Consider the following 70,284-nt stretch of genomic DNA (forward strand, 5'->3'; position numbering starts at 1 on the left):
TCAGGGGAGGATGCCCAGTATCAAGCATGGCCCAGCAGAGGAGCTCAGGAAATGTGGACTGGATGAATGAGAGACTGAGTGAACAAATGCGGAAATTAATTCATTGTTTCCTAAAAGGTGGGGCAAATATCACTAGTAATACACAAGATACCTTTTAGATAGTAGTGTACGTTTTAGATAATAATTCTTGTTTATTTTAAGAATTATGTACTTATTTTGAGGTATGTTAGATATAATAGATCTGGCTCATCAAATCCATTATATAAACTTTCTGTTTAAAACAAATGTCTTTAGGTACAAAAAAAAACCCATTAAGTAAGTAACATATGGGTATTCTCAGGACCTAGCATAGAAAGTGTTCAATTAATGCTAATAAATGAATGAGGAGATGACCAGCAGATTATGATGCTCTTTGTAGAGCAGAAGGTAGACAGTCCCAAACTTTGCTGTAAACTGAAATCACCGGGGGAACTTTTTTTAAAAAAAATATCTTTGGGCAGGTATGTGTCTTTGAATCTCCGGTGGCTGAGGAAGAAGCCAGTGTGTCCTGGACAGCTCCCAGAGGAGGGGAAAGACACAAAGCACCCAATTAGGTGACTTATAAGGAGCAGCATGGCTTCGTTACCCTTTGAGATAGTAAAACTCATCACTGGAGGAAGCAAGCTGTGCTTGGGTGACCTGGGACTCCTTTGCTGGGTAAGAGATTGGACTGGATGAACTTGAAGTTCTCATGCAAGGAAAGAGAAGTGAGTTATTCTTTATGTAAACTAGCTTCTATATTGACACACAATACAAAGTTAATGTGTACTTACTATGGTTTTAACATACTAATTAAGTATTCCTCATTTATTCACCCTGCACATCAATGTTTTATTTGACATATGTCTTTATTATCAGTTAATATAAATATTACATTCGTTGCCATACAGAGGATATAGAATTTGCTGTCCTGAGTTGATTTACAAGTTAGTTCATTTACGGGAGTTTTCTCTCCTGAAAAAAAAAAATCCCCTTCTTCTTGAAAACTGTGTCTAGTTAATTATGGACATATATTAATATAATGTAGTTAATGTGGCTACAATCTGTTTATCTGTTTTAACTGGATCCCGGTTTGATCACAGCAACTTTCAGTTACTTTCTTAATTAGAAGTTGGAGGAGTGAGGTGTTTGGTGTTGGCTTTGGAAAGGGATGCTGTTTGCTTCTAAATCCACACGTCATCTAAAAAGCGCAGGTTGAGTTAATATTTGATGTGTGAGGTGTTCCATTATCTTGTTAGATACCACTGATAACAGAAAAGAATTTCCCGTCATGAATTTTCATGGCTATACCTCTGGGAAAATATTGATAAAAATAAATTGTATCCTATTTGGAAAGATTGGCATACCTATTGAGATTGAGTCTAATTTTTTATATCATTTTAATAGTATTAAGGAGCAGCTTTTTTAATTTTGAATAGATTTTTAAAATATAAAACATGAATAGATTTGTCATAGCACAGGGTCAAAAATCAGTTCTGTTGATGGCAAGTTATTCGATATTAATTCCATTTTATGAACAAATGCAATTGAGTTGCAAATCCCTTAACAGAGGGCAGTGTTAGGCCAATGTTTTAATCGGTATTAGGAAATGTCAGACTAGCATCCCCAAGGAAGAAGAAATCTTTGGCACAATGCTGAAAACATATGTGTTAGTTTTAAAGCTGCACCTTGCTCTCTTACATAGCTACAGGGAATATAAACCGGTACATCCTCTCTCAAGGGCAATTGGACAGTATCTACCTAAATGATAAATGCAGCTTCTCTTTAATTCACCAATCCTACTGCTAGGAATTTATCTTTCAATATACTCACACATGAGCATAATAACATGTGTACAAGAAAATTCATTGTTGCATCGCTTGAACAGCATATGATTGGAAACAACCTGAATAGCCATCAGTAGAGGACTGGTTAGTAAAAGAACTGTATAACTCTTCTTTGAAATGCTACATGGCTGCAAAAAAGAATGAGGGCTCATATACAACAAAAAACAACCCAATTTAAAACTGGGCAAAGGACTTGAAAAGACATTTCTCCAAAGAAGACATACAAATGGCTAATAAGCACATGAAAAGATGCTCAAAATCACTAAGCATCAGGGAAATGTAAATCAAAACCACAATAAGATGGTTCCCACCCATTGACGAGACTTCACATGCATTAGGATGACTATTTTTTTTTTTTTTAAAAACAGAAAACAAGTGCTGGTGAGGATGTGGAAAAATTCGAACCCTTGTGCATTGCTGGTGAGAATGTAAAATGGTGCAGCTGCTGTGGAAAACAGTTTGTCAGTTCCTCAAAAAAAAATGTACACAGAATTACTATGTGATCCAGCAATTGCACTCCTGTGTATATTCCCAAAAGAATTGAAAGCAGGAATGCAAACAGATATTGGTACACCAGTGTTCATAGCAGCATTATTCACAATAGTCAAAAGATGGAAGCAACCCAAGTGTCCACGGATGGATGAATGGATAAACAAAATGTGACATATACAGACAATGGAAGAGTATGCAGCCATGAAAAGGAATGGAGTTCTGATACACGTTACAACATGGATGAAACATTACGAAGAAGTTTTGGTGGTGGTTGCACAACATTGCGAATACAATTAATGCCACTGAAGTACACTTAAAGTGGTTAAAATGGCAAATTTTATGTTTTATATATATTATATTTTAACACAATATTTAAAATTAATAATGTAATTTCTTAAAGGCAAGGGTGGGGAGTCTAAATCCCCTCTCTTTGAACATGGGCTGGCCTTGGTTGATGCTGCTGGACTTCCTAAGCTGGGTCATAAGGGGCAACCCAGCTTATACCTGGGACCCTGAGCCAGCATGTAAGAAGTCCATCTACCCTGCAATGTCATACCAGAGAGGCCTCATAGAACGAGAGCAGCAATTTGAGTCTTCCCACCCAGGTGTCAGACACGTGGAAGAGCCTTCAGATAATCGTAGCCCCAGCCGGAGCCGCCCCAGCTGACACCAAGTGAAGCAGAGACAAGCTTTCCCACAAAACCCTTCCCAAATCTCAGATTCATGAGCAAAATAAGTGGTGTCACTGTTCTAAGTCACTAAGTTTTGGGGTAGTTTGTTATGCAGCGATGGGACGTGGAATGGTAAACATATTACTTATGTATTAGAATTTATTTCAATTTAATTTAAAAATAATCAGATACACATAAAACAGATTTGGACTACATAAATATCTCTTGCAAACCAACTGGTAAATTGGATGTTTTCACTCTCATGGTCTGTATCCTGCCTCTGTAAAGTCATTAAAGGTGCAAATATACTTTCACCCAAATACTGAACAAAGCTGGGGTGGGAGAGGCTCAGTGGGCTGGAGAGATGGGAACACAGGTCCATCTGGAGACTCTTTTCCCAGAAGGCCAGGTTACGGGAGAGAGAAAGGTCACTGGAGCTATGTAGCATGAAGGGACAGGTTTCTGACCCAGCAGGGCCAGATTAAAGACAAAATTTCGTCAGCAGGTCCTTGAAATAAAATCCAGAAGGTGGAGTTATGAGTGACATATATCACACAAGATGGGGTTTCAGGAGGCTTGAGAAGGAAGTTATATAGCCAAAGCTAGAGAATTTCAGACCAGGACCATTGAGGGGCTAAAGGTTTATTTTTTAAGCTTAGAAGAACTTAAAAATAAATCCATAACGTATCCTCCAAACATTCCCCCACTCTCTCCTTCCTGTGTGTGGCTCTCTTCACTCCATCAGTTTCTAGAACTCCTGCTTATTGGTTTATCTGTTTGCTGTATCTCCCTGTAGTATTAGTCAGGGTAGGCTAAGTGCTGTAACAAACACCCCAAAACCCAAGGGCTCAACTCAACACCAGTTTGTTTCTGGTTCTTCTAACACTTCAGTGCATCTGTCTGATGGACAGACTTCCACAAAGAGATTCTGGGACCTGGGCTCCTCCCATCTCCAGGCTCCTGTAACACAAAGTCCTCCCCCTCCAGCCAGTGATGAGGATAGAGAGAGATCATCTCATTGCGGGGGAATTTTATGGGCCAGGCCTGCAAGTGGGGCACATCCATCAGCCAGAACTCAGTCACATGGCCACCCTCTCACTGCAAGGGAGGCTGGAAATGTAGTCTCACTGGAGGCCAGGAGTATTGCCCTACCCCCCAGTTTACTCCCCCTGTGTGCCAGTTCTCATGCCCCTTGTTCACAGTGACTGTCACCATGCCTGGCATAAATGTGGCGTCTATGAGTGAATGAATGGTGCTGGGGCTGCACCGTTGGAACTGGGCTGAGTAGGCACGTTCCTTACAAATGCCCTGGGAGATGGAAGGATGTAGTCACTCCCATTTCTCAGATTAGGAAACTGAGGCTCTGAAAGCTAAACAGCAGGCACAAGGCCACACAGCTAGTCGGTGCCAGGGCCAGGTCTCAAATCCAGGAAGCCTCTTCTGCCACGTGTCTGTTCTCTCCACTCCCCTGGCAGCCTCTCCAGTAAGCATATTCACTGACTCCGGGTCTGGTTATCTTCGAGGCCGCTCTGCTTTCTAACAGTCAATGAGCCATATTTGACAAGCTGCTGGTTCCTTGGGGTGGCAGCTGTATCTCACTCATCCCTCTGCCCCCTGGCTACCAGCACAGCCCTTGAACACAGTAGGTGCTCAAACCACGGTTGGGGGATTAATTTGTTCACACTGGCTCAGGCTTCATGCTTTGCTGCTTGCACAGTATGAGGGTCGCTTACAACTTACAAAAGAAATAGAGGGAATATTTATTATCCTGCCTCTCCCTGTGCAGTCAGAGCTGTCTCCCACAGCAGGACCAGTGTCCACCCCGAAACGTGCTCCTGAAGCAAAGACAAGGGCTGTGTCACTTGAGGGCCAAGGCCACAGATGTCTCACGGCCCCCATCAGGGTTAGACCATTAACTCCCACCACATACATACATAGAATGCCCTCGCCCCAGCTAGTCCCAGGAAGGAGAGTAGATAAAGGCAGCAGTGTGAGGTTCTGTCCATGGTGCTGAACGCACCTCAAATCCTTGTTCTCTAACCCAGCAGCCACTTAGATCCTCTTGGGAAACCAGGTAAAAAAATGCAGATTCCCTGGCCCCGTCTTTGGAGACTTGCATTCTGAGGATCTAAGATGGGGCCTTGGAATCTGTTTTTACCAAGCACCTGTGATTCTATTACAGCCAGGTTGGTACTAGCCTGAGGTTGACTCACCCACCTAAATAGTCATCGGTCTTCATGAAGGGCCTGCTATGTGCCCAGCACTGTGCCAGATACTATAAGGCACAGAGCTGCATCGAGCAGGGTCTCTGCTCTGGGGGGAATTTACAAAGTCATTCAGGAGGAGATGTAGGGAGGGAAGGAGGGAGAGAACTTGCTCTGTTTTATGTGGACACAGTGCCAGGTACATACTTCATCTTTGTCCTGCAAGGTGAGATAAGTAGGCACGTGAAACCAGTAATCATAACCATAACTAACATTTATCTTTCCTTAGGGTCTCCCTAGACATATCTCAAGGCAATATGTGATGCATTCTGTTCCTTCTCACCTCCTCATGGCTCAAGACCCAGATCTTCCTGATTCCTGCTGCCCCTTATACTCCCTAGAATTTACTCCTCCCTTCTTCTGCCCCATGGTCACATTTCGTCATCGATTACATGATATACCATGTTTTCAATATTGTCTCAACTGGGATTCGAGTTCCCTATTGAGGGTAGGGCTTACACCTGACCCCCCTGTGTAGCCTCTAACACTGGGACCTCTCCATGCCCCCACCAGAGGAGGTGAACAGTAAATTCTTATTGGATGGATGACTAGGGGGAATGATAAGTGGGCAGAGGAATCTGCCCAGTGACTGTGCCCAAGGAGAGTGCTGCTGGGTTACAAAGCAGTTGGGACAAGTGCTCAGAACCAAAAGAAGTCAGGATGGGCCTCAAGGAAACCAGGAAACAGGCAAAATGCAAATCAGGCAGGGGCCAGCTTCTGGTCAAGGTCTGCCTCTCCTCTCTCTGGGTGTTTGGGGAGAACAGGAAGTAGACTCAGGACAGCAGTGTCTGATGAGAACAGATGTTCTCTGGGCCTGAATGTGGGGCATGGAGGAGGGGACAGAGGAGAGAGAAAGGGGAAAAGCAAAGGGGGAGGGCCATAGCTAGCAAAATGGAATATCCACAGGCCCTCTTATTTATTTAATTTTACTATTTTTTATGGAAAATTCCAAACACACACCAAAACAAAGGGAATAGGAAAAATGAACCCCCATGTGCCCATCGCCCCGCTTCAACAACCATCCCCATTTTAACATCCTTATTTAATTCCTTCCCCCAAGCGTCTCTTTAAAGAAAATTCCAGACAATATATCATTTCAGAATATATTCAGAATGTATCTCTCACATATTAGAACATTTCTGAAAAGGTAACCTCATTATCACACCTAATAAAATTAACAATTTCTTAATACCATCTAATGCAAAGTCCACATTCAAATTTCCTCATTTTTATCAAAAATGTCTTTTTAACACCCGACAGGAATCTGGGTTCATTGTGACAAGGGGCACAAACCTTGTGGCCTTCCTATGAACAAATACCCACCACATAGCCCCCTGAACCTCCACGTGACTGCTGGGCAGGACCAGTGGGACCGGGCTCAGTACTGGAAGGAAAGCTACAGTATTTAGTGGGGGAGTTTGCCACCTGGAGCCTGTCCTGTCCACACGTGGGTGGGCCATGAGTGCTCTTATAGGCATATAGGCTTTGAACCCCTCTCTTCAAAGAAAAAAGAAAAACAGATTCCAACTATATGCCATTCTGGAAAAGGCAAAACAATGGAGACAATAACAAGATCAATGGTTGCCAGGAGTTTGAGGGGCGAGGGGAGATGAATACACAGAATACAGAAGTTTTTATGAGCCGTGAAAATACACTGTATGACATTATAATGATTTTATGTCATCATACTTTTGTCCAAACCCATAGAACGTGCAACACTATTCACTGCATAAAGTGAACCCTAAGATGCACTAGGGACTTTGGTGATTATGACGGGTCAGTGCAGTTCAGCCTTGCTTAAAAAAAAAAAAATGTCTTAAAAAGAATTAACACCGAGGGTAGACGTTTTTGGCAAAACTTTTGTTTCACTTTTATATATGTATACATATTATATATGTGTGTGTTTGTTGGATTGTGATGTAAAATGTACTTTTTAGATTAAAAAAGTTTGCAGGCTACTGTAGTTATGCTGGCAAATAAAAGAACAAATTAATCTAAAAAAAATGTCTTTTTAGGGTCCATTTTTATGAACCAGGATCTAAACAAGGTCCATGCACTGCATTTTGTTGCTATGACTCTTAAATCTGTTTTAATCTCTAACATTCCTTCCTCTTTCCCTTTTTTATGTCATTTTACTTGTTGAAGAAACCAGGTTCTTTGTCCTGTAGAATTGTCCTCATTGTTGATTTTGGTGGATTGAGCCCTCCTGGTGTCATTTTACATGTTCCACTGCCCACCCCCTGCCCAAATCCTGGAAACTGATGTTTAGACCCAGAGGGTTGATCTGTGTAGAGTCAATTATTTTGGCAAGCGGACTTCCTGGGTGAAGCTGTGTCCTTCCTAGTGCACCATATCAGGAGCAAGTAAGGTCAGATATTCCTTTTGTGTGTGATACTAAAAATGATCAATGTTACCAGCCTGATCCTTCCATTATAAAGCTTCCCCATCACCTGGTCCCCAAGGGGTTTTAGCACCTTTCATAAAATCTTAAAACTGACAAAGCTGGAATAGCTCTGAGAAACTCATTCACTCATTTTTCAACTCATCCCACAAATATTTGTTGAGCATCTACTATGCACCAGGCAGTGAGCAGGAGTGCGAGAAAACCACCACAATCCCTGGGATCACAGAGCCAACAGTCAGATGGGGGCGAACAACAAATACCTGAGCAAGCAGGTACACCAACAAGAGACGTTTAGAGCCATGTAAAGAGCTACCCCAGAGCAAGGTGATGGTGGTCAGGCAGCCACTTTGTGGTGGGTGATCAAGGAGAGCCTCCCTAGGAGAGGACATTGGAGCTTGACAAGAGCGATCCAGTCATGCATTCCAGGGAGAGGGAGAGCTGGGGCAGGCAGAGAAGCTGCGCACGCATCAGCAGTAACGAGGAGGCGAGTGTGCTCAGCACCAGTGGGCAAGGGTGAGGGGGCCTGAGGGGAGGCCAGCGAGGAGGCTGCTATGGTAACACAGGAGAGACTGACCATGACCCAGACCAGACGGCGGAGTGGAGGTGATGGCCAGTCCAGCGCCCCTTCCACCCCCTTTCACAGCCGAGAACACTGAGCTTGGGGAGGGCAGGGAGACAGTGGTTATTGAGTAACTACCCGCCACAGGAGTTTTCTACGCAGCATCTCAAGACCGCCCCTGCACACTATGTAGAAGTCATTGTGCCTATTTCACAGGTGAGGCCAGTGAATCGTGAAGTCACCTGCCCAAGGGCATAGAGGCAGAGGGGGAAAGGAGGATAGAGCCCAGGCCTGAGGAGGCCCTCTGAGCCTGCAGGGTCATCCCACGCTGTGATGACCACTGTGGAGTCTCAAACCTTGGCCCTGGCACCTGAAAGCCCTGTGACCTGGACCAAGGGCCTTCTCCCTGTGCCTCAGTTTCCTAACCTGTAAAATGGGAATAATACTTGCCCAAGGGGCACAGCAAAGCTGAGACAAGGTGGTCCAACCTTGCTCCCAGTCCCTGCCTGTGGGGCCCACACGGGTCACCTTAGCACAGCCTACAGGCAGCTTCACACCCTCCCATACGGACCCACAGAGGGTTAAACTCAGCCTCCCTCCTTCCTCCATCCCAATTCTGATCCTTGCTGACTCTGCTCCCCGCCCTACAGCAGCTATTCTGGGACAATGGAGGCAGCAGATGGCCCGAGTCCTATTCCCTCCACCCGACCCTCAGAATCTGGGAGCAACCTGCAAATTTGCTGCTGCTTCTAAAAGCGGTCCAGCCGGCAGCCTTCCGCGTACAGGGTGGAGAGGACAGCGGCAGTACAACACGCTATCCCATCCCCACCGGGCTGTGGGCCCAGGGGCCGCCCCACTCGGCTCGTATCCCACAAACCCAGCATTAGGTCAACCCAGAAAGAAAGGAAGCCCTGCACCTAACAAGCACAGAGAGGCCTCCCTCTAGGTCAGGCTCCTCCTTGGAAAAGAAGGTGCTAAGGCTCCAGTGCTCGGCAGTTCCATCAGCCCAGACAGAGTTGCGGCAGGGACAAGGTCCTTCGAGGGCTGGAGGACGTGCTCCAAAGGAGTCCCCAGTCCCGGCTGCCTGGGTCAGAGCCCCCTTGTCCTCCCTCCCTCATCCCCTCAGCCCTGAGCCCCACTGTGACGCCAACTCCCCAACATCTCTGAGCATGATGCTGGTGGGGGGCAGACAATTTCCCTTCCTAGCCCTCCCCACAGGTACCATCAGGCCTGAAATTTCACCATGGTCACTTTCATTCAGTCATGCAACCTCTTTGGGACATGAAATTCTAAGGGCATTTACCTTTACTCAGCTCCTACCTGGGCTGTCAAAGTGCCCTTTTATCTGATACCAGAGGCTGAATCCCTTAGCTCCATTCAGCCTTCCTTGATCCTCTGGCCACGCCAACCCAGACCCTGAAGACAGATAAAAGGAAGAATTGTCCCCAGCAAACCAGCACCTCATAGCACACAGATATTCACACACACACAGGTGTGACACAGGCACAAACACATCCATACACCCCACGTATGTCCTTAGGCACAGACGAGCGTAGAAGGGTGTACGGCACATGCACACCCTTATATGCCCTGGCATGCAGTGACCCAGCACACACTACTTACCATCACTGTTCACTGAGCCATTCCTTTCTCCGTACTGTGCCCTTTACAAACTCTGCATCATTTCACCTACAACCCGCGAGGTAGGTATTCCTTTTCTCATATAAAAAATGAGCAAACAGGCCAGAGAGACCAAGTGGATTCCTCAAGGTCACACATCCAGCAAGGGTAGGGCAGGGCTGTCTAGCCGAGGGACCCAAATCAACACCACTGCGACAGACAGATCAAAGACCCTGCCCTGGCCAGGAACGACTTTGGCTGCACGTAACAGAAAACTGAACCAAGCGAGGCTTAAACAAATAAGGGTTTAATATTCTTACACAACCAGATGTTGGAAGGGACAGCTGTGGATGATTGTCTTGGCCTTTCCTTCATGGTAGCAAGGTGGCTGCCCTAGACCCAGACATCACACCCACATTCACAGCAGGAAGATGGGGTCTGGGGCTGCAAAACCTTCCCCAGAAGCCTCTCTATTGGCTTTGCTTAATTTGCACTAACAGACAGAGCTCTGGCTCTGGCCAGAGCTGGGTCATATAGTGGCTCCTAACAGAAAGGGAAGCTGGGAAAGTGAGCAAAAGGATCATCATGACTGGCTAGGACCCATTCTGACTCATCATCTGGGGCTGGACATGCTGATGCTCCAAACAAAACCGGGTGGGGAGCAGGGACTGGAGACTGGTCGGCAATAACAGTATCTGCCGCAGACCCTGGATTCTGCCCTTCTTCCACCTGGGTCCCCTCGGTGGTTGGGGATCCAGCCGAGGAAGCCAGGAGTGGGTGGCCCAGCGCTTGACCCCAGGAGAGTGACTGAGAGACCAGAGGTGGGGGCTCTGACCACACCAAGGGACCCATGCAATTCTCTGGAGAGTTAGGACTCCTGAGCCCGAGCAGCTCAAGGACCCCTACCTTTGTTCAGTTCAGCCACCTAAGGCCCGTGGAAGTCCAGCTCCTGAGGCCTCTCTGGCCCTCACATGGTGCACCTGGTCCTGGGCTGTCCAGCCCACCTCCCAGGGGCTTGGGATGCCTTTACCGCCAGCCACCATCCAATCCTGGGCCTGCCCACCACAGAGGCCCTGCCAGGGACTGCTGCCCACACAGGAACTGCCACGGGCCCTCAAGGCCGCCTGGGAGGCTAAGGACGACCAGAGGCTTCAGCTCAACCTTTGCCCAGCGGTTCAGGGTTCATCGGGCCACCAGCTGTGGGCACCAAGGAGTTTCCGGGTAGAGGAGACAATGGAGGGAGCGAAACCTGTGGAGAGACGAGAAATGGACAAGACGGGTCACCCCCACGGGTTCCTGGGGAGCGCGTCACAGATATGCTCTGGAGCAGGGTTTTTCCACCTCAGCACGATGAACACCGGGGGGCCAGATAATTCCGTTGTGGGGCTGTCCTGTGCATTGTAGGATCTTTAGCAGCACCCCTGGCCTCCACCCACTAGATGCCAGCACGCATCCCCTGAGTCCTAACGATCAAAAATGTCCCCACACGCTGCCAATTGTCCCTTAGTGGGGGGCGTGCGGGGGAGTTGCAAAATGGTCCCTGGTTGAGAACCACTGGTTTATAAAGACTTCAAAAGCCAGAGAAACCATGAAGAGGCCTCAGCTGAGGCCACACCATCTGACCGCACATATCTGAGTCCCCAGTTGGCTCCAGCCCCATTAGGTAGCAACCTTCAGATTCTAAATCTTCAGGCTTTGAGAGAATTTAACACCGATTCTTAAACGTCTTGGCAGTATAGCCATAGCTTGCACACCTCCACTGATGGGGAGCTCACTCTATTAGCAGGCAGCTCCTTTCCTCTTAGAATTTGAGCCAAACTCTGTCTCCTTGTAACGTCCAACTTATTCAACACAGCCCTGGTCCCGGCAGCCTTGGGATAGCTGTGAGTCCTCTGCCCCCAGCCGGACAGCTCTGCAGAATTTCAGGGGCAGGAGTGCTGGCTCCCCTAAGGGTTACCCTACAGATAAATCCAAAGTCCAGACAGAGCCTACAGGGCCTTCGGGGGCGTGGGGGAGGGTGTTCCCTGCCACCTCCCCAACTGAATCTGACACCACTCTCCTCTCTTCTCCCACATTCCAGTCACACTGGCTTCTTTTACTTCCTTGAGTAGGTCTTGCTCCCCTGCCACAGTATGTCACAGGCTGTGCTCTGAGCTGCCCTACAGCAATTGGGGCTGGGGGTGGGATGGAGGGGGCTGGGCTGAGCAGCCCTAATCCCCCCAGGGAGTCTTTGGGGACAGAACTGGAAGGTGCCTAAGTGGCATTCTAGCCCCCATTCCAACCCTCTATCCATCGAAAAGTATCATCAAAGAAACAAAGAGCCTGAGAAAGACTTTCTTTTCATTTCCCCATGAGTGCCTGGAGCGCCTCCATTAGAGCATCTCCTGTGCTCAGTGAAGAGAGCTCAGTCTTTCACAGGCTCCCAGAGGATCAGGCCTGGGAGAGCCCTTCAGATCCACATCGCTCAGCCTCCTTGTGTTACAAATGGGGCGACTAAGGTCCAGAGAGGGCAAGGCACCTGCCCAAGGTCACACAGCAAGCCAGTAACAGAGCAGAGACTGAAATCCACTCCCTCCACTCCCAGCTCTGTGCTGTCAGCCACTGGCCTCTCTCACTTCCCTCCCTCCCGGCTCCCCCATCTTTGGATGCCTGGACGCAGGCCCCACTCCTCCCATCCTACAGTTTCAGCCTCCAGACCCACCTGGAGGAGTCCTCCTCAGGGGAGAAGGGGCCGTGGAGCTTAATGACGTTGAGTTTCCCCTCAAAGACGCCATAGCTGAGGGTGACCTGCGCAGAGAGACACAGAGAAGAGAGTGAAGGGTGCGGGGTGTCCCACTGGCAACTCCACAAGGGGGCAGCATTTGGGCAGAAACAGAGAAGGCACATAAGGCATTCTGAGGGACACAAAAAGCCTGCCTCTGCACCTGAAATTCCACCTTCAGTAACAGGTGTTCCGCTGAGGGCCCCACCCCACTCCCCTTTGAGCATGATCCCATTTGTGCCCCCAACGGTCCAGTTTACTAGGGAGGCTGGAACGATTCCCTCATCTACAGATTGGGAAACTGAGGCTCAAGGCAGGAAAGCACCTTTCCAGGAAGTTGCATGCCTGAACGGAGGTTTCCTGAGACCCACTCTAGGGCCTGGGCAATCCGTCTCCACCCAGAGCCTAAGGTCACTCCACGAGAAGTGAGGATGCAGGATGATGACACCCGTCAAGAGGTAGTCAAGCACAGTGGTTAAAGACTGTGGGCTTAGGGGCCACCCAAGCAGGGTTCAAATCCCTCTCTGTCCTCTACTAGCTGTGTGCCACAGTTAGTTCCACTCTCTGGGCCTCAGTTTCTCCATCTGTAGAATGGAAATAATGTTAGGACTCACCCCCACGTGAATGCTGTGAGGAAGTACAGAGTTAAAGAAGTTAAGGCCCCCAGTGTGGTGCCTGGCACAGCGGGGGATCTGAAAACCCCACCTTTAGGGTGCCCTTGTTTTGGCTGTCCAAAATCTGCCCCTCTTTCCTGGCTGTGGTCCTAATGGGACCAATCTGCATCCTCGTTCTAGGCCTGGCCAATCAACTCTAACTCTAGGCGCTGGTAGGAAACAGGTCATGTGACCCAAGTGGGCCATGTGACCAATGAGCGCCAGTCCTGAGATCTGGTGGAAGGAGGAGCTCTCTTCCCATGGGTGGGGTGGAAACCTGGGGCTGCCACCTTGCCAGCATGAGGGCTGAGCCTGCCTGAGCATGAGGCCAGCGTGGGGGAGGGCACATGAGAGAGGGGAGGGACAGAGTCTGAGCACCCAGACCCTGCCAGATCTAGCAAGTCAGGCCAAGCCCTCAGCTTCCCAGGTATGCAGGCCCATAAATGACCTTTTCTGTTTAATTAGTCTGTTGCCTCTCTGTCACTTGCAGCCAAAAGGGCTCTGACTCACACCATGGGGCAGAAGATCCCAGGGGCCTCCCAGCCAGGACCCTTTACGGGGCTGGAAATCCATGAGCTGGAGGGCGTGTCTGCAAGGCAGAGCCAGTTGGACCTCAGCAGAGTCATTACTTGCCAGGTGGTGGGAGGGGTCCCTACCCCTCCCCCAGCCTGACATTACACTTGGATGTCCCTACTGAAGACCTGGTCCTTCCCAGTGACACCTGAGTTAGAAGGAAAAGCAGCAATCAGTAGACGGGTAAGCTTTGGTGAAGGAGAGGGCTGCCGATAGGCAGTTAAAAAGGACTGGCCCCTTCAGAGGGTGCGGGGAGGATGGGAGGTTGAAGAGAGGAGAGAGGGAAGGAGGTAGCATGTGGAGAGCTGGGTGGTCTGAACCTCAAGACGAGCTTCATCTTATGTGTGCAGGTCTCTCCAGCTGGCATTTGGGAACCAGATCAAAGAATTTTAGCATCATAAATGCAGACCCTTGAGGGTTAGAGGTGGAGAGAGCTGAGATACTGCATGCCCTCAAGGGGATCCTTTACCACCCTGGGCCTCAGTTTCCCCATCAATAGGGGAGAGCCCCCACAAACACCTTCCCCAGTGCCACCTGCCCCAAGGCTGGCTCACCTGCTCTGGAAGCTGGGCAGCCCCCAGCAGCTGCAGGGTCTCCAGGTGGGAGTGGAAGAGGGGGCTGGGCTGCAGGTGACCGCCCAGCTTGCACTCGACGATGTAGCCCACAGTGCAGTCGTCAGGCAGCCGGATGAGGGCAGATGTGTCCACGAAGCGGGGGCCACTGAGGGACAGAGTCATGCTGCAGCCACTGACCTAAGGCCTCGACACCTAGAGCCCTCCCTGACTCCCTGAAGACCCTGCCTCCGCCAGGGCCAGCTGGGAAAACAGAGCTCGGCTCTAGCATCTGCCTCTTGCATACTGTGTAGCCTTGTGCAAGTCACAAGCCTCGGGGAGCCTCAGTTTCCTCTTCTGTAAAATGGGCATGATAATGGCCCTGCCCTCACAAGGCTGTTGTGAGGATTAAGTGGAGGAAAGGTGAAATGAAGCCCTTTATAAATGTATCCTTTCCTTCCCTCTCTTTCTTTTCATTCATTCACTCACTCATTCATTCATTCTTGAGTTTGAGCATCTACCTGCTGCCAGCCACCATGACACAGAGGCTGAGGACAAAGAGATGAGAAAGAAATGCTTCCTGCCCTCAACAGCAGCCCCGATTCTGGAGGGAGACAGATAGAGGAGCAGGTCATTTCAGAGGAGGACTGGTGCTAAGTCAGAGGGAAGCATGAGGCCTGGGGACACAGGGAGGACAAGGTGGGTTCCCAGGGGATGTGGCAGGCTTTTGTTTTGCTCTTTACTTAATCATGGCAGTAGCAGTTTTTAAACAGAGTCTTACAGGATGAGCTGGAGTCAGCCAGGTGCCGAGCAGGGGAGGAGCAGTGTTCCAGGCAAGGGTGTCACCTGACTGCATACCCCACGAACGCCGCGGGGGTGCCAGGCGGGGCAGCTTGCCCCACTGCCCAGGATGCCTGACTGAGGGGTCGAGTGGGTGCAGAAACCCAGCCGTTGCTCCCCTCCCCAGGCTGCACCTGCCCAGAGTGGGTACCTTTTTCTAATTCACACAAATGTACCATAGAGGTGGACAGAAGCCTAGATGGGGGCACCCCAGGCACAGGGATGACCCCTGGTTGTGTGTACATGCCTGCTGTCGACAGATACTAGGACAGCACTCCTGCTCCCAGTCAGGGCACAAATTGCCCCCGGAGGACCCCACCCGTCCAGGACAGGGCACAGCAGGCTGGTGTGGTGACAGAGCACGCAGGCCTTAGAGCCAAACCCAGCAGCTGAGTGACCTTGAACCAATTACTTTGCTTAACCTCTCAGTACCTCAGTTTCCTCAGCCAAGTAGAAATAAGGCCAATACCCCTTCCTCCCTGGGGGCTGTGATACTCTTAGCAAAGCACAGACCTGGCTCAGAGTCAACCCTCAATTCAAGGTAGCGACACTGATGTGGCTGTGAATAACAGCCCGCTCGGCAGACCTCAAGAGGCTAGACCTTTGCCACGTCCTCTCTAGAATATCAGTACCCCCACCAGGTACTGAGGGCTTCCACTACTCCCACGATCCCCCGCAGTCTGAGCCCTCTAGGACCATCCCAGCTCAAATTCCACCTCTTCCAGGAAGCCTTCCCTCCTTTCCCCAAGCAGAAGGCCCTACTCCCTCCTCTGAGTGCCCCTCCAGTTGGCCTTCACCTCCCCTGTGACAGTGACCAGTCAGAAGAGGACTGAAAATGGGACCTAATGTTTGCCGGGCTCCTGCCAGGTGCCAGCCCAGACACTTTTTCATTTAACCCTTACAACAACCACTGGCCATTGTACTATCAGGTCCATTTTACAGATGGGGGCACTGAGGCTCCTGGAGATTACACAACTTGCCTGTGTGTGGCAGAGTGCACTAGGCGGTGTACCCCCAAGGGCATGATGACAGGTGGCTTGCTCACCACTAACTGTGTAACTCTGTGATGCAGCGGGAATGAGAGGTAGTTTCTCCTGAGCTCTCTCTCAAGCCCTTCCTGCTGCAAAGGCCCCACCCACACACCAGCCAACACCCCCTCTCTGCATCCCACCCCCCACCTCTTCCACCAGTCTCTAGGTCTCTGCTTACCTGGCCCATGGGGCCATCTTCAAAGCCAGTTTGCGGTTGATGCAGAAGCCGGCACCCCCGGTGGCAAACCAGAACTGTACCAGCCTCTGTGAGGAGAGATGGGGAGGGCCAAAATGTAGGGTGACCTGGGGTGGGGGCAACAGCCAGGCCCCCCCCTTACCCCCAACCAGCATGGCTCAAAACTTTTTATTTCACATCTCACTAGAGTCTTCCTACAGCCTGACATTATTATGCCCATTTTATAGATAAGGAAACCGAGACCCAAAGTCACATAGCTATTTAAGAATGATGGGGACACCAATTAGACCCCAGTCTGGCTGGATTTCAGTTAAAGAGGACACATATCCTATTTGTCTACCCAGTGCACCTTATCCCTATCCTCAGAGAAACATCCCTGTGTGGTTCAGGAGGGACTGCCCAACACAGCACCTGCTCCCATAGGCCACAGATACGGGCAGGTGCCCCAGGAATGACGGATCACAAGACCACACCTTTGACCCAGTGACTGGCTCAGCGACAGGCACATGACCCAGCCAGCCAATCAGAGTCCTCGCCTGAGTTCCATATGCTGTGAGGGAGAGATGCTTTTACAGGGTCACCAGTAAATATAATCCTGATGCCATTTACACCGGGCCATGTACACTGGCCTCGCCACTCCCAACTCCTGGGACCAAGAAAGCTTTTCTGCAAAAGGAGAGAATGAGGTCTCATGGAGGAAAGAGAGAAGGGCAGGCAGGCCTGTGAGCCCCTGAGGCCAGCAAACCCCTTGGCATTTCAATCTCAGCAACCAATACCACCCCTCTGGGGTGTAAACCACTTTCTGCCCTCACCCAACATCACCATGGCCCAAGGCCTCTTCTACCTCCTCTGTGAGGACCTGTGAATTCACCCATGAATTTCTTTAAGGCTTTTGAGAAACACTGAACCTTTTCAGCTGTACCATCTCTTGGTCAAACAAGTGCCCTAAAGTTACCTTCTCCCAAGTACAGAGTTGGTGCTTCATTGATGCATGTTGCATTGGGTTGGGTCACCTCCCACGATGCAGCAGTGAGAAGAGCCATGGGCAGGGAGCTGGAAAGTGGAGGGCCCCCCCCTCCTCCACTGCACAGCTGTGTAACCTTGAGAAAGTTCCTGCCCGTCTCTGTACCTCAGATTTGTCACCTGTGAGTACAACACTGGCTCCAGTTCTGAAATCCGATGGCTCTCCTGGCCCAGAGGTGTCCTCCTCCTAAAGACCTCTACGAGCTTACTTCTGGAAACTCTGCCCTCTTAGAGAGAGGTCAGGCCTCAAACAGGCAGAATGAATGGTTTCTTGAGGACCTGACACACAGGAGGCGCCCAATAAATGCTTGTTTAATGAATTAATGAGGGCAGGGCTTCCACTCCCAGAGAACTGTAGCAACATCAGCAGTGACCATGCAAGCGCCTAACCCTGAGCACGGACTGCGGAGCCCTGTGCTGCAGGTGAGGTGACCAAGGTGCACAGAACTGAGGTCACTTGACTGAGGTCCCAGAGCTGGGACTGACTCCAAGCCCAAGTCCTTGTCCCCTTTGCTGTCCTACCCTGGGGGATGCCAGGGTCTTAACAGGCCAGGACACTTTGGAGCAGAGTCCTGGGATCCCGCTGGTGGGGTGTCTGACAAGGAGGGCATTCATGCACGTTGTAAGGTCGGGGACTGGGTGTGCCCAGGACTGGGTGTGTCCTGAACCAGCACAGGAAGAACACAGCTCAGAGATGAGGCTGAGATGAGTCGGGTGCTGATTGATAACGCTCACTAGCGTCCACCACGTGCCAGATCCCGTTCCAAGCCCTTGGATAGATGACCGCATTTAATTCTTTTTTTGCTCACAATGGCCCTATGAGGTAGTGACTGTTTTCACTGATTTTACAGATAAGGAAACTGAGGCATAGAGAGGTGAGGTGACTTCATTCAAGGTCACAAAGCCAGGAGGTAGCAGGGCTGGTGTGTGAACCCTGGGAGTCAGGTTCCAGAGCGGAGCTCTAAAACCCTTTGGTCAGGGGTGAGGTGGTGTGGGAGTCTGGAGGACCCTGCGGCTCACCTGGCATCAGCTTGCTCACACGCGCTCCCCCAAGGCCCAGGAAGATTTAATTAGGGCTCAGAGGCTGATTAGCTGCAGATAATTAAGGTTCTGTGTTTCCTGCTCTTGGTTTCCCTAGTGAAGCAGATGGTGACCCTGGGAGGGAGAAAACCCCACAACTGGCCCAGCTCCTGCTCCAGGCACCACGTCTAGAGAGGGGGACCCATGGCCTGACTCTTCACAGGGGCCAAGGGAGCCCTAAGGGCAAAATCTGGCAACCTAAACCTGTCCATTCAGGTCTGGAGCCGAAGCTGGTGCTGGGGACCCTGTTGTGCAAGGTGTCAACTCAGTTGCTGGTTAGTGAAATCTGGAAAGAGGAGGGGTATCTAGAGGAGAGGAGGGGAGGGGAGGGTTCAGGGGCTCCCGGCAGCCACAGTTTACTACCCGGCCCAGCAGATTCAGCATTTTAACAATCTGCCGTGGAGTCAGGAAGCCTCAACTCACCCCGCCTTGCTCACTCTGTGACCAGGACGAGCCCCTGCTCCTCCGTGGCCGAGGCCCTACTAAGCGCCAGTCTCTGTGCCTTACCTACATTATCTCAATCTCCCCATTTCATAAAGGAGGAGACTTAGGATCACAGGCGAAGCCCCCAGCCCAGACACACCCGGATGCAGCCAAATCTGAAACCCAGAAAACCCACCGGACCCCTCCACAGCCCCGCCCCCGAATGGCCCCGCCCCGCGTGGCCCCGCCCCCGGGGCCAGCGGCCAATGCACAACGGAGGCAGCGAGGGAACCGACCGTGCGGTTGTTCGGCTGCGGCTCGGAAGCGTGGATAGGCCGGTTCAGGCTGGGCCGGCCGATGTAGACGTCGCGGGTCCACGGGAAGGTTTTTAGCAGCTTCAGCAGCGCCCTCGGGTTCAGGTAGTTGTCGTCATCCACATGACAGAACCACCTGTGGGGATGGAATGCGGGACAGTGAACTTGGAGGGGGTTCCCAGGGGCTGCCAGCCAGCCAGACTCCGCCCTGCGCCCTCATAATCAGTCAACAGAGTTATGGGTTGGGGGAGGCTAACATTGAAGGCACCTGTTCTGTGCCAGGCAGCGTCTGGTGTAAGCTCATGAGGAAGTTGTGCCCACTTCACAGGTGGGAACCAAGACTCAGGAAGGTTAAGACACTTGCCCAAGGTCACACAGCCGGTGAATAGCAGAATTTGAATCCCATCTGTCTGCCCAGAGACAGACCCCAGCAGGCCCTACATGTGATTAAATTTACAGGGCCCGGACAACTTTACTTTTTTGACAAGACACCTCATTTAGGAACTGGCCTGAGGCAAAGGTCACGCCTGCCTCCTAAGACTCACCTCAGTCCGCTGGCCAAGAAGGCATCAAACTCAGCAGCCATCTTGCAGGACAGGGCAGGGTGGCTGTGCTCCGCGGAGCAGTTGGTGACCACGAGGTGGGACCCTGAATAAGGGAGGACAGGTCAGGGGCCCCTGCCCAGCTCTTCCCAACAGCCCTACACAGTGTGAGAATGCAGAGGAAGGCGGGGCCTCAGAAAGCCTGGAGCAGTGCATCCAGTCCCATTTTACATATGGGGAAACTGAGGTCAAGGGGGGCTGACCTGCCCAGGACCCTGGAGCTAATGGACAGTAGGCCGGGCTGGGACCCAGGTGTCCAGGGTCTTGTCCAGCACAGTCCCTCCCCACACCCATACCCGTTTCCAGGGAAGAAGCCTGCTCCCCTCCTGGGCAAAAGGGGAATCCACGTGTGACAAGGGTGGGCAGCCCTGTTTCCTGGGGAACCCCAGGCCAGGGGACAGCCACCCCAGCTTTCCCTGGCAACAGCCAAGGGGCCCCCAACCCACCCAGAGTTACCCAATCTCTCCTGGAGGCCTTCATCCTGGCTGTCGGTGAAGATGAACGTCTAGGAAGGAGAGAGGAATCAGGACTGGGGTCGGCCAAGGAGAGTCCCGGGCCAGCCCACAGCCCACCACAGCCAAGTCCAGGTGGATACACACATGGCAGACCTCTGTCCTCCTTCAGTGATGGACACACACCCCTCTCACAGTCACACGCTCCTTTAGGACAACATGACTTTCTCAGCTACCCAACCCACGCCCCCATACAACACACACAACCCAGCTTTTGTACAACTTTGCGGTATACACCAGCCCATCAGTCTCACACTCAGCCCCCTTACAGACCAGCACCCACAGGGTCCCTACCAGAGTCACACACCCTTAGCAGAATCACACCTCCATCAAGCATACACACACACATACACACACATCACACATCACATCACACACACACATCACACACACACATCACACACACACACACACATCACACACACACACATCACATCACACACACACATCACACACACATCACACACACACATCACATCACACACACATCACACATCACATCACACACACATCACACATCACATCACACACACACACACATCACATCACACACATCACATCACACACACAAACACATCACGCATCACATAACACACACACATCACATCACACACATGCATCTCACACACACACATCACATCACACACACACATCACACATCACACACACATCACATCACACACACACATCACACATCACATCACACACACACACGTCATATCACATCACACATCACACACACACATCACACACACACATCACACATCACATCACACATTACACACACACATCACACATCACATATTACACACACACATCACACATCACATCACACACACACACGTCATATCACATCACACATCACACACACACATCACACACACACATCACACATCACATCACACACACACATCACACATCACATCACACATTACACACCACACGTCACATCACACATCACATCACACACACACATCACACATCACATCACACATCACACACCACACATCACATCACATATCACACAGCACATCACACACACATCACAGTCCCGCTTGGCCCCTCCACATATACAGAACCCTAAACACTTGTTCAGTAGACAGACCCACACACTAGGACACCAAACTACTTAGGGAGACGGTCACGACTTTCACAGCCACACAAACTCCCTGTGCAAGTGTCGGGGCCCTTACACATCTCCCAGATAGGAGAGGTGACCCACCAACAGCATTCATACACCCGGTCCCCCATGACCTCACTAAACCTCCAGACAGGTGTTATGATCTGTCCCCTTCGCAGATGGCAAAACGGAAGGTAAGTGATGGAGCAAGGCTGTGCGGTTGGCGGGAGGTGAGCTGGGATTTGAACCCAGCCTGGACCTCTCCCCGCCCTCAACTCCCGCTACAGCCAGACTTTTCCCTGGGGGTCTAGCAGGCACCTCAGACTGAGGGCGAGAACACCGAGCACCCAAGCACCCCCAGACCTGGGCTCCTCTCACTCTTCCCCATCTTGCTGGAACCCAACACCTTGGGGTCACCGTGCCTCCTCTCTTTCTCTCACACCCACATCCAGTCTGTCAACAAATTCTGTCCACCCAGCTTTCAAACTGCCCAGGGTGCACCCTCTCCCTCCAGCCTCCGCGGCCAGCCCTCGGTCCAGCCCACCCTCGTCACCTCCTGCCCGTTTTGCTGCAGTCACCTTTTCCCTGCTCTCCCTGCTCTGTCCTGCCCCACCCCAAGTCTGTTTTCAACACAGCCCCCGGGGGAGCCTGTAAAATAAATCAGACCTTTCTTGCCCTGCTCCCTGGCAAACTTTTGCCACCAAACAGTCACCCAGATAGTGGAACTCTCTCAAGTTTGGAGCGTGGGCCAAATGGGCCAGGGAATGCCTGTGAATGAATCGGTGGGGGGAGGCGGAAGGGAGGGGTCCCCGCAGCAGGGCCCGGGGGCCGAGCAGGGTGCATGAGGCTGGTGTTTCGGTCCCCAGGAATCCTGAGGCTGGCACAGAGCGGCGGGCAGAGTTTCCTCTGAGCTGAGGGTTGCATTTGATTTGTTCAAGGAGGGACTCTGACAATGGTTAAAACCTCGCAGGAAAACAAAGGGACAGACAGCCTGCTGGGGTCAGGGGAGGGGTGGCCGGGGGCCATCTGCTGCAGAGGAGGGGAGTAGTGGGGCCATTGTTGCTCCCCCCATCCCCCACCCGCCCTCCTCGAGGACTGTGGGGAAGAGGAAGACCCCCCCTGAATCACAAAACGTGCCTCCCCCAAGCCCGCCCCCTTTGCCTGGGACAAAGGCCCCACACGAGCCCCAGCTCGCTGCCACAAAGGCCCACCTGCCACCCGGCTGCCTTAACCAGCTGGGGCGGGTGCCCAGCCCTGGAGTTAACCAGCTCAGGACCGCTCCTGATAGCAGAGCTGAAAGAGGCTCCGAGACTCTCCCGCCCTGTGTGGCTGGGGAAACTGAGGCTGAACGGTGGAAGGCCTTGGCCGAGGTCACAGGAAGAGATAAGCCAAAGGGTAGAAACGAAGGGGGCCCAGATGCAGTGGCACGAGTGGGTCTCTCTGTCTCCTCTCGTCTTCCTCTGAATATCTTTCCTTTTTTCAACTCTGTCTTAAAGGACAAGATTTCTAGACTCTGCCCCTTGTGGTAGGGGCAGGGGTGGGGGGAGTGGGAGTGTCCAACTGAGTGAATTCATCTCCTACCTCTGCTTAACCTTGCTCAGTTTCCTCACCTGTAAGCTGAGAATATCAATACCTACCACTCGGGTTGTTGTGAGGGTTTAGTAGAGTGATGCACCCGATATGCTGTCACTTAGATGCTGAGCATCTGGCAGGCACTCCCTCTGGCTGCCTGCTTAGCATCTGGGACTGAGCTCAGGGCACAGAGGGGGGCTGCTTGCCTCTCCTCTGCCGGCCTGGTCCTGCCAGACCCAGACACCCAGTCTGGAGGCCCAAGTGACTAGGCAGCTCTGGGATCCCGGGTCTCAGCAGAGAAGGAGGGGCCCCGGCGGGAGATGGCAGGCGGGTCCTACTGGGCTCTGCCCCCTCAGGCCTTCAGGGAAAGCACTTCCTCCTCTCTGGCCTCAGTTTCCTCATCCGGAGCAAGCGCACCACCATAGTGATCAAGACGAGACAGGAAAGGGCCTCTGACCACGTGAGGCCATGCTCCCGGGTACACGCAGACACAGCACCATAAACAGGAAGGTCTGCGGGGAGGGCCAGGCTGGGCGGCTTCCGCAAGCGGATCCAGAATCTCCCCAAGATGAGAAGCTGTGCAGAGCCCCAGGGAAGAGCCTGGGGTGCTGGGGGTACAGCAAGGAGAGGGTTAATCCAGGGTGCTAGGAAATCCGGGCGGGGGTGCCCCCTCCCCAGGGGTCCCTGGCCTCTTCCAGGCACCACCTCCCCCCTCCTTGGTCTCCAGGAGCCCCCAACCCCCTCCGAAGGCTCGTCACTTCCACTGAGCCAAAGTGGGGACAGTGTGTGTGTGTGTGTGTGTGTGTGTGTGTGAGAATCTGCCTCTCCCCCTCCCCCAGGGATGACTCCCAGCACCCCCAAATCACTGACTTTGCTTGAGGAGGGCACTGGATGTGAGGAGGGGAAGAGCCAGAAGGGACTCAGCGTGTCAGGGCCACCTCCCCAGAAAGACAGAAGCCGCGCACCCCTGTGACACACACGCCTCTTGTCACGGCACATCTAACACTGACGCCGGCTCCATGCAGGTGAGCATGCACGCGGGTGTACACACACGCACAATCCCAATGCCAGGCAGACCTCTGCCCTGCCCTCCTGCCCACCACTACCTCAGCCACCACCATCGCAGCACACACCCCACCTCCCTCGCCCGGAAAGTGCCCCACAGGAAATGGAGCACAGGAGGTGAGGTGCCACCGCCCTGGGCACACCCTGGGCAGCAGAGGCGTGGGGGCAGGGGCTGTCAGGAATTCTGAAAGGATGCCCCCCTGCCGCTCTCCCCGAACAGGCCCCCCCCAGACTGTCCCCTCCTCAGCGACTCAGTCCCTGTGCTCCACCCTCAAAGCCAGGGCAGAAGGACAGCATCCAGGGCCTGGACAGGGGGCGGCCTGGCCTGGGTGCATGCCAGAGTCAGGACCTCTCGGGGGCCTCTGTCCCAGCTGCCCAACACCCCCCCTTGCCCCCGATGCCAGGCTGGGCCAGGGTGGGCAGAAACGAAACCTGTGCCAGGACAACCAGGGAATCGAGGGACCATCCCCCAGAAGGGACCCAGGAGCCCGGGGTAGGGGCCCAGCCTGGCCCCAGAAGAAACGAAGCAGTGGGCCTGAGGAGCACCTGGCCCCGGGGCCAGCAAGGGACACAGTCAGGGCCGCAGGAGCCCCCGATCCTTCCAGGAAGGAGCGAGAAGACAGCCCAGGTGGGGCAGGTGGGTGAGCAGCTTCTCCCTCGAGGCCACCAGGGACCCCAGCTCGGTAGAAAGTCCTCTGTGAGTCCCTCAGACCAGAGGCCACTCCTGGGGCCCGCAGTCACCCGCTTGTCACCTGTTCCCTGGTCCTGGAGACCCACGTGTCGAGCAGCAGCTCCAGGCGGGAGCGGTGGAAGGCCCGGGTTGTCTTGACTGCGATGAAGACATCGTGCAGCTGCAGCTCGGGCGACCGAGGGCTTGGCGGGCTCAGCCCGGGGGTCTCCGGCACGCCCTGCGGGGATGGGCTTGAGTAGTACCGTAGGGAGAGGAGCCCCATGCACAGCAGGGTGAGCAGGACTCCAGCCAGGCCCCGGAGGAGCCGGCACTGCATTGGCCCTGGGACCCCAGACGGCTCAGCCCCCAAATCCCAACCAGACGGGGAGGGGAGGCTGGTCAGGAAGGAGCCCCGGCAAAGGCAAAGGTCTGCCAGGCATGGGGGGCAGGCCAGGAGGGGAGAGGTGGGAGTCGGTGCTCTGGACCCGGAGGCCGAGCCATGGCAGCCCCGCTGCCGCTGCCGCCAGCCCTCCACCTGCTCCCGGGCCCTCCCTCCCACTGCCGGCTCTGGGGCGCCTGGCCCCGCCCCTGCCTCCAGGGCAGCCCAGGGGCGGGGCCGGCCCAGGGGAGCCCAGAGGTGGCTGAAAGTGTCACCGGCTGAAGGGACAGCCCAGCCCTGCCCGCTGCTGCAGGGGGGGGGTGGGGGCAACAACAACCCCTCCATGCCAGATGGAAGGGAGGGGCCGGGCCCTCCAGCCCTCCCACTCCCCAGAGATCCCCAGCTAAGCTCATTCAATACCCAGTATCTTCTGGTGTCCAGCCTCCCAGCTTTTGCTCACGCTGTTCCTCGTCCTGGATGCTCTTCCCCAGCCCCCACCATCCTCACCCACGTTCCTTCCACCAGGCTTAATTCTATCTGGACTTCAAGGCTCAGCTCAAGGGTTCCCTCCTCCAGGAAGCCTCCCAGCCTCTGGGGCTCCCCCAGTAGTTAGCTCAGTTCCTCTGGTCTTCACAACAGTGTTAGAATTATTTCCAGTTCATAGCTGGGCACATAAGGCTCAGAATGATCTAAGATGATCCAGCAGCTCAGCCACAGAGCCAGGTAGAACCCAGGTCGCTGGCCCTCGTCTGGCCCACCAGAGGCCCCTGAGGGTGCCTGTCCTGCTGTGGCCCACTGGAGCCCATCTTGCTCAGCAGTCTTTATTGCTGCCTCTCTCCCAGCCAGGCCAGTGGACAGAGGACCCTCTGCAGCTACCACCTCCATCTTGTTTTGTACAAGGTCACTCATATCTTGTCCTCCCTCTGCTAGAACCCTGATGGCTCCCATCTCCCTCAGAACAAAAGCCAAAGATCAGACACCAGCCTACAGGCCCTGTGTAAGGGGGGCCCTGTTACCTCCAACCCCATCTCCTACCATCTTCCCCTTGCTTCCTCACTCCAGACCCAGTGGGCTTCTGGCCAGTTCAGGGACACACCCACCTCAGGACCTTTGCACATGCTGTTCCTGCCTGGGTCTCTCCCTAGAGATCCATACACCTCACCCTCACCTCTTTCAAGTCTACACAAATGTCTTCTACGTGAAGCCTTCCCAGAACACCTTATTTAAATTGGAATCCCTTCCCCCTCGTCCTTCCCAGCCCCCCAGGCTCTCCTTCCCAGGCCCCTTTTTCTGCTGTTTTCTCCATAGCACGTCTCATCTTCCAACATCCTGTATATTTTATTTATTGTCTGTCTTCCTCATGAGAATATGAGGGCAGGGATTTCTGTTTATTCACTGAATCCCCAGTGCCTAGAACAGTGCCTGGCACATGGTAGGAGCTCAATCAATATTTGTTAATTAAACACAAGAAAGTACCAGATGGCTGGTGAATTGCATTAGCCCCATAAAGGGAGAGGAAAGGAAAAGCAACCCTTTTGAGTCACCGTTCTATGGGCCAGCCCCGTGCCAGGCCCCTTCACAGTCTGTCTTCTCAGAATGGCATCACCAAGGGATGATCCCGTGGTTCATGCCACACAAACCAGGGTTCAAATCCTGATTGGGGCACTCCCTAGCTGTGTGACTCTGGGCAAGTTACTTCACCTCTCTGAACTTTACTTTCATTTGTCAGATGGGGGCAAAAATAAGACTCGGTGAAGATTAAAGGATTGGTGGGCTTCTCCACCCCCATGGAAAAGGCACCTAAGATGGGACCAGCTACTGGGCTCCTGCATCTTCACCCAGACTCATATGTCCATAGACTAAGCACTAGGCCAGGCACACAGCAAGGAAGTGGGGAGGTTTGTTTACCCAAATGAGCATGACCCAGTCTCCATGGCCAGGGAGCCCAGAGCCACCCACAGAGACCCACCATCCTGCCACAAAGCAGAGCATGGCATGGCCCAGGAGAATTCCCAAGGGCTGGGAGAATCAGGCAGGCTTTGTGGAGATGGTGTCTGAGCCAGACAAATTTAAGCAGTCCCCGACCCCTGGATGTTGACTTCTCAGCCTCATTTCCTACCACTCCCCAGGTGGCCAATCTCAACCCATTTTCTGCCTCTGAGCCTTTGCTCTTGAGGTTCCCTCCACCCAGTATACCCACTCCCCCAAAACCTCCCAGGAGCCTGCCCAAATTCATCACTGTGACTGAGGACAGTCATAGGAGGACTAAGAACATATAGGCATGTAAGTCCAATAAGTGCTTCCTGAAGAAAGGAATCCCACAACGCAAGCTCAAGTAGCACCTCCTGCAGTAAGGCCACCTAGATTTCTCCCATTGGAGGTGACCATCCTCTCCAGTGAAGCAGTCTCAGGGACCTGGTAATACACTGAGGGTTTGCTCTTAGTCCCCTGGATTCAGCAGCTGCGCCCCTTAGCCTAAGACCACACCCTGCTGGCTTGGCATCCCCACTCCAGGGGACACTCCTTTGATGATCAGACACGGGCAGAGCTGAGCGCAGGGGTGGCCCATCTGTGGGACCCTCCTCCAGTCATTCCGGGGCAGGTAAGGTGATGCCAGCACAGATGGCAGGCAGCTCCGGGATGAGTCAGGAGCGAAATCTGACCCTCCCCACGGGAGAGTGGGAACCTGAAAGGTGGTATCAACCTGAGCTCGTGGTGGCAACAAGTGGGGGGATGGAAAGGGGGCCCCGGGCCAGGGATGCAAGCAAGCAAAAGGCCACCAGCTTCTATGACAAACTGTTTAATGTTCCATAATGTGCAGCTTCTAAGTGAAAAAGGCCCGTTAAAAATCTACGAGCTGTACATTCTGGTAATGGGGCAGCCGGCCCCCTCCCCGGCCGTCCCTCCTAGAGGCAGGGCAGGGCAGGGCACAGGCGCCGTGAGAACATGGTCCTGGGTGTGCTCACCACGAACACACGCGGGTCAGTGCCCAAGGGTCATGGGGGTGGGGGCATGATATTTACACAGGGGAGAACCACGGACACATGTGTGACCGGAAGACACGAGGGGCACAAGTGACAGTGGACCCGGGAAGCCACAATGCCCCCGTGGAGGTATACACAAGAGATGTGAGCTGGACGGGTGGGCACCACGCCTGACGGGCTCAGGGCTCCTGTGAGCAGAAGAGGCTGTGGAGCCTGGAGACCTCGTGTGCCAGGGGGAGGGGCAGACGCGAGCCGGCCCCATGGGAACTTGGGTGTGCAAACCAGTGCACAGGGGTGAGAACGCAGATGCTCCAAGGTGAGCGACGAGGGAGAGGACACAGACGTGTGCATGAGACCCACGAGATGGGTCCGTGGAGACACGGGGCCACGGGAAGGCCCAGAGCAGCAAGTACAGGGATGGGAGGGAGCTCTGCCCCGGGGGCTCCTTCAGGTGAGAGAGCCCGGAGCCCAGAGCCAAGGGCCCCCCGTCGAGCGTCTCAGGGTCTAGGAAGGCTCAGGATGGGGAGGCCCCAGCTCCACTGCACACACCAGGGTCCCCGCTGGGGGCTGTTTCTGAGGTGCGTGAGGAAGGCACAGGCGTCAGAGGGGACTCCTCAGGCCTCGCTGCTGCTGCTGCTGCCGCCTCTGCCGCTGCCACGCTCCGCCCACACGAGGCGGGCCTGCTGCTGCAGGATGCGGCCACGCACCACCTTGGCCAGCTCCTCTGAGTGGCCCCACTCGTGGGCCGCCACCTGCACCCAGGAGCAGGGCAGCCCCCAGAGCACCTGCTCCGAGCCTCGGCACTGCCGCAGCAGCTCTGAGTCCCGCCAGCCCGGCCGGCCCAGCAGACCCCTGCCGAGAGAGAGGAAGGTGGGCGGTGGTCAGAGTGGGGGATAAAGATGGACGGTGAGACAGAGAGAGAGGGACAGACTCAGATAAGAGAGTCAGAGAGAGAGGACGGACAGCGGGAGACAGAAAGAGAGACAGAAGGCAAACAAAGAGATGGAGAAGAGGAAGAGGCGGAGAGAGAGAAAGACAGAGACAGAGACACAGGCACCTAAAGAGGAGGAAGCGCTGGGGTCCTCCCCATCCTCCCGGCCCATCTCACCTGATTTCCCGGACATTCTTCTCAGTCACCTCCACGTGGATGACGATGGGGTAGATCTCGTTCTGGACCAGCTCCCGCACGCCCCGAGCACCCAGCTCCAACAGGCAGTGCTTCTTCTCAGGGGGTCAAGGCTACATTTTACTCTCAGGCCAGAGACCCTAAGCTCCCTGCCCCCTGACTGGGCCCCATGACACAGCCCCCTACAGGGTCCTGTTTCTGCATCCAGGGGGACCTTGGCAACAAGGAAAGAACTGGAGGGGAAGGGCCAAGACCCAGGGAAATAAGTCACTTCCCCGCCACTGGACCTCAGCCTCCCTATCTGTAGGATGGAGCTGACCCCGGCAGCCCCAGCTCCCAGGGAAGAGGCAAGTTTGAAGGCAAAGACAAACAGGTGAGATGTATCAGCCAAATTCTCCAGGGTGACCCACATGAGGTCGACTGCCCCAGGCCACCCATCTCACAGGTGAGGAAACAGGCCCACGGAAGGGAAGGGACTTGCCCAGGGTCACTCTGCAACTGAGCAGCACAGGCATGCACTCAGACTCTGCTCTTGGGCCCAGAGGGCACCCCCCCGCCCCACCCCAAGCACCTACCTTCCCGACAGACTCCTGGATGGCACGGATCCTGCTGCCCAGCCCAGGGGTGGCAGGTCGGGCCTTGGGGGCTCCGGGTGCTGACGATGTGCACTGTTCCTCCCCAGAGAGGCTTTCTGCAGGCAGGGAAAGGCAGGAACGAAGGGCCAGTGGGCCTCGCTGCCCCAGGGTGCCACCCAGCCCTCCCCTCCCCGGGCGTGCAGGCTCACCTGCTGGGCACACTTGGAAGTCCAGCCGGGAACTGGGCAGGTCTAGGAGGTTGCGGATGAGCCGGGGCGCCAGGCATTCAGGCAAGAGCACCACGGGCCGCAGGGCAGACACCAGCAGGGGCCGTACCAGGCTATAGGGTTTGAGGCTCCGCTCTGGCTCTGGACAGGGAAGGGGGTGTGAAGAGATAGGGGTGCAGGCAGGGCCCCAGCTCCTCTTTCCTGGGGCAGCCAGTCCCCTCGATACTCTCAAGGCCCCTATCTTTTTTCCCTTCCTAAGTCCTGCTGCTCCTCCTACACACAGCAGAGCTGCCCCCTCCCTCGCTGGGACCTGGGACCCTCCCAGGAGGCTCCACCCCATCCCCTGCCTCACCCTTGCCCCCTACAGGCCATTCTCCTCTCAGCAGCTGGAGGGACACTTTAAAACTGAAGTCAGATCCTGTAACTCCCCTGCTTTCAACGCACCAGTGACTCCCCACAACTCTCAGGAAGAAAGCCACATCCTCCACGTGGGTGAGCCAGCCCTGCCGGAGCCTGGAGAAGCAGCGAGCCACGTGGCCCCTCACAACGGACTCCACTCCTGCCTCACAGCTCAGCAGCTCTAGTCACAGGGCCTGTGCATGCCCTGGGGTGGCCCAGTTAACTCTCCTTTCAGAGCCCAGGTCACGCTTTCCCAGGTCCCCAGGTGGGCGGGGACCCCGGGGACCCCTCCCCCCTCCCCCCCTCCCCCCTCTCCTCCTCACCGCCACAACACATGACAGAGTTATGCACTTGCTGTACTCAGTGTCCTCCAAACACAGTACATGCAGCCATGCCTCTGAGCCTTCGCACAAGCTGTGCCTTCTGCCTGGCACAAACTCCTCTTCATCCGTGAAGGCCCCAGTTCAAACAACCTCCCTTCCAGGAAGTCTTCCCTAACCACCCTCTCCTCCTTGCCCCTCAGAATTGTTATTCCCTCATCTGGGCTCCCCCAGCCCCTCTTCCCTTCTCTGGCCCAAGGCCTCACCCTCCTGCCTCCAGAAACTCCCTCTGCGGTCGTCATGGCACCTGCCACCGCACACAGGCAAGAAACACAGCTACGCATGCTTTGCCAGACAATGACAGGCCCATGCTCGTGGGTGCCCCAAACTCACCCAGACCCACAGTCACACCTGGACATAGACAGCTCCCTCAACCCTGGTGGCCCATCTCCCACCAGGCCCCTGGCATGGGCCCTGCCCCCCACCGGAACCCTCCCACAGGCCCTTCCAGGCCAAAGGGACCACCAAGGCCGAGGACACCCAGATGTGCACACTCCTGGACCCCGTGAGCAGCGAGGCTGCACCTTCACACCTGTGCACGCACCTGAGCAGGGCTCCAGCAGCAGCTGCTCCGGGGAGTCCCCAGCAGGACTCCCCACATGCTTGGGCTTCACCAGCCGCAGCTGGTCCAGGGCGCGCTTCTTCAGCTGCGGAGCAGGTAGGGAAAGAGGGGCACCTGAGAGCTCAGCTCCATCCCACCCTCAGGGAGAGAGGGCCCCACTGCCACCACTGTCCAGGCTCATGGGTCAGCACAAGAGCCCCCTCCCCACCAGGCTTTCCCCTGCCCCCACCCGGCCCAGCACAGCCCCCGAGGCAGGGAAGGGCAACCATCACTAGGGACCAAGGGAAGCAAGACTGTCAGACCCAGTTAGAGCTAGAGGAGCCTTAGGTCTGCCCCCACTTTAGAGATTGAGAAACCGAGGTCCAGAATAAGACATAAGGGACAAACTCTAGGGTCTCTTCCAATGAATTAGCAATGTGACCTTGGGTAGGAAGATTACAGAAACCAATATCGACAGCACTAATTATACCAATAGCTGACAGGTGTTGACAGCCTACAATGTGACAGACACTAACTAGATCCCACGTGCATGAACCCAAGAGGCAGGCAGCATAATCCCCCCATTTTACAGATGAGGAAACAGAGCCTCAGGGGAGGGTCCCGTGGTCGTCCAAGGTCACAGGCTGAGAAGGAGCAGAGCAGGGATGCAAATCTGGGTGGGCTGGCTCCAGAGCCCAGGCTCTCCCCCTTCTCTCTAGCACCGTGGGCTCTTGAGACCTCTTGAACCTCTCTGAGCCTCACTCTGCCCGGGCGCACAGTGGGGGCCATCACCCAGCCCAGCCCTGGTCCAGGGATTAGAGAAGGGGGTGTGACTGTTGTTCCGTTAAGTGCTCACCACGTGCCACGCATGCTCCTGGGCAGCGGGCACACTATCTCACCTCCCCCTCTCAACTACCCAGACGGGAGCCCTGTTGTTCTCTTTGCTGGACACATCGGAGAGGATCAACCAAGTCTGGGTGGAGAAGCAACCAAGGAGCTCACCAAGAAGATGAGGAACCAAGCGTGGCTGGGGTCTCCTCCCCCAGCTCCCAGATAATGGAGCCTGTCCTCTCCCTTTTGGGGCCCCCCTCAGTACCCCGTCCCCAGGCCCTCGCCCTGCCCCCCCCAGCCCTGCTTACATTACTGCGGGGTCCCCGGTGTCGGCTGGAGGGCAGGCATTTCTCCTGAACTTCCAGGAGCTGCTGGGCTCTGTGCGGGGGGTCATGTCATGCGTTTGTAGGGAGAAGGGGAGCCCCTCACCTTCTCTCCTCCAGCCCCCCAATCCTGTCCCAGGGGATGGCAAGGGACTGAAGGAGGCAGAAAGAGTCCCCCATCCCAGTCCCAGCTCCCAGGGCTGCTGGCAGTGTCACCTCTGATAATTGGGCACAGTGCCCCGGTCCAGGTCCCGCAGCGTGAGGGGGTCAACCCGCGTGCAGAACCACTCCTGCCGCCGCTTGTACGCCGGGTCCACCAGCCGCAGGATCTCCTGGGCTTTCACGCACAGGGCATGGGGGTCGGTCCGCTCGGGCAGGGTGAGGTTGGCTCGAATGTAGAAGGGCTCGGCCCCCGGCCTCTTCACCCAGGCGTCTAGGGCCTCATGGAAGGACTGGCAGGCTGGGCGTGGACAGGCAGGGGGCAGCAAGGAGGACAAAGAGAGGGCAAAGTCACGCATCAGCCTCAGAGAGGCCACAGATGTGGCCCTCTCGAGGCCTGAGCGGCCAGGACCCCACCTTCCTCTTCTTTTTTTTTTTTTTTAATATTTATTCGGCTGCGCCAGGTCTTAGTTGCGGCATGCGGGATCTTTAGTTGTGGCACGCGGATCCAGATCCCCGAGCAGCAATGGAACCCGGGCCCGCTGCATTGGGAGGGAGGAGTCCCAGCCACTGGACCACCAGGGAAGTCCCCACCTTCCCCTTCTTAAAGTGAGAGTCCAAGGCCCAGAGAGGGCGGGGACTGGCCCAAAGCCACCAAGCTCACTCAGGACAGAACCAGGACCCGAACCCAGGTCTCTGGACTCCTATCCAGTGCTCCTTTCACTGTAAGCCGTTTACTGAGGACAAGACAGAGGAAGGGCACAAGGACAACCGGCAAGGAGGCAGCGGCGCGGCGCGGGAGGGAAGGGAACTGCCAGGAGTCAGGAGGCGGAACATCCCCCTCTCAGGCCTTGGCTGTCCCACCCACACTATGGACCAGATGAGCCTTCTCTTGGGCCCTCAGTTCTGACCTTCTAGGACTCCCAAGGCTTCAGTCCCTTCCCCCAGGCCAGATTTACCCTTGAAGTCCATCAGAGGAAGTGTGGATGTCTGGTTCCAGGGCAAGGTTCTCTGCTGGGCCTCGCCTTCCAGGCCTGCCCGCTCCAAGCCAGCAGCCTCTGCCCTTGGCTGGGAGAAAACCCAGGCAGGGAGGGAAATGAGCTTCCCAGGGCTTCCGGAGACAGCCCTGGGGCTGGAGAACATCGGGTGTGGGGGTGACCATGTCTCAAAATTCAGCTGCCCCCACCTCACAGGGTGGTGCCCGGTCAGACACTGCTCTTGGCAACTGGCCTCCCCACCCAGCCTAGCTCAGTCTGGTCTTTCCCACGTGTAAGGGTGGGGATCTGTCCAGGTTCAGTCAGTCTGCCCCACCTCCCAGCCCCTGCCCAATCAGATTTCATTTGACGCTGGCTGAGGCGGGGCAACCGGCCGCTAGTCACTGAGCCCGCCTCAGCTTCGGCCAATCCGCAGAAACTCCGCCCAGGGACCTAGATCCACCAATCAGAGGGCGTCCAGCCCCAACTAAAGCACTGGCTCCGCCCCCAGCTCAGAGGGGCGGGGCCTCACCTCTCTTGGTTCCACCCTGGCCGATCCTGGACCAGAGAGCACCCTCCGAACGACAGCCCCCGACCAGCTGTCCCCGAGGAACGACAGGCCGTCTAGGCCCTTGTCCTGGGGCTCAGGCCCCCCCGGGGGGCTCCAGCCAGACACTCGGATGGCCAGAGACCTGAGAAGAGAGAAAGGAGATGGGAATTAGCGTTCAGTATTTTGATTCAGTTCAACATTCTTGGAGAACCATAGTGATTCCGCAAGGATGCCATGACTCCCACCCCGGGCCACTGCACCTGCTGGAACGCCCTCCCCCTTCTTCTCTGCCTGGCAAATTCTGTTCATCCTTCAAAGCTCAGGTAAAAAGTGACCTCTCCCTCCCAAACCCCTGCACACGGTGAGGTGGAGCTTCCTGCTGAAGCCCCGCGTTTTTGTATTTTCCCATTTGTTTCCTCGCTCAGAAAGAACGCCCTGAGAATAAGCCTGCTGTCATGTTCAGCTCCAGATCCCTACCACCAAACACAGTGTCTGGCACACAGCAGATGACTAATATAAGCTTGTTATGCTCATAGTCTAGGGCGGGAGGTCACCTTTAGATCACAACAGATCAGAGATGGTTACTGCTGGCAGTGGGAGCACAAAGGGGAGGGGCTTCCCAGAGGAAGCAGCAGCTGGGCTACATACATCATGGTGAAAAATAGAAGCACTTCGGGAATCGACAGAGAGCACACGGTTCCAGGCTGAAGAGCTGGCATGGGCAAAGGTGTGGAGGGCAGGATACAGGATACAGTGTGGAAGAATTTAATAACAACAATAATAATAGTAGCAGGAAACCCTGGGTGCTTCCCATGTGCCAGACACCATGCTAAGCTCCTTGCCCTAATTAACTCCCAGAAAAGGCAAGCTGGAGCCAGCCTATGGAGGGCTCGGAATGAAGGCGCCTGGCCTTCCTCTCATGGGCAGTGGGTACCACTGACAGGACAAAGAGTCACCAAACCCCCATCATGGCAGGGCTCTGCCTGTCGCTGGATGAGAAGTGGTGAGGCCCTGTGGCCAGACTAAGTGACAACTGACCACAAGTCTCCCCATGGGCCCCCACGGTTCTGGGGAAGAAGAGAGACCAGGGTCCATGGGTGTGCCCCAGCTGGAGAGGGGGCCCAGGAAGAGCCCAGGCGTTCACTCGCCTCCCCACCCACCCTGGCAGCTGCAGCCACAGGGCCACACTGCCCCCTGCTGCCAGTCTGGGGTGGGCAAGGCTGCAAAGACCTTAACCCAATCAGCACCCATGCAGGGAGGGAACCCTGGCCCTGGGGAGTCCGACTTGGCTCCTGCCCCCTCAGTCAAAACAGAGAGCCAGGCCCCAGGGGCTGGGGCTAGACATGGGTGCTAGAGGCATCAGGGCTGCCTTTACAGGCTCCTTCAGCCCCGGGACTGTCCTGGCCACATCAGTGTGGCACAGAAAGGCCTCGGCAGAGACAGGAGGCCTGAGGCCAGGCCTGGCTATGCTGCGCAATGGCCCGATGGCTGAAGCCACACAGTCCAGCTCCAACCCCAGCATTAACTGTGCCCTAGCCTTGGACAAGCGAGCTGGCCACTTGATTCTGTCCCCGCATCCCTAAAGCAAGAATGATGATGGCACCCGTCTCCCACTGTGGGTGTGAGGGTCAAATATAGAGATAATGCAGGTAGAGGTGGAAACCAGAGGGCTGCAGGGCCTTCCAACTAAATGGGTTGTGAAATTCACTGGGTCATGACCAGCACTGTTTTTTAATGGAATGGAACAGAAAACATAAGCCTGCCTCCCTTCAAGTAAATCCGACTATCTTCCTGTAACCCTTTTGTTTCAGGCACGTGTACTGGGTTTCTTGCGTGGAGGGCTGTGGTCAGAAGAGTTTGAGAAAAGTGGCGTGGAGAGCGCCAGCAGGGACTCTCGGGCCAGGCGGCCAGGCTGCTTGCCTCATTCTCAGCAGTCCCACCTGCATCTACCTACCTCATTGTACAACTCAGTGAGTTAAAACATGGGACATGGGACTTCCCTGGTGGCACAGTGGTTAAGAATCCGCCCGCCAGTGCAGGGGACACAGGTTCGATCCTTGGTCTGGGAAGATCCCACATGCCACGGAGCAACTAAGCCCGCGCACCACAACTACTGAGCCTGTGCTCTAGAGCCCGCGAGCCACAACTACTGAGACCGTGTGCCTAGAGCCCGTGTTCCGCAACAAGAGAAGCCACCACAATGAGAAGCCCGCGCACCACAACAAAGAGTAGCCCCCACTCGTCACAACTAGAGAGAAAGCCCACGCGCAGCAACAAAGACCCAACGCCGCCAATCAATCAATCAATAAAATAAAATTACTTAAAAAAAAAAAATGGGACATTGTTGGAACAGTGCCCGGTGAATCTACGTGCTCAATAATAGACATTCACTGTCAACAGGTGTGATTCAGGACTAGTCACCTCTCTGTGGCACCATTTCCCCACCCGTTTCAAACCCACAGACAACTGGCCATCACAGCTTCCCCAGTCGAGGGCCCAGCAGGCAGCCTTCATCCAAGCCCTCCAGGACCCACCTGCTCACCACCCACCCCTGCCTGAGCACGCCCCCTCCCCTCCGTAATTCCAGGATCAGGGCAATTTCTCAGCCACCCCAGGTTTTCAGGCTTTTCTTGCCAATTCCTGCTGCTCTGAGACCCAGCTCAGGCATCTCCTCCTTCAGGACACCCTTGCCCACCTCCCCAAGGGACCAAGTGACTTCTCTGAGCCTCCACAGCCCCAGGCTACTACCTGGAGGTTCACTGGGGGCAGGGTCCAGGCCAGGTCCCTCAGCCCCAGGCCTCAGCAGACAAGCGGGTTTGGAAGAGAAAGGAATGCGTAGGGGGCAGGGGCTGCCTGCTCCAACCTCTCAGGACTCCTGGGTCTCGGGCAGCACACTCTGATTGACCCCAACCCTGCCTGTGGGGGCTGGAAAGGATGGGGTCCGAGGACACTTCCCCAGTGTCAGGTCAGGAGTTGGGTCACAGGGGAATGGGGCCAAGTCCTTCACTCTGCCAGCCCTGAGAAGTGATGGGCCAAGTGGCCTGGATGAGGGTTGCCCCACCCCAGGGCACTGTGGGAAGATCCCTAGGCAGGCCAGGGACCTTTGAAGTTGACACTTAAGCATGTCACATAGATTGCCTCACTGAATCCTCCCAACAACCCTTCAGGAGCCGCCTGTTATTCCCCCCACATTAGAGAAGAGGGAAACTGAGGCCCTGGGGAAGTTATAACTTGACAAGGGTTACACACGTGGTGGGTGGTGGAGTCAGGTGATGACCTATCCAAACCCTCCCTGTGCAAGGTCGGCCAGTGCTGGAGACCCTATGTCTACGTGACAAGTGCGGACAGGGGTGGCCCTGCCCGGGAGACAGCATCCCGATACTCTCCCAGTGCCCTCCCCACTCAGCACCTCACTTTCACTCTTTTTCTGCCTGTCCATCCATGTCCCCCATCCTGCCCTGCCCCAAGGCCCTGGGAGCCAAGAGGGGCAGATGAGAGCAGAGGGCTGAAATGCCCAGAGCACAGTGAGCACTCAACACGGGCGCGAGGTTAAAGTAGCTTCGACGGGAGGAAGGGACAACAGAATCCCCAGCTCCACCACCAAGTGGCCATGGGACACATTCCTGACGCTGAGCCTCATTTTCCTCATCTGTATAATGGGGCTTGCAGGGCTACCCTGAGGATTAAGCCACAACAGCACCAATAATAATAGCTAAGAGCTAGCTTCCCGCTCACTGCGAGCCAGGCGCTGTACTAAGCACTCTAGTAGGAGTACCGGAACCCCCAACAATGACCCCAGGAGATAGGCACTATTGTGAACCCATTTTACAGAGCAGGAAACTGAGGCACTGAGAAATTAAATGACTTGCCCAAGGCCCGACAGTAGCGAGTGACAGAGCCCGGACTTCAGCTGGCTCCCAAGTCTGTTCTTCCCCCTGTGCTCTGAGCTGTAACCCTGCCTCCAGCCCAGGACACATGCAAACAGCACTCGCCAGCCCGTTAGGGCACTCGAGTCCCTGACCTCCCATCGGTCCACCCCTTTCTCTCCCGGTCCACCTCAGTCTGCGTTCTTCCCCATCTCCCTCCTCCCCAGGAACTTCGTGGGCAGCAGAGGTGGCCCCACGTGATCATGGGGCCCAGATGGGGGCTGGGCCAGAACCTCCAGCTCCCTCTGCTGCATCCCGGCCCCCTGGACAGCAGCCAGGACCCCTGCTGCAGGCCGGAGAGCGGAGGAAGGGAGGAAGGGCCGAGGCAGGCAGGAAGGGAGGCGCCTCCGCCCCTTCCCCCAGAAGCACGTCCTGCACAGTGAGAAACAATGTCGCACTGGGCGCTGTGCCGGAGGGTGAGAGTGGGGGCAGGGGCCTGGCCAAGCTGCTTCCAGGAGGCAGGAGGCCCCTGGCTCTGCTGTGCCCTGACTTCTTGTGTGACCTGCACTCTGTGACCAGCATCCCCACGTTCCAGCTCTGACACCAGTGCTTCCTATGCCCCCTCCAAAACCCAGATCTGATCAGGTCACTCTGCACCTTGGCCCTGGCACATCCCAGCTGTGTGACCTCAGGCAAGTCAGTTAACCTCTCTGAGCTTCGGTTTCCTCCTTTACAAAACAGGGGTAATCATAATAATGCCTGCCTCCCAGGACAGAGGGAATGCTGTAAGGCAGCCAGGAGCCGGCCCTGCATTTAGTAATAGCTAAGCTCCCCCAACCACCACCAGGTTTCCCAGGGTGCACAAGTCAAAATCCACACTTCCCCATCCTGACTCACAAAGCCTGCCCGAGCCTTTCGCCTTTCCCCCTCCCCCACCCTCACACTCCAGTCACCACCAAACTCCAGGTTCATCCCTGGACAGATTCTGTTCTCTCTTCTTCCACGTCACCCAGCAGCCCCCCATGCCTGCTCCTGAGTTCAAAGGCCACATTCTCAGACCAGCCTCTTCCATCTCCTGCCCTCCTGAGATCACGGACAGTCTTGAGCAGGGAGACCACGCATCCACCAAAACGGACAGAGCACATGGCCTGCAGTGCGCTCTGAGCTGAGGCGGTTCATGACTCCAGTTGTGGGCCTGGGGCCAGCCCAGCTGCAGGGGCCCCACCCCACCCTCAGCGTGAGGTTTGCTGGGAGGCTCAGTCCTGCTGGGAACCCCGAGCCAGGAGGACAGGCAAGCAGCACAAGTAAGAGCCACCATCTACCCACCACCTGCCTGGCAAAGTGGGGTGCTTTACTGCCACGAGTCCTAAACCTCCGAACACCACCTGTGGAAGACATCACTGTGGCCCTTCAGCCAGTGAGGAAACTGAGGCCCAGGGAGGTGAAGTGACCAGCCGAAGTCTCCCAGACGATAAGCGGTGGTGACAGCATATGAATCCAACGTACGACTCTGTCTGAAGACCTTAATGGTCTGACAGCTGCGAGAGGCAAAGGCTTCGCTGCTGCTCCCTCCCACCTCGCCCCTGCTCACTCTTCTCCGGGAATCCGAACCAGCCCCCCAGCTCCACCCACCCCAGGCAGCTGCAGTACCTGTTGAGGAGATCCAGGCCACAGCCTCTGGCCAGAAGGCCCTCCGGCTTTCCCAAAGGCCACACGCTGTCGGAGGACGAGGACGAGGAGAGGCCAGGGGACCAGGGTTTAAGCGTCACACTCCCTGGGGAGGAGGAGTGAGGTTTAGGGGTGCCAGACTGAGCAATGGGGTAGGGCCCGGGGTTGAGCCCCTCAAGCCCTGGGATGGCCCAGGGCCCAGAGGCCTGGGGACTTGGCAGGTTTGAGGTCCCTGGAACACGCTGGACCCACGGGGCTCAGGGCTGGGCCTGGGCCGGCCAGGGTGACCCTTCAGTTTCCCGGAAGAGGGTGGAGGGCAGGCTGGAATTGAGGAGCCCCATAGAGCACAGCCGGGACCAGGAGAGAGGACCAGGGTGGGCTCGGGGTGAGAGGTGGGAAGCAACTCCCCCAGGGCCTCCCAAGCAGAGCCTCCCTGCCCGGCCAGGGGACAGCAAAGCCTCAGGGAGGGGAACGCAGGCCAAGGGCAGAGCAGACAGCATAGCCCTCAGGTGGGCCCCCAGATGAGCCCTCCCCACGGAGTCCCCAGGCCTTTACCTGTGATGTCCGACATGCTGCTAAAGGACCTGGGCAGAGAGAGGGCGAGAGGGGCCGGCACTGAGCACGGTGATCCTGTGCCTCCCAGATGTCCTGCAACCCCTAAGCACGTGTAGGCTAGACACCGGGAGAGGTCTCAGGCACGGTGCACTCGTGCCACCCAGTCCCCTCAACACGCAGGACAAGAAGCTAACATCCTGACCTCTGCCCCGTTCTTCCACCTAGAATGCCCTAGCCTGTCCTTTAATGCCACCCCCTCCCGGAAGGCTGCCCTGACCTCTCACGCCTCATCTCAGCCTCACTTTCTACCTTTGTCATTCGTGACTCTGGGGTCTGCCTCCCTCCCACACTAGACCATGACCTCCCCATCACACACCTGTCATGGCAAGTTCATCCATCGGATCAAGCCCATGACAGGGGGACACATGCCAGGAGGCGTCTCCTGCCCTTGGTCTTGCCATCAGTGATATGGCTCAGTTTTTCTGGCCCCCATTTTCTGCTGCTGCTTGAATCTGGGGCCTGACTTTCTTGCTTGAGGTACCTGACCCCTGGGAACTTCCTCCATGTCTCCTAGCCCTGAACCACCCAGGCTTCCCCCTGGATTAAGGATCTTTGAGGCTTGACCTCCAGTGACTCTCATGTCAAGGTGCTCAGCAGGGACTGAGCTCACTCTGCCCTTTGACCTTGCCTTAACCCCTGACCTCATTCATGCCTATGACTCCTGCAACCTGGGTTTCCAGAGCTCCAGCCATTTAAGGGCAGTAAAGGGAGGTGACAGCCTGGACCTGACTCAGGCATCAGGGATTCTGGGAGGAAGCTGTTTACCTCTTAGGGGGTGCGGGGTCCTCCTCCCGCTGCCTGCGGAGGATGGAGCCGGCGCTGGGGGGGAAGGGCAGGATGGAGAGCCGGTTGATTTCCTTCTCGCTGTCCGTGGCCTCCTCCTGCAAACCCACAGCAGGGCCTGGTCACCCCCACGGGACCTGCCCACAATTCATCGTTACCTAGTTTGTGCCCATTTCACAGATGGGAACTAGGGCCCAGAGCCGAGGGGTAGGCTCTGCAAGGTTATGGACGTGTGAGTGGCTCCCCAGGTCTCCCGGCGCCCAGGCCCAGGCCCAGCACAGAGCTGGCTCTGCGTGAGCTTAAACAAGGCATTTGGCCTTCATGGGCCTCGATTTCCCCTCGTGTGAAACCGAACTGTCAGCAAACTGGAGAGTACTCTACGTGTCAGTAATTCTACGATGGCCATCCGTACCCCCCATGTCCGGGCTAGGGCAGGTGTCTTACCGAGGTGTGGGGCTCAGATCCCCCCGTGACAGCCGCCTCCCCAGCTGTTTCAGGGCCTCCCAGCGGGGAGGGGAACTCGCTCAGGCTCCAGGTGCTGCTGAGGTTGGAGCACAGGGAATGGGAAGAGGCGCAGGCCTGGGAGAGGAAGGGGGTGGGGAGAGGTCAGCAGCCCTGGGCCAGGGCCAGCCCCCGCCATTTTCTCAACACCTGCTGGGAACAGGGATGCGGTGGGGAAGGAGGGCTGGATCTCTGCCCTTGTGGAGCTCACACCCTAGCGGAGGAGATAAGCTATAAACAAGCAGATAGATAAAGGAAATAAGGCTCAGCGGCCAGGAGAGCCAGGCAGGAAGGTACCCAGGGTGGGGAAGGCACTCAAAGGCCCCACCCAGCCGGGGGCATCAGAGTGCTTTCCAGAGAAAGTGTGGTTGGAACTCAGAACTCAAGGATAAGTAGGTGTGAAAGTTGGGGTGGATGGTCTAGGCAGATGGAACAGTATGTGTAAAGGCCCTGAGGCAGCACTGTGACACATTCCAGGAATTAAAAGGCTGAGACAGAGAGAACCAGGCTGGGGGGTGGGGGGCACCCTGTAGGGCCTCTAGGGCATGGTAAGGGGTTTTGCCTTTACCTAAAAGCCACTGAGGATTTTTAAAAGTCAGAAATCACAGATTCACGCTTCCTTTGTTCTATTTCTTCAAGCATTAAACTCAACTGATCATCTTTAAGCAAACCCAAGATAGGAAAAGGCAGAGTTCCAGGCAGAGATCTGAGAGCCAGTGTCTGGTTTATAAGGGATCTGGGGGCTCAGCTCCACTGTTGGCTGGCTGTGTGATCTCGGGCAAGCCTCTGACCCTCTCTGGGCCCTGTGCAATGAGGGAACTGGACTAGCTGGTCTCTGAGGGACTTCTAGGGCCCACATTTTGCATTCTAAGATGCTCACAGGCCCTCAGGCAGCCGGGCTTCTCCAAGTATATGCTAAGCCAGGCTTCAAACTATTCTTTATGCCCCAGGTGCAACCCCAGAAACTCAAGAGACCCCCATGCTCCTGTCTTGTTCCCTGATACACCAACCCACAACTACCCGAGCTACATTTTGTCCACCCTGGCCAACAGGGTCCCCCAAGACTGGCATGTTCTTGACCTTGGGTGAGGGCTCCAGCCAAGACCCACGTATTTCCTCCCAGAACCTGCATCTTCCCAGGCCCAGCTGAGGACTCCCAATGGGTCCCCCGTGTCCCCACCCCCAGCTGAGTTCTCCCACCAGGTCCCACCCTGGCCAAGAGCTCCAGCTTGGATTCCTGACCCTGCTCACCTTGAGGTAGGGGCCACCCTGGACCCGCTGCAGCTGCACCTCCAGCAGGGCCTTGGCACCCTCCAGGCTGGTGAGTGCGGTCAGCAGCTCGTCCCGCTCGGCCTCCAGGCCCCGGACCTGCTTCCGGTACTGGTCCTTCTCGATGAGGCTCTGTGAGTACTGCAGCTGGATCCGGTCTCGGCTCTGGATGGCCTGGTGAGAGAGGGCAGGGAGGGCGTTGGGCCAGCAGCTGAAGGAGCCACATGGGCTCAGCTGTCCTAGCCTCTGACCTCTCAGATGCGGGGGTGGCAACAGGAACAGCGGCTAACGTTTATTAAGGACTTCCTGTGTGCCAGGCCCTGTGTTAAATATCGGCTCATTTAACCTTCACACTAACTCTCCGACTTAGAGATTCTCACTATTCTCATTTTACAGACATGGACACCAAGCCAGCAGGGACAGAGTTGCAGAGTCCAGGCTCGTACTGTTTCCCCAAAACAACTTCAAACTCTTCTGTGGGACCCACTGGGTGCAGGGGTCTTTATTCCCAGCCTTCAGGGTTCAAACCCAGCCCAGTGCACCCAAAGTGCTTTTCCCCACAGTGAAGACCAGGGTCCCTGAGAGCTGGGCCCATGGCCAGGACCTGCTACCCACTGTCTCAGAGGGAGCTGGGGCCAGAGACCCACAGGCTGGGAGCAGACAGGCGAAGCGCAGATTCCTGGGCCCACCCCAGACCACATGAATCAGAATGTCTAGGGACGAAGCCTCAAATCTGCATTTTCACCAGGCCCTCCAGGGGATCCTGAGGCCCATTCTCACGTGTACACTTCATCTTCTCTAGTGGGATTCAAACGTGGTCCAAGGACAAAACCTCCTGCCCTTCCCGCTGCATGGGAAGCCTCACGCAAGGAGGGCTGCGGGCCCGGAGGAACTGGCCCGAGGTCCTCAGCCTACCCTATGGCCTCAGGAGATGAGGGCTATGGTACCCAGGGCCTGGAAGCCAGAACTTTTGAGGATCTCTTCATCAGTAAATATCTGTAAGTACCTCCCACTGCGTAGGCCTTGCCCTTGAGGCAGGGGGCACAAGGGATTCAGATGCAAAGGCCACCAGGACCAACTTTTGTAACTGTCACAAGAGCCCAGTGAGGCAGGTGTGTTGAGGATGCCGGGCTGGCACATCTCAGGCCCCCTGTCTGTTTCTCCTGGCCTACTTGCCCCCTCCTAAACTGATAAGTGTACTGTTCATCTCTGTCTACAATTCCAGTCCTGTCTGCCTCTCGCCATCCTCCCCTGGACGAAAGCCAGGGCCGGGCACACAGCAGGCCGGGCTCACCTGGTCCCGCTCCTTCTCGATCTCCTCCAGCTGGGCCAGGACGGTGGCCATGCGGTGCTTATACAGGTCACAGTCCTTCTGCAGCGTCCGGTGCTTCAGCCGCAGGTCCTCCATCTCCTGCAGGTACTGTGGGCAGGCGGAGCGGGGTGGGACACGCCCAGGCCGGACCCCAGGGCTGGGGACAGGGGCAGCTAACCAGCTGGTGTCCAGCAGGTCCAGGGAGAGAGGCCTGAGCCCCTATAATGAGTGCCCACCTCCCCAGCTGGGTGGCCTGGGCCACTGACTGACATCACCTCACTGGGCCTCAGCTGCCTGATCTGTAAAATGGGGATAACGACCCCGTCCCAGCCAACCTGGGCCTCCCCATTTCAAGTGCAATCTGCCCCCTTACCCCGCTCTACTTGTTCCACAGCACTCATCGCCCTCTGTGACATGAAGTAACGGACTGCGGATTACGTGTATGGCGTCCTGTTTGTCTCCCCTGCTAGAATCTGCCCTCCCCAGGAGCAGGGACCTTTGTTCCGTTCACTGATCGATCTCAATACATATTTGAGAGCAAATGAATGCACAGTTCTTGCCACAGGACTTGGCGTACAGCAGATGCTGGGGGAAGGCTGGCTGAAGTACACTGGTGATGCCCTCCCCCCTCCCCTCCCCAGGCTGTTAGCAAGAAGGCAGGTGCGAGGGGAGGGGGGAGGTGCGGACGCTACCTTGTCCCGCAGCTCCTCGGCCCACTGCAGCTCCCCCTGCACGGCGTGCAGCTTCTGGCACAGCTCCTGCCTGCTGTCCTGCGCCTCCCGCCAGTCATGCTCCAGGATGTCCAGGAGGATGCGCTCTGAGCCTGGGGCCCCTGGCCGGCTTGCCTCCTGCGGGGTCAGAGTTCACAGCTGCCTCAGCCCCTGGCTCAGGGCCCACCCTGAGTGTGGGGTAAGGGGGACAAACAGCCCTCAGCCCCACCCTACTAGCTCTGCCACCTTGGCCGAGGGCCTTGACCTCTCCGGACCTCGGCTTCCCCCTCTGTAGTGTGTGTGGCGCCAACAGCCCTGCCCACCCTCCAGGGAGCATCTGGGGGTACAAATGAGGTAAGTGGATGAGGGCGTGCTCAGACAAGTTGGAGCGGGACCTTATTCTTCAACAAGAACCAGGCCTGTTCTCTCTTGCTCTGGGCCCTACCTGCCACCCAGGACAGCAGACGGGTAATATTTCCAAGGCCTATTCCCCCCGCCCCGACAATGGGTCTTCACAGGGTCTGAGCCTGGCCCAGGGAGGTAGACCGAAGGCTTAAAGATCCAGCCCACAGACCCACACCCCAGCCGGCACGCCCAACCCTGTGAAATACACCAGAGCCCCGGCTCCCTCCCCCACTTCCTATGAGGAGCAATGGCCAGGTGGCAGGCCCACACTGCCACTGACCTGCCGCAGGACACCGAGCAAGCTCCAGGGCCACCCAGGGGTCTCAGCCTTTCCAGGGTCAGACTCCTCTACAAATCCAAGGAAAGCTGAGGCCCGCTCCCCGGAAAAATGCTCACACACAAAATTGGGTACACAGTTTCAGGGACTTTAGAGGCTTCCTGCCCCACCCGACCCCACCCCCCCACAGACCCCAGACTCAACACCTAGCGCAAGCTGAGCACTGAAGGCCCTCCACTCAGAGCTTAAGACAAGGGGCCAGCCAGGATTCCATCCAGATCTCAGATCCCCGGATCTAGAATCCTCACTCTCCAGGCCTCAGGGGGATGAGTGAGCAGCAGGAGGGTCTGGCCTCCCCCCGACCCCCGGCACTGCCCCCTCCTCCGGCCCCCCGTACCTGCTGCAGGCCCTCCTGCAGCTCCTGCAGCGATGCCACCAGCCGCTGGTTCTCGGCGCGCAGCTCGGAAACCAGGTCCGCGCTGTCAGGCTCTTTCTCCTTCTCCTCGGCCCCGGGGAGTGGCCCCCTGGCCCTTCGCAGCAGTGTGCACTCTTCTTCCAGCCGGCTCACCTTGAGCTTCAGCTGGTCCACCTGGGGCCCAGGACAGGGGTCAGCTCAGGGAGGGGGCACCAGCCAGGCCAGAGAGGAGAGGTCCTGCTCCCACACTCCTGGGTGCCTCCCCGATTCCCAGAGGGGCCCGAGCAGGTGTCCTCCCCAGACTTGTCTAGGAAGAAGGGACAGGCTGGACAAATACAATGAGGAAGGAAGGGAGGCAGCGAGGCCAAGCCACCCTCCCAGGGGAATCTGCCTCAAGGACTTGTGGGTGGAGGGGCCGTATCATAACACGCTCTTCTGTCCCACACTTCTGACACTGAGCACAGGACCAGCATAACAGAGGGGGAGGAGGGCTGCACCAAGAACAGGAGGACCCAGGGGCTGGGCCCAGTTCGGCCTCTAACTCAGTGTGGCCTTGGGCAAGTCACAGCCCCTCTCTGTGCCTCAATCTCCTCATCTCCTTGTCGGGGGAAGAAGGAGGAGGAGGATTCTGAGGGTTTCACCCAGCCCAAGAGCCAGGATGTCCCCCTCTCACCCAGCCTCCCCACTCAACATACACTCACGGAACACATGTGAGTCTCGCCCTCCCTTGAGATATTCCTACCAGAGCCTCCACTTGGGAAGATTATGAGGTTGGTTCACCCCAACACGAATTCCAAGTCTGGGATCCAGATTTCAATTGTACCATTTTACACTCCGTCATCCTGAGCAAGTCACTTACCTCCTCTGAGCCTCAGTTTCCCCATCAGTAAAATGGGCCCATTCAATACCCCTGCTCCACCACCTGCCTCCCAAAGTCACTGCAGGAATCAAACAAGACAGCAGGTGGACGGAGGCCTTTAAACTATAGAGCTGCTGAGGGTGTGACAGTGGCTATCTTTACAGCTTTAAATAAAATCCTAGGACCCCAACTGTCACCAGTTCAGTGCGGGCAGCCAGAAGCTGGCCAAGGGTGCTGGGTGGGCGGCTGGGTGGTGGCCGCCTGGCAGACAGCAGATATGCACGGCCAGTTTGCTGGATTATGAATGCACTCAGCCGGAGTGATTTTCCAAGTTCATGCGGGGTCTGGTGTCCAGCAGGTCCAGGTGGCTAGACCTGTGGTGGCTAGACAGTGACAAGAGGAGCAGCAGGTGGCAGGCCACAAAATGAAGTCACTGTTGGAAAAAGGGCACAATGACCTCTGGGGCTATACTCAGGCATGCCGACATCTGGTGCCCTAGGAGTGCCCTGGCCTTGCTTGGAAAGGACTTGCAGCCCCACACCCCCAGAGCCTGGCATGGCACCCCCCCTCCTCCACGCCCTCCCCCACACACACGCAAGGGTCTGGAGGCTGGGTCAGGCAGTTCCACGAATTAACAGCCCACTCCTCCTCCGCAGAGGACTCAGAAAGAAATTCATGACTCTCACATTCCTTTCCCCTCACAAAACACGCTTTGTGAACCGCCGGAGAAAGACAGCTAGTTACAAGGGCAAATGTGGTCACACCCTCTCCAGCAAACTGCAGCCACACACCATGGCCTCCCGCCCAACCCACGGCCAGCAGGCTCCCGCGATGAGCTCAGGGGACAGGGCACCTGGGAGTCTCCGCTGAACGCTAGGAAATATGGATGCATTTAATCCTGGTGTACAAACTCACTTAGCACAAAATTATAGCGTTCGTTCCTTTAAGTTTATGTTGCTTAGAAATAACAGCTCATTACATTTGCACCTTATAAAGCACAGTATTAAATCACAGCCACTACACACCTGTCCACAGGGGGAGGGAACCCAAGCTGCCGAGAAAAGCACCATCAGCTGCTCTGTTCATTTCCATCGGCAAAGCCTTTGTTAATATGTTGCCAAAAAGCTCCAGTAAGTTAAGGCAAATGTAGGGTGGCTACATTTAAAGAAAAGCTTATCTATTAACTGAATTTCACCCCTTACCCTCTGCTAGACTGGGAAAAAGCAGCTATTATCTGCCTACTGGCAGATCGCCATACCCCTAGGGCCATACTATGTGCACCTACAGCTGAACGGCAGACACAGAGAGAACCTGTGACACCTCTTCTACATCCCCCTACCCAACCCCAGGAGACTCCAGACAGCTGCACACACACACAGGGCATCCCCCACCCCAGTCACATGCACATATCTGCCACCTAAGGGGACCAAACTCAATCACACGCAGCCCAAAGGTGAGACAAACCGTGCGGGCCACAGCCCCTCCCAACACCCAGGGGGGTCGGTGGCCATCGTGCTGTCCTCTCTGAGCAGGCTCTCCCCACCGGCCCCCACCCCACCCCACCCCACTCCCAGCAGTGCCCAGAGCAAAGTCAGAAATGCTCAATCTTCGAACCCTGGGAAAGTACTCCAACCAACCTCTCTGTGCCTCAGTTTCCTCATCCATAAATGGGGATAATAACAGAGTTCCCCCCCAACCCCCATTCCAATGGAGCTGCTGGGAAATTAAAGGAGTTGATGGACGGCAAGCCCAGAGGACCATGTCTGCTGCACAGGAGGTGCTGTCTTGCTGTGATGTCATCTGCATCCATGACCTTGCGCTTCAAGGATGAGGAAGCTGAGGCTAAAGTAGGCCTGGCAGCCTGGGCCCATCAACCTGTGGCCTCAACACCCCCAATCAGGACTCATTTCCCCAGACATCAAACCCCCAGCACGCACGGCCGCAGGCTCCAGCGCACCAGTGCACCCGCACTGACAGCCTCACACGTGCCACCCATCATCCACGGGCACCTGTCACCCCCCTGGGGTGCTCCAGCCACAGCTGAGGCTCATGGGGTCAGGGGGCTTCAAATCCCACAGTCAGAATCCCCCCTGTGGAACCTCTCTGGGTATGACTGGGAGAGCCTACTGTGTGCCGCGGGCACTGTCAAATCCTTGGGACAACTCTGCAGCAGTAAAATCCCAGCTTTCTCCCCACGCGAAGCCCCAGTAAGGAACCAAGAAAGACAGGCTCCGTTTCTCAGCGGGTAAGAGGCATGGCCTCACTCGTTGATGGAAAAGAATTGGGTGAGATTTCACCTGGACAGGAGCAAACATAACAGCATCATGGGGCGGAGGCCAGCGTTGGAGCCAGGTGGACCGGGTTCAAACCCAGGCTGTGCCATTTCCCAATTTGCAGTCTTGAGCAAATCCCTTTACAATCCTAAACCTGTATCTGTATTTCAAAATGAGAACCTGGTGCATGGTGCCTTAGTGAGATTACACGACGGGATGCATGTAACCTGCGTTACTTGCACAGAGTAGCACTTAATAATAATATCAACAACAATGGCTAACGATAATCCAGGTTTTGAGCACTAACTCTGTACCAGGCACTGTACATGTCTTAAATCCTGTGACTGAAACTCAAGGAATCCTCGTAACCCAAGGTTGCTCTGGCTCAGCACTTGCTGACATTTTGCGCTGGACAATTCTTGGTTGTGGAGGGCCGTCCTGTGCAATTAGGATGTTTAGCAGCATCCTGGGCCTCTACCTACTAAATGTCAACAGCACACTCCTGGTTGTGACAACCAAAAATGTTTCCAGACATGGCCAAATTTTTTTTTTGCGGGGGGGGGGGGGGGCGCAAAATCGCTCCCAGTTGAAACCACAGTCATAATTCAATGAAATAAATGCTCCCATAATAAATCAACACTCCCATGTTACAGATGAGAAAACTGAGGCACAGGGCAGGGAAGGGACTTGCCCACAGTCCAATATGCGACAGATGGTGGCTTTGGGACACCGGCTGTCTACCATATGACCGTCATTTTTTGCAAAGCTGCCCCTTTCCCACGGCACCCCCCATCTCCCCAGGGCCTACCGCCAGCTGCAGGTCCCGGCTGCGCAGCACGGCCGAGTTCTTCTCCTCACTGAGCTGTGCCAGGCGCATGGCAATCATGTAGTTCTCGTCCTTAAGCCGCAGCAGCTCCAGGCTCCCCGCCTCCCAGTCCTCCCGCAGCCGCTGGCAGCGCTCCTGAGCCTGCTGTTGCTCCCGCAGCCGCTGCTCCAGCCCTGCCCGCTCTTCCTCCAGCACCCGGCCCCGGGCCTGCAGCTGCTGCTCTCGCTGCAGCTGGCTCTTGCGAGCCTCCCTCAGCCGCCGCACCTCTGTCATCAGGAACTGGGTCAGGCCCTCGGGCCCCTCCTCATCTGCCAAGGGCAGAGGAGAGAAAAGTCACGTCGGGCAAATAAAATCCAAGGGGATGACAGACTGCACAGAAAAACCCAAACCAGAAGAACACTAGAAGGAAATGTTGGAACCAATTTTTACAATTTGGGGACAGGGAAAGCCTTCCTGAACAAGGCACAAAATCAAAGAGCTATAAGAGATTTCTAAACGATGACAGATATAAGAAACAAAGTTAAAAGACAAGCAACAGAGTGGGAGAAAATATAACAAATATAACAAACGACTCAGAGCCACAACATACAAAAAGCTCCTGCAAATCAATAAGCAAACAACCAAATAAAAATGTGGGCAAAAACTATCAATAGGCAAATTCCAAAACAAAAATGGCTGGTAAACATAGGAAAATACGTTCCAACTCACTAGCAATAATAACAATAATAGTAGTTCCACTAACAATTGACTTTATTCTTTGGCCTACATACATATATTAATTTATCTAATCTTCACAACAACACTTAAGATAGGTACTATTTATTGTACCCATTTTAAAGACAGAAAAACCAAGGCACAGAAATGTCAAGCCATTTGCCCAAGGTTGACTAACTAGTAAACTGTGAACATCTCTCAACAAAGTACAAACTTAAAACAACAACATTATTTTTCACCTATCTGACTGCATAAAGTGTTTTTAAATGATCCCCAGGATGAATGAGGGTACAGCAAAATGGGCACGCAAACACTGCTGGAGGGATGTATGCTGATTTAACTTTTAAAATACACACTCTCTAAGAAATTTGACTTCTCAGAACCTCTCCTCCTGAGACACACATTTGCACAAAGATGCACCTAGAAGGATGTTCCCAGCATTGTTTGTAATGGTGCAAACTGGAAACAACCTAGATGTCCATCAACAGGGGATGGGTTAAATGACTGGCACGTCACTAATAAACACTACGCAGTCATTTAAAACAAGTGTAACAGATGTGGAAGAAACACAAAAATCAGTTGTTCTGAGAAAAAGTGAAACACAGAGCAAGACATGTAAGATGATTCCCGGTGTGTATGTCTGTGTGTATAACTGCAAAGAGAAAGGAAACTCGCCAAACTGATACCAGCAGAGCAGAGCTGAAGGAAGAAGTAAAGATCTTTCCTATATATTTTCAGGTCTCCTGGAGTGTTTGAATTTTTTACAGAAGAAACTGTAAACTGGTACATGCCTGACACATCTTTGGGGGAAAGAGCTGCATTAAGTGTGTGGGCTCTGAACTTAGACTATAACTGCATTAGAATCACAGCCCCACACTCAGCCTGCTGGGGGGGGCCTTGGGCAAACCGGTACAGGTCTCTCTGTGCCTCAGTTTCCCAATCTGTTCAACAGCGACAATGGGAGTGCCTCCCTGACAGGGACGGGGTAAGGAACCTCTGCACTGGTATCCGAGGCGCTGGCACCCACTGCGGACCCACTCACCGAGGATCATGGAGCAGCGCTGGGCAGGTTCTTGGCCTGTGAGCAGCGTGAAGTGCTCGGGGTAGTAGAACTCCAGGGCTTCCAGGAAGGCCTCGTAGCCCCTCTTCCCCCGGCAGCGCAAGATGTCCATCAGGCGCCCTGGGAAGTGGGGCGAGGGGGCGGGGGGAGAAGCGGTGCCCAAGGGTCAAGGTGAGGGCTTCTCCCCGTGCCTAGTTGCTTTCTTCCCCTTCCCCACGCCCCGCCATACTCCAGGGCCCACGTTCTCCAGATTTCTGAACCGGTGACCCACACAGGGGCCTGACTCAACACATCAGCGGGGAGAGCCCGTCTGCCACAGCCAGGAAAGCCAGGACCCACTCCCTCCATGGCACCCCAAGCCGCTGCCTGCGCCCCCCCCCCCACAGATATAGGGCCAGCAAATGCAACCTGCCTTTTCAATGGCACAGGGAAGCCCCCTCCTTCCCCAAACGCAAAGAAAAATATTTCTCTCGTTGACCAATGCCTGAATTCCACCATTAGACCCTCATCCCTTTGCCAGCTCTGTTCAAAGGCACAACGTATGGGAGAAGGCACCCTCAGAAAGCTGAGATGGGTCTTGAGCACTTGAGGAAAACGCTCCCAGGAGTGTGTAGCACACAGAAGTCGGGGGCGGGAGGGGGGGAGCAGCGAGAACCGAAGAGATCAAAGGACACAGGAAAGCTGCCAAATCCACCAGCTGTGACCGGGAGGTCCCAAGCCCAGCCTGCACCGGCAACTACAGCCAACCCCTTGCTCTAAGGGGGGCCCAGGAAATGGGAGATAAATCCAGACGCGGTCTAGGCACCGCGGACACGCTGGGTCACGCTGTGGTTCAGGAGGAGGGAGGATGGTGGGCACACCAACCATCCCACTCTACCGATGTGGAGACCGAGGCCCCGGGGATCGGAGCCCTTGGCCCGACGGTCCCGAAGAAGGCCCCAGGGAAGGCCGGCACCGCCCGCTCAGGCCCGACCCCGCGCCCCCCACGGCTCACCGGTGCGGTTGACGCGGCACGGGAAGCGGTAGGTGCTCAGCACCTCCTCCTCGTCCTGCTCGTCGATGACCCGGCATTGGCGCAGATACGGTGTGAGCTTGGCCGGGTTGAGGGCGCGCGTCAGCCGGTGCCGGACGCCCTCGATCCGCTCCCACAGCGCGTCCTCCTCCGCCTCGGACCCGGAGCCGGCCCCAGCCTCCTCCTCGGCCTCCCCTGCCTCGGCCCCGCCCGGCATGACCGCGTCTTCGGGGTCTGCGGGCCAGAGGCGCGCGGGGGTCAGCGCGGTCGCCGGGGGCGGGGTGCGCCGGCCGATCCCAGCACTGGGCGTCGCCCGCAGGACCAGCCGCCCGTCGCCGCCGGAACCCCCCCTCCCGCGCCCGGTCCGCCCGGCGGGTGCCCGGCCCCCGCGCCCCCGGGACTCACCCCGCACGCCGGAGCCGTCTCGGACTCCCGGGTCAGCGCTCGGGCGGCGGCTCCGCCGGCGCAGGGGGGCGGGGTCCGCGGCGCCCCTGGCCCCGCCCCCAGCCCCGGCCCCGCCGTCGCCCGGGCTGCCCCGGCCTCCCCACATCGCCGCCCCGGCCCGGGCCGAGGAGCGTCCGGCCGGCCAACCACCCGCACGTCCGCCAGCACGCCCGGCTCCCCACCGTCCGGCCGCCGTGCGCCTCCCCCCGCTTCCTGTTTCCCGCCGGCTCTCCCTGCCCTGGCTCGGCGGGGTCCCGACGGCCCGCCCACACCTGCCCGGCCTCGGGGCCTGGCGGCGCGGGCGGGACGTGCAAGCTCTCACCCTCCCGCGCGCCGCCACACACCTTCTCGCGTGCGCGCGGGGCACGCGGCGTCGGCTCCCACGGCGCACCGCGCGCCCCCCGCGCCCGGCCCGCGGCTCCCACCTGGCACCTGGCGCCCACCTCGACACGCAGCCTGCACGGCGGCCAAACGGCGCACACGTCACATCAGCAAGAGGCACACCGGTCACACCGGCACACGACGTCACACCCCACAGCGCACACGTCACACCAGTGTACTCAGAGCTCAAAGGTCCCACACAACCCACATGTCACACCAACCCTGTGCAGATGCCACACACCCCGTCACAATCTTATCTCCTCCGTCTCTTAGGAAATGACCATGCAGTGTGGGGCAGGGCTCCCATGCTTCTGAGAACTCCCCCAGATCTCTCCCCCAGAGCTGTCCCAGGGTCAGAGCACTTCTATGGCCCAGCTCAGCTGCGGGCCTACTGGGGCCCGTCGTGTGAGAGCACTGCCTGGGAGCAGGAGATCCTGATCCCAGCCAGGCCTCTGACCTGCTCCTGACCCGGGCGAGTGCTTGCCCTCCAAGGCCTCAGTGTCCCCAAGTAGACTGCCAGCTCTGGCACCTTCCCTCAAACTAAAAGGCAGCCCCTGGGTGGGCTGCAAAAGACAGAAGTATGGATGCGCTCTCAGAGATGGGAGTCTGAACTCTAGGGCACCACTGCCAGATCCCCTTCTACCTAAAGTCTCATGGCAGAACACGAAGACCAGGGATCCATTCCCCATAAAGGGTGTTCCTCCAGATGCTAGACCCAGAAATGCTTGGGAGTGGTTCTGTGGCCAAGTCAAGGAAGTTTGAGAAACGCTGCCTCCATATTCCCCCCTGCCACCTTGGGAAACTCATCACTTATCATGATAAAGTGTGCACCCATATCTGCTGGCACCGCGATAGCGTCTCTCCATGGGTTAGAAACTGCCAGTGGGGCCTGCTGAAAGTGAAGAGCGGAAGGGCAGGATAGAGTTCTAAGCTCCCCAAACTCCTTCCATACCATCTGAACTAAATGCCATGTGCATTTGTGTTATTTATCCAAAGAAATAAAAGTTTTCAACAAATGAAGGCCCTGAAAAGCCCTGCGATAAAGAAACTGGTTTAACTTTATAAATCCTAGTGTTGTTTCCCAAACTTAATTAACCATGTTTTGTTTTGTTTTGGAGATCACCAGTTTACATGGGGGGAAATGCTTTGGAAGTACTGGATTCTAGTGCAAATTCCTCAGTTCACAGAGGAGGAAGCAGATGCCCAGTAGGGCAAGGAACTTGCCCAAATTCACACAGCGAGGAAGCAATGGGACCAGGCCAGAGCCCAGCCCCTGGCCCCTCTGTCTCCTCACCCAGGCTCTGAGCCCGGGCACACACCAGGCCTTCCTCCCAGTGGCCCCAGGTGCCCTCGGCTTCCTGTAATCCTCCCGCCAGCAGCCCTGTTCATTGTCAATATTTTTAACTTGGCCAGGATAATGGGATGAAAGTCTTTGAAAATCTTTCTGTGGTTAATTATTTCCTCATCAAGAAGCCTAAGCAGGGCCTGGAGATAAGGCACAGAAACCAAGGGGCCTGCAGGTAAGTAGACAGAGAAGTGATGGGACACTAACCTGAGCAGGGGGTCGCTTTATGCCCAGCAGTCCTGGAGGACCTGCAATCCCACGGGCACCATGCTCACGTATTCACATGCAGTTACACACACCCACAGACACGCTCACACACACTCACCCACAGAGGGCATCCAGCCAGGTGGGAGACAAGGGGGCACACACCCGCCCTCCCCACAAGGCAGAGCTTCCTTGGGCGTCCACAGCACCGAGGGTGGAAGAGTGCAATTAAACATCACCTCCTCAGGGTTTCCCTGGTGGTGCAGTGGTTAAGACTCCGCACTCCCAATGTTGGGGGGTGGGGCGGGTTTGATCCCTGGTCAGGGAACTAGATCCCGCATGCATGCTGCAACTAAGAAGCACACATACCACAACTAAAGGAGCCAGCGAGCCACTACTAAGGAGCCCACCTGCTGCAACTAAGACCCGAAGCAACCAAATAAATAAATAAAATAAATATTAAAAAATAAATAAATCACCTTATGTCCTCTTGTGGATTCTGCTACATTCATCTCTCTACAGCCACATCAGGAAGGCAGGAACTGAGGCAGGGAGACAGAGGGTCTAGACCTCGCATCAGGGGCCCTGGGTCTTAACCCAGGCTGACTGCCACGAGTGCTGTTCTTCTGAGCCTCAATTTCGTTGTCTGAAAAGGCAGGTGATGAGTAATTCCAGCCACACCTAGAGAAGAAGACTGTCTAGGAGCAGAGAAAGTGCCCTAGGGACTTTAGGGCACATTTGACCTTAGTTATGTCTCCTTGGACAAATTCCTTCCCTTCCCGATTTCTACATCTGTAAAATGGACATAATGGTCACCCTCTGCGGGGACTGCCTCTGAGCTACAGTTCCTTTATTTGTGAAATGGGCACTGGGCAGTCAGTCCTCTTCCTGCTTCAGAGCAAAGCATGTCCCCATATGGCAAACCAATCCATGTCCCACCACCTCTGACCCTGCCGGTCCAAGCCACTAACCTGCCCACCTGCAGGGCGCTGGACTACAGCGCACTCTGCAGCCAGAGGGATGGCTTTAAAAACAGTTAATACCCTCCAGAGGTTTCCCACCAAACGGGAATATAAAGCAAGTTGCCCCCCAGACCCTGCCAGCTGCCCTGCCCCATCTCCTCCCACTGCCCCCCTCACTCACCAGCCTCATTCTGTTTCTGGAACCGGTCAGCTCTTCTCACCTCAGTGCTTTCATTCAGCCTGTTCCCTCTGCCTGAAACGCTTGTCCCTCAGCTCCTGGCATGGAGGGCTCCTTCTAGCTATTCAAGTCTCGGATCAAAGGTCACCTCCCTTGGGACTTCCCCGGCGGTCTAGTGGTTAGGACTTTGCCTTCCAGGGGTCCCCTTCTGCAGGGGCTGCGGGTTCAATCTCTGGTTGGGGAGCTGGGATCCCACATGCCTCGCAGCCAAAAAACTGAGACATGGAACAGAAGGAATATTGTAACAAATTCAATAAAAACTTTTAAATTGGTCCACATCAAAAAAAAATCTTAAAAAAAAAAAATTGGGCTTCCCTGGTGGTGCAGTGGTTAAGAATCCACCTGCCAATGCAAGGGACACGGGTTGGAGCCCTGGTCCAGGAAGATCCCACATCCCGCGGAGCAACTAAGCCCGTGCGCCACCGCTACTGAGCCTGTGCTCTAGAGCCCGCGAGCCACAACTACTGAAACCCTCACGCGCTAGGGCCCGTGTGCCGCAACTACTGAAGCCCGTGTGCCGCAACTACTGAGGCCCGTGTGCCTAGAGCCCGTGCTCGGCAACAAAGAGAAGCCACCGCAATGAGAAGCCCGCGCACCACAACGAAGAGTAACCTCCGCTCACCGCAACTAGAGAAAGCCTGTGTGCAGCAACGAAGACCCAATGCAGCTAACAATAAATTAATTAATAAATAAAATTTATTTTTAAAAAAAGTCACCTCCCTTGGGACAGGAGCATCCACACAGGCAGAGCTCCCCCTGCACGGTTCCCATGCACCCCCTCAAGCCACTCTGTGCTGTTTTCTCCATTGCATGTTTTCTCCATCAGACATTTCCCCATTCTTCGATTACTTTACCTGTTTGTTGCCTGCTTCTGCTCCAAGAACAGAAATGTCTTCGTCAACAGGAGTGGGCTGGAATGTTCCAAGAACAGCGAGGATGAGGTGTGGAGTCGGACAGGAGAGGAGATTGGAGAAGGCAGGAGGATAGGGGAAAGGATACAGAGCAGAAGGGCCATTCAGGTTATTGTCAAGACTTTGGCTTTCCCTTTTATCAGTAGTAATACAGGGGGCCCTTGAGCAACACAGGTTTGAATGGCACAGGTCCACTTATTTGCAGATTTTTTTTCAGTAAATATGTACTACGGTATCATCCTTGGTTGGTGGAATCCAAGGATGCGGAACCTGGGATGCGGAGGGCCAGCTGCAAAGTTATGAGGATTTTCAACTACACAGGGGTTGGCACCCCTAACCCCCATGTTGTTCAAGAATCAACTGTACCAGATTATTATTGTCTCCCCCAAACCAGCCTCAAAGCCCACAGAGGCGGGCATCTACTTTTTCGTTCACCCCTTCAGGGAGGCCCCCAACACTGGCACCTTCTCTGTTCCTCTTAGGCGACCTCTGATTGCATCCCAGGAATCGGAGCCTTGATTTCTCTCTTCTCTAGACTGGAAATGTGGGTGCATGGTGGACCTCGGCTCCCCGACCCCAGCCCCTAGGCTGATCTCACCTTGTCTGGCCATCTCTTCACCAAGAGCAGGGCCTGGGTCCCATCGGTGCATACGTGGCAGCACCCAGCATGGGACCTGGCACACAGTAGGTATTCAGTAAGAGACTGGTGAATGGACCTGGCACTGGGGAGAATTCCTTTTGATGGGATGCACGACACCAGAACCAGACCGCCCCAGGGTTCAAATCCCAGTATAACACTTGCTTGTGACCCTGGGCAAGTCACAATTTAAGTTTTCTCTACCCTTCATGTGACGGGCCTAAATGCACATGATCAATTGAATTCATCTAGCAACATCCCTTTCTGTCCCACTGCCCAGTGTCCCCCTAGGGTCACTCTGTGCAGTAGGCCAGGGGGGACCTGCTTCCCTGGGACCTATTCCACGGAGATGGGGAAGGAAGGAGGAGGCTGGGGAGTCTTTTGTGGCCAATCGCAGGAGTCTGGGCCAGAAGGGCCTTTAAGACTATCACCTTTGGGCTTCCCTGGTGGCGCAGTGGTTGAGAATCTGCCTGCCAATGCAGGGGACACGGGTTCGAGCCCTGGTCTGGGAGGATCCCACATGCCGCGGAGCGGCTGGGCCCGTGAGCCACAATTGCTGAGCTTGCGCGTCTGGAGCCTGTGCTCCGCAACAAGAGAGGCCACGATGATGAGAGGCCCGCGCACCGCGATGAGGAGTGGCCCCCACTTGCCGCGGCTGGGGAGGGCCCTCGCACAGAAACGAGGACCCAACACAGCCATAAATAAATAAATAAATAAATAAACCCAAAGTTAAAAAAAAAAAATTTAAAGACTATCACCTTTCATTAGCTGTGTAAAGGAAGGAAATCCTACCATTTGCAACACCATGGATGGACCTGGAGGGCATCACGCTGAGTGAAATAAGTCAGACAGAGAACGACAAGTACTGTATGATCTCACTTATATGTGGAATCCAAAATAACCGAACTCATCGAAACAGAACAGATTGGTGGTTGCCAGGGATGGGGGCTAGGGGCATGGGAAATGGGTGAAGGGAGTCAAAATGTACAAACTTCCAGTTACAAGATAAGGGCTGGGGATGTAATATACAGCAGAGTGATTACAGTTAACAATACTGTATTGTATATTTGAAAGTTGCTGAGAGAGTAGATCTTTAAAGTTCTCATGGCAAGAAGAAAACAGTTTGTAGCTATGTCAGGAGATGGATGTTTACTAAACATATTGCGGTAATCATTCACAATATATACACGTATCAAATCATTGTGTTGTACACCTTCAACTAATGCAACATTGTATATCAATTGTATCTGAATGACACTGGGGAAATAAGACTACCATTTTACAGAAATCGGAGCAACTGAGGCCCGAGGCTTTGGTGGCCTGGGTGAGCCCTGGGTTCCCCAAAGCAGGAACAGCTGGGCACCCTGAGGTGGAGGAAGGAATGGCCGGCAGGAGCCACCCTCCAGCATCACGTGATTGAGCTAGAGACTGCACAGGGGTCAGGAGGAGAATGGGTGGCCTTGTCCCCCCTTCTCTTTCCCCCATCACTACCCTCAGCAGCCTCGGCAGCAGCGGAGCAGAAAGGCGACTCACCCTCATCCCAGTTCAGATCAATTACAGAGAGATTCGTGCCTGTCTGAACTTGGGCTCCCAGGGGCTGGGAGCTGGGCTGGGCTGAGGGGTCCCATTCAGGAGGTCCAGGGCTGGGCTGAGAAAAGACAGAAGAAGCAGCTGGAAATTGAAGCTGAGCTTCTCTGGCCCACCCCTACCCCCAGCCATGGCTGTAGCACCCTGCCACATCACAGGTCCTCTCTGCCTCGGTTTGCCCCTCTGTACCACAAGGTAATTGGAGGGAGATGTCCATCCCAGCAAGTCACTGACCCTCCTCCTGAGAGAAGATGGAGACCCCAAGGGGGACACACCTGAGGGACACAGCAGAGACTGACATGGGAACACGAGCCGCCTGCCAGCTCTCCAGGGAGTGCATCCAGGAGAAGGCAGCCACTCAGGAACGCTGCCTGGGGGCCCTGAATTCCACAGAAAAGCCCGCGGAATTGCCTGGGCTGAGTCAGTAGGAAAGGGCGGGCCAGGGGACCTGCCAGCTCTGAGTCACCGGGGCCCCACTGGCTTGCGTGCCTTCCTCTGCCGCCTGCCAGGACCAAACGCAGGATCCTACAGACCCGGGTTCAAAGTCCAGCCCGGACATTTCAGTGAGGTCATGACCCTGGGCAGTGGAGACAATAATGGTTGTATGTCATTAAATGAATGGCTTTATGGAACGTGCTTGGCACAAAGTTGGCACTCAGTAACAACAATAGCCAACAGTTTTGAGCACTTGTATATGGGACATATTATACAAACAGTTTCCAAAATTAGCTCCTTAAAACCTTAACAGGGACTGCCCTGATGGCGCAGTGGTTAAGAATCCGCCTGCCAGTGCAGGGGACACGGGTTCGAGCCCTGGTTCGGGAAGATCCCACATGCTGCAGAGCAGCTAAGCCCGTGTGCCACAACTACTGAGCCTGCGCTCTAGAGCCCGCGAGCCACAACTACTGAGCCTGCGAGCCACAACTACTGAAGCCTGTGCGCCTAGAGCCCGTGCTCTGCAACAAGAGAAGCCACCGCAATGAGAAGCCCGCGCACCGCAACAAAGAGTAGCCCCCGCTCGCCGCAACTAGAGAAAGCCCGTGCAGCAAAGAAGACCCAATGCAGCCAAAAATAAATAGAATAAAATAAATAAATTTTTTTTTTTGTTTAAATCTTAACAAACAGCTAGACATGTGGAGTCACAAGGGTGATGTTGTTGGTGCTGTGCTAAGCATGGAGGGGAGAAATCTGCCCACCCCCTCTCCGTGTGACCCTCCTTTCGCCCTCCCCCAGGCCCACCTACCAGCACAGTTCCCTGCACAGTCTCCCTGCACAGCCCTGTTTGGTGCCCTGGGCCAACCACTTTAGGTTAAGTTGCTCGCAGTGGTAAGAAGAGGGAGTCCTCTGTCCAGGGGCATCAAAAACTAAAGCTGAGGAAGAAGCAAGAGAAGGAAGGGCAGTTCAGGCAGAAGGAATAGCCAGTGCAAAGGCCCAGGGGCAGGAAATCTCACATTCTGTTCCCAAAGGGCCCCTCATTTCCCTCACCTGCTGGGACTTGCACCATTCTGAGCCATCAGTGCTGTTCACCATAGTCCCCATGACTCAGACACCACCCCAGGGGAGGAGGTGAGTTGTGGGGCGGTCCTGCCGGCAGGCTGGTGAATAATCATCCCACTGGCATAGAACTCAGACCCAGGCAGGGCGCTGAACTCCTCCGTCTCACACAAGCCCAGGGGGCAGGGCCTGTTAATATCCCAGGCTGGGTGAGGAAGCCAAGCCTCAGGTAAGACGACAGACAGAGCTGCCTGTCCCAACCAGGAACTTGTTGACTCCAACATGCTCTTTGGAGAATGAGCAACCTCAGTGTGGACAAGAAAACCAGGTTTAAATCCTACTCTGCCTCTCATTTGTTACCAGACTTTGGGGAGCCAGAACCTCCTTTCTTGGCCTCATTTTCTACCATCTGTGCAGTGGGGGTGGCCTGATGAAATGAACCTGCATCATGGCGCAGGCTCTGGAGCCAGATTGCCTGCATTTAAACCCCTCTCGTGCCTCAGTCTCCTTATCTGTAAAATGGGGAGGAGAATAGTACCTATCGGATAGGGCAGTTCTGAGGATGAAATAGGTTAATATACGTAAAGTGCCCTGCACATAGTAGGCTTTCAGGATAGTGATGGCTGTTGCAATCCATGAGGGCTCTATCTGCTGGGAAGATCCTGCCTGCCTCCCTCCTCCCCCACCTCCACACTCATCCTGCCCCAGGTCCTGGCACACTTGGACCCCACAGAAGCCTCTGCACTGGTCCCATGTCTGGATGGAAGGCTTTTCCCTCCCCTTTTCTTGTAACTGGCTCCTCCATATCCTTTGATTCTGGCTCACATGACCCTTCCTCAGAGAGGTTCCTTTGTCCACTCTGTGGAAAGGAGGTCTTCCACCACCACTGTGTGCTCTCATGAAGATCTATCAACTCTTTGATGTATTTGTCCACTTCCATCCTCCATAGAATGTAAGGCCCTGAGGACAAAGATGGAATCCACCTCCTTCATCACTGAATCCCTAGCGCCTAACTCTGTACCTGGCACACAGCTGGTATTCCAGAGATATGGGCAGAATGAATGAATGAATGAATGACCCATATTAGGTTTCAATGCATCTTACACACTAAGGAAGCTCCCAGAGCTCCGAGAGGATAGGACCCCGGGGCCCGGACAATAATAATAATTGCCAGCATTTCAGAGTGCTTGTTGTCTACCAGACCATTCTGAGTGCTTTCCATAGATTAATCCCTTTAATCCTCACGACAGACCTGGGAAGTAGCCACGATTACTACCCCATTTTATAGATGAGAACATTGAGGTTCCAGTTAAGTACCTTGCCCAAGGGCACCCAGCTGGGAAGTGGGAGCTCTGGAATTTGAACCCACACATAGTCTGGTCCTGGAGTCAGCTTGTTTTGTTTTGTTTTGTTAATAGACTTTATTTTTTAGAGCAGTTTTAAGTTCACAGCAAAATTGAGTGGAAGGCACAGACACTTCCCATATAACCTCTGCCCCAGCACAGGCATAGCCTCCCTCATTGTCACCATCCCCCACCATCAGCTTGCTTATAAACACTTGCTTATAAACTGTCCAACACTGCAAACAGGAAGGCTTCCTAGAAGAGGCAGGGCAGAAACTGTGTCTGGAAGAGGGGAGCGGATTCCTGCACCACAGACAGGGAGCTGGTGCGTACAGTAGGGAACTGAGTGCACCCAGATGTGACTGGATGAGTGGCAGAGAGAGGGCCTGGAGAAAGCCCTGGAGAATAAAGTTACCAGATGTTCCACTTACCTAATGGCGCGTATCAATCCACCTCAAAACGCAGCATACAACGACAACCACCACATATGTAGCTCATGAATCTGCACTTGGGTGGCTCGTCTCTGCTCACATGGCGTCAGTGGGGATCAAAGACCATCTAGAGGCTGAGAGCTGGGGCTCCTCAGGCCCCTCCCTCTATCTTTTAGCGGTCTCACTGCATGGTCTCTAAGCGTCACGGCCTCAGGGCAGCCAGCTTCCAACACGGCATGTACAAAGAGAGCCAGAGGACTCCATCGCCCTTTATGACCTGGCCTTGGAAGTCAGCCAGTGTCACTTCTGTCACATGCTCTTGGTCAAAGCAGTCACAGGCTCGCCCAGGTTGGGGGCGGCCACGGGGGCGTGGGCTGTACCTCTTGATGGAGGAGTGGCAAAGTTCTGGAAGAGCATGTGTGGGGTGATGAATACTGTGCTAGACATTTTTAAAAATGTATTCTGTCACAGCAGGTGACTGGGGCTGGATCAAGGTGTCAGCCAAGGAGCCTGCTCTGTCTGTGCGTGGCAGACTCAGCTCTAAGTCCTGGGTCAAGTGACCGTATGCCTCAGACCTTTTTTTAAATCTTTTAAAAAATGTTTACTTAGGTATAAAACACAATGAAGTGCACAGATTTTTTTTTTTAATTTTATTTATTTTTGGCTGCATTGGGTCTTCATTGCTGCGTGCGGGCTTTCTCCAGTTGCAGTGAGCGGGGGCTACTCTTTGTTGTGGTGCGCGGGCTTCTCATTGTGGTGGCTTCTCTTGTTGTGGAGCATGGGCTCTAGGCGCGCGGGCTTCAGTAGTTGCAGCACTTGGGCTCAGTAGTTGTGGCTCATGGGCTCTAGAGCGCAGGCTCAGTAGTTGTGACACATGGGCTTAGTTGCTCTGAGGCATGTGGGATCTTCCCGGACCAGGGCTTGAACCCGTGTCCCCTGCGTTGGCAGGCAGATTCTTAACCACTGCGCCACCAGGGAAGTCCAAGTGTAGAGATCTTAAGTGGGAGCTCAGTGGATTTTGACCAATGTCTGCACCCAGGTGACCATCACCCAGATCAAGACACTGACCATTTCCAGCACCCAGTCAAGACCTCCTCCAGAGGCAACTACTCTTCTGTCCTCTGTCGCCGTGGATTAGTTTCACCTATTTTTGTTCTTCGTAGAAATGGAATTATCCAGCATGTGCTCCTTGGTCTCTGGAGTCTTTCATTCACCACGTCAGTGAGGTTCTTCCACGTAGGTATGTATATCTGTAGACTGTTGTATATTTGTAGATTATCCAGTCTTGTTACTGAATAGCATTCTGTTTTGTGGATATACTGTTTAATGGGCATCTGGGTAGTTCCTGTTTAGGGGCTATTACAAATACTGCTGCTATGGGAATTCCCTGGTGGTCCAGTGGTTAGGACTCCACGCTTCCACTGCAGGGGGCACGGGTTCGATCCCTAGTCCGGGAACTAAGATCCCGCATGCTACGCAGCACGGCCAAAAAATAATACTGCTACTGTGAATATTCATGTGCACTTCCCCTAGTAAACATGTTTGTGCATCTCTGTTGGATTCACACCCAAGAGTCGGCTTGCTTGGTCATGGGGTCGGCATATGGTCAGCCTCAGTAGATCTACCAAGCAGTCTTGCCATGTGCTTGACCATTTTCCACTCCCACCGGTGGTGTGTGAGCAATCCACACACTCACCAACAGTCAACGTGGGCAGTTTCATTTTACTCAGTCTATTGAAGGTAAAGTGGAAACCAGTTTTCTGAATGAAATCTCACTACGAGCCACCGTTTCTAAGACAGATCAAAGGCAAGATGAAGTGAAAGCAAATACTGTGTACAAGGGGGAGCCTACAGAAGCATCTTGCTATTGTTTTAGTTGGTTTTGCTTTATTTTCTATGTTTATATTTTTACTGAGGTGATTACGTATTGTTAAATTAAAACATAAAGCATATATGAGCCCTTCTTGAAAAAACTGTGAAGCCCTTCCTGCTGGATGGCAAGCAGCTAAGAGGTGACTGTAAATAAAGGAACTCAGAAATGGAGGAGCTGAGGTGAGTATGGAATCCACTTCGGTAGAGAATTAAAACTAGACAAGCAAAGAAGTTATGGCGAAAAAGCAGAATTTAAATGCTATAAACTCCAACAAAGCAAAAAGAATATGAACAATAATAACTGGGAAGTGGGTAGGAGGGGAAGTGGAAGAAAATGTAAAGGAGCGAATTTATCTTTTATTTCAAAGAGGTGATACAGGATGATTAAATTCAAACATGTAGTTTTCAAATAATTACTCCAAATATTTCAAGTGAAAGTTAAGATTGTCAGACTAGATAAAAATAACAAACCCAACTCTACGTTACTTACAAGAGATATGGTTTAAATATAAGAACACAGGGACCTCCCTGGTGGCACAGTGGTTAAGAATCCGCCTCCCAATGCAAGGGACAAGGGTTCAAGCCCTGGTCCAGGAAGATCCCACATGCCGCAGAGCAACTAAGCCCATGCATCACAACTACTGAGCCCACGTGCTGCAACTACTGAAGCCCATGCGCCTCGAGCCCACGCTCTGCAACAAGAGAAGCCACCGCAAATGAGAAGCCCTCAAACTGCAACGAAGAGTAGCCCCCCTCGCCACAACTAGAGAAAGCCGGTGTGTAGCAACGAAGATCCAACACAGCCAAAAATGAATAAATAAATAAATACATATAAGAACACAGAATGGATGAAAACAAAAGTGTAGAAAGAGATATACCACACAAACAATAACCAAAAAATTTTGCTGTAGCTGTCCCAGTGTTACAGAGTAGACCTGAAGATAAGAAGCAGTACTAGAAATAAAGGAGACACTTCAATCAGGAAGATATCATAATCTCAAATTTGTATGTACCCAACAGCAGTGGTTCAAAATACAAGCAAAACTTAATGGAACTAATAGGAGGAAGAAACACATCTGTAGTCATGGTAGGAGACTTTAACAAACATCTCTCAACAATTTATGTGAATTTAGCAAAGTCACTAGAAATGGGGTCAGTATACAAAATCAACTATATTTCTCTCCCTTGGCCACAAATATAAAACAACATTTTAAAACAGAAACTATTAAACTCCTGGAAGATAATATAAGAGAAAATTTAGATGACCTTGAGTTTGGTGATGACTTTTTCAATACAACACCAAAGGCACGAGCCACAAAAGAAATCATTGATAAGCTGGACTTCATTAAAATTGAAAACTTGTAAAAGACACTGTCAAAAGAATCAGAAGACAAGCCAAAGACAGGGAGAAAATATTCCAAAAGACATATCTGATAAAGGACTGTTATCCAAAATATACAAAACTCTTAATACTCAACAATAAGAAAACAAACAACCTGACTAAAAAAGGAGCAAAATATCTGAAGAGACACCTCCAAGAAAGATGTACAGATGGCAAATAAGCATATGAAAAGATGCTCAACATCATGTGTCAGTAGGAAATTGCAAACTGAAACAACAATGAAATGCTACTATGCACCTATTAAAATGGCCAAAATCCAAAACACTGACAACACCAAATGCTGGTGAGGATGTGGAGCAACAGGAACTCTCATTCATTGCCGGTGGGAATGCAAAAGGGCACAGCCACTTTGGGAGATGGTTTGGCAGTTTCTTATAAATTAAACATACTCTTATTACCATATGATTCAGCAGTCATTCACTTCTTAATATTTACCCAAATGAGTTGAAAACTTAAGTCCACACAAACACCTGCACATGGATGTTTATGGCAGCTTTATACATAGCTGCCAAAATTTGGAAGCAACCAAGAAGTCCTTCAGTAGGTGAACAGATAAATAAAATGTGGTACATCCAGACAATGGAATATTATTCAATGCCAAAAAGAAATGAGCTCTCAAGCCATGAAAAGACATGGAAGAAGCTTAAATGCATATTACTAAGTGAAGGAAACCAATCTGAAAAGGCTACATACCATGTGATTCCAACTATATGACATTCTAGAAAAGGCAAAACTATGGAGACAGCAAAATGATCAGTGTTTGGGGGGAAAGAGGGATGACTAGATGGACCACAGAGGATTTCTAGAGCAGTGAGATTATTCTATGTGGCACTATAATGGTGGATGTATGTCATTATACATTTGTCAAAACCCAGAGAATGTACAACCCTTATGTAAACTATGGACTTTGGGTGACAATGTGTCAAGGTAGTTTCATTGATTCAAACAATGGGGTGGGGACTTCCCTGGAGGCGCAGTGGTTAAGAATCCACCTGCCAATGCAAGGGACACAGGTTCAAGCCCTGGCCCCGGAAGATCCCACATGCCGCGGAGCAACTAAGCCCCTGCACCACAACTACTGAGCCTGTGCTCTAGAGCCCGCGAGCCACAACTACTGAGCCCACGTGCCGAGAGCCTGTGCCCTGCAACAAAGAGAAGCCACCGCAGTGAGAAGCCTGCACACCGCCACAGAGAGTAGCCCCTGCTCGCCGCAACTAGAGAAAGCCCGCACACAGCAACAAAGACCCAGTGCAGCCAAAAAATAAATAAATTAAAAAAAAAACAATGGGGCGTTGATAGTGGGGGAAGCTATGCATGTGAAGGCGGGGGATAGATGAGAATTCTCAGTACTTTTTTTTTGGCCGTGCCAGGTCTTAGTTGAGGCATGCAGGATCTTTAGTTGCGGCATGTGGGATGTTTTAGTTGCATCATGCAGGCTTCTCAGTTGCGGCATGCATATGGGATCAAGTTCCCTGACCAGGGATCAAACCCGGGCCCCCTGCATTGGGATCACGGAGTCTTACCCACTGGACCACCAGGGAAGTCCCCTCTCAGTACTTTCCACTCAATTTTGCTGTGAACCTAAAACTGCTGGAAAAAAATAAAATCTATTTTTAGAAAATGAAGCCATCTATAGGAGCATCAAAAATATCAACTTCCTAGGAAGAAATCAAACAAGAGATGTGCAAAACCTCTACACTGAAAATTACAAAATAATTGCATGTGTTAATCATTAGGAGAATGAAATAAAGACCACAGTGAGGTCTCATTTCACACCCAGGAGGATGGCTATAATCATGGCTATAATCAAAACAATAACAAGTGATGGCCAGGATATGGAGAAATTAGAACCCTCTCACATTGCTGGTAGGAATGTAAAATGGTGCCGCTCCTTTGGATAACGGTTTAGCAGCTCCTCAAAAAGTTAAATATTGTGGTACCCTATGACCCAACAATTTCACTCCTAGGTATAAAATACCCAAGAGAATTGAAAATATATGCCCACACAAAAATGTACGCATGATGTTCACAGCAGCATTATTCATAATAGCCCCAAGGTGGAAACAACCCAAATGTCCATCAACTGATGGATTGATGAACAAATGATGTATAGCCTGACAATGGAATATTATTCAGCCATAAAAAGGAAGAAAGTGCTGATACACGCTCCAAAGTGGATGAACCTTGAAAATATGAAGCTAAATAAAAGAAGCTAATCACAAAAGGCCACATGTTTTATGATTCCATTTACATTAAAAGTCCAGAATAAGCATATCCATAGAGACAGAAAGTAACTAGTGGTTGCCAAGGGCTGGGGGGAAGGGCGCATAGGGAATGACTGCCAATGATGTGGAGTTTCTTTGGGGAGTGATAAAAAATATTCTGGAATTAGATAGTGGTGATGATTGTACTACTTTGTAAATATACTAAACAAAAAACAAAAAACAACCCACTAAATTGTACACTTTATTTATTTATTTATATGTTCTTTGGCCGTGCCGCGCGGCTTGTGGGATCCTAGTTCCCCAACCAGGGATTGAACCCAGGCCCTCGGCAGTGACAGTGCAGAGTCCCAACCACTGGATCACCAGGGAATTCTCTGTACACTTCAAATGAGTGAATTTTATGGTATGTGAATTATATCTCAATTTTTAAATTTTTAAATAACATAATGTGAAATTAAATAAGATCTAAATAAACTGAGGGCTATATCATTTTCATAGACTAGAAGCCTCAATATTATAAACAAATCAATTCTTCTCAAATTACTCTACAGATGCAATGCAATCCCAATTCAAAATCCCAGAAGTGGGACTTCCCTGGTGGTCCAGTGGTCAAGACTCCACACTCCCAATGGAGGGGGCACAGGTTTGATCCCTGGTTGGGGAACTAGGATCCTGCATGCCACACTGAGCAGCCAAAAAAAAAATCCCAGAAGTTCCCCACCCCCCTGAAATTAACAAGCTGATTCTAAAATATATATGGATATGCAAAGGAAAAGCCATTTATATAAAATACATAAATAAAGAACAAAACCAGAGAACTTACTGTACCAGACATCAAGAACTATTGTAAGAACAGGAATTTGAACAGTGTGGTGTTGGTATAACAATAGACAAACAGACTAATGGTCCAGAAACAAACCCACACATGTGACACCACAGTGCAGTGGGAGAAGGATGATCTTTTCAGTAGATGGTCCTTGGTCAACTGGATAGCGTATTGTGGGGAAAATGCATCTTGACCCCTATAATAGCTTCCTGTGGCTGCTATAAAAAATTACCACAAACTTGTGGCTTAAAGCCATAGAACTGTATCCCCCCACAGTTCTGGAGGTCAGAAGTCCAGAATCAGTATCACTGGGCCAAAATCAAGGTGTTAGCAGAGCCAACCTCCCTCTGGAGGCTCCAGGGGAGAATCTGTTGCTTGCCTCTTCCAGTCTCTGGAGCTGCCGGCATTCCTTGGTTTGTGGCTGCATCAGTCCAATCACAAGGCCAGCAACTTCAAACCTCTCTGTCTCTCTCTGCTCCATCTTCATAAGGGCTTCCGTGTGTGTGTGTGTGTGTGTGTGTGTGTGTGTGTGTGTGTGTTTGTGTGTATGAAATCTCCCTCTGCCTTCCTCTTACAAGGATGCATGTGATTGTATTTAGGACCTAACTAGATAACCCAGGATAATCTTCCTATTTCAAGACTTTTAATTTAATCACTCTACAAACACTGTGTCATATAAGGTAACAGTTCCAGGAATTAGGAGGTGCGCATCTTGGGGAGCCCATTTTTCAGCCTAACATAACTCCTACCTCACACCATAAACAGAAATAAATTCCAGACCTAAATGTGAAAGAGTAAAATAATAAAGACTTAGAAGAAAGCATAAGAGAACATCTTCACAACCTTGAAACAGGCAAAGTTTTCCTAAACAATAAACAAAGGAGATAATCATTTTTTAATGGGTTGTATTAAAATTAAGAACTCTCTTCAACAAAAAATGCATTTCAAAGAGTTAAAAGACAACCCACAAAGTGGGAGAGGATATTTGTAATGCATATATACAGCAAAAAACTTCTGTTTGAAATATACATAGAACTCCTACAAATCAATGCGAAAAACACCCAATATAAAAAGACACCAGAATAGAAAAATAAGCAAAAGACTTGAA

General features: G+C 53.8%; 2 protein-coding genes across 6 annotated transcripts; both read right to left on the reverse strand.

Moving 5' to 3' along the window:
- Positions 1-10,166: 10,166 nt before the first annotated feature.
- MFNG (MFNG O-fucosylpeptide 3-beta-N-acetylglucosaminyltransferase) lies at positions 10,167-25,428 on the reverse strand. Of its 2 annotated transcripts, none has more exons than XM_082352964.1 (8): positions 24,944-25,428; positions 20,379-20,427; positions 19,866-19,968; positions 19,303-19,456; positions 16,463-16,548; positions 14,417-14,582; positions 12,577-12,662; positions 10,167-11,124 (listed from the first exon to the last, which is right to left on the reverse strand). In XM_082352964.1, exons 1-8 carry the CDS (start codon positions 25,196-25,198, stop codon positions 11,058-11,060), a joined length of 966 nt encoding a protein of 321 aa, XP_082209090.1. In that variant the 5' UTR covers positions 25,199-25,428; the 3' UTR covers positions 10,167-11,057. The 2 variants fall into 2 exon arrangements, with proteins under 2 accessions (XP_082209090.1, XP_082209091.1); XM_082352965.1 differs by having other exon boundaries at positions 20,369-20,427; positions 24,944-25,164.
- A 2,596-nt stretch (positions 25,429-28,024) lies between these two features.
- On the reverse strand, positions 28,025-56,957 carry CARD10 (caspase recruitment domain family member 10). Of its 4 annotated transcripts, none has more exons than XM_082350013.1 (22): positions 56,392-56,957; positions 55,728-55,894; positions 52,857-53,108; positions 51,845-51,982; positions 50,071-50,396; positions 46,113-46,304; positions 45,016-45,171; positions 44,306-44,431; positions 42,994-43,185; positions 41,686-41,820; positions 41,224-41,339; positions 40,399-40,427; positions 39,826-39,949; positions 34,292-34,451; positions 33,745-33,853; positions 32,843-33,086; positions 32,612-32,681; positions 31,476-31,578; positions 30,135-30,293; positions 29,926-30,041; positions 29,333-29,448; positions 28,025-29,076 (listed from the first exon to the last, which is right to left on the reverse strand). In XM_082350013.1, the coding sequence occupies exons 3-22, from the start codon at positions 53,089-53,091 to the stop codon at positions 28,839-28,841; spliced, it is 3,084 nt and encodes a 1,027-aa protein (XP_082206139.1). In that variant the 5' UTR covers positions 53,092-53,108; positions 55,728-55,894; positions 56,392-56,957; the 3' UTR covers positions 28,025-28,838. The 4 variants fall into 4 exon arrangements, with proteins under 4 accessions (XP_082206139.1, XP_082206138.1, XP_082206140.1 ...); XM_082350012.1 differs by having other exon boundaries at positions 55,728-55,973; XM_082350014.1 differs by lacking the exons at positions 55,728-55,894; positions 56,392-56,957 and adding an exon at positions 53,280-53,520.
- Between the last annotated feature and the right edge of the window lie 13,327 nt (positions 56,958-70,284).

The sequence above is a fragment of the Balaenoptera borealis genome (genome assembly GCF_965194805.1).
Source record: "Balaenoptera borealis genome assembly, chromosome: 13".
Classification (NCBI taxonomy): Eukaryota; Metazoa; Chordata; class Mammalia; order Artiodactyla; family Balaenopteridae; genus Balaenoptera; species Balaenoptera borealis.

Bases quoted from the DNA above. Each gene is read 5' to 3' on its own strand.
- MFNG (XM_082352964.1), bottom strand. From the start codon at position 25,198: ATGCAGTGCCGGCTCCTCCGGGGCCTGGCTGGAGTCCTGCTCACCCTG. The intron at 12,663-14,416 runs GTGAGCCAGCCT...CTCTCTGCGCAG, and splicing joins CTGCCCAGCTTCCAGAGCAG to GTCACCCTCAGCTATGGCGT. The intron at 11,125-12,576 runs GTGGGTCTGGAG...GTCTCTCCACAG, and splicing joins CCTGAGGAGGACTCCTCCAG to GTTTCGCTCCCTCCATTGTC.
- CARD10 (XM_082350014.1), bottom strand. From the start codon at position 53,424: ATGTGGGGAGGCCGGGGCAGCCCGGGCGACGGCGGGGCCGGGGCTGGG. The intron at 30,042-30,134 runs GTGAGCCTGCAC...CCCTGCCTGCAG, and splicing joins CTTCCAAGTGTGCCCAGCAG to AAAGCCTCTCTGGGGAGGAA. The intron at 29,077-29,332 runs GTGAGATGGGCC...CTCTCTCGGCAG, and splicing joins AAGAATGTCCGGGAAATCAG to GGGTCTGCTGGGCCGGCCGG.